Source organism: Elaeis guineensis, chromosome 10, assembly GCF_000442705.2.
Source record: "Elaeis guineensis isolate ETL-2024a chromosome 10, EG11, whole genome shotgun sequence".
NCBI classification, from domain to species: domain Eukaryota; kingdom Viridiplantae; phylum Streptophyta; class Magnoliopsida; order Arecales; family Arecaceae; genus Elaeis; species Elaeis guineensis.
In genome coordinates, this window is record NC_026002.2 from 16971872 (window position 1) to 17043960 (window position 72089).

At 36.4% G+C, this 72089-nt stretch overlaps 2 protein-coding genes, 1 long non-coding RNA gene, 1 other non-coding gene and 1 pseudogene across 10 annotated transcripts in view; 4 read left to right on the forward strand and 1 right to left on the reverse strand.

Annotated features, from left to right (window-relative positions):
- LOC105052947 (two-component response regulator ORR24) overlaps nucleotides 1-5105 on the reverse strand; it is a 7854-nt gene extending 2749 nt beyond the window's left edge. The window contains 9 exon segments of the mRNA XM_029267122.2: nucleotides 1455-1903; nucleotides 1906-2143; nucleotides 2145-2223; nucleotides 2225-2418; nucleotides 2421-2678; nucleotides 3468-3544; nucleotides 3746-4135; nucleotides 4397-4549; nucleotides 4803-5105. Of these exon segments, the coding sequence (XP_029122955.2) occupies nucleotides 1455-1903; nucleotides 1906-2143; nucleotides 2145-2223; nucleotides 2225-2418; nucleotides 2421-2678; nucleotides 3468-3544; nucleotides 3746-4135; nucleotides 4397-4549; nucleotides 4803-4950 (1986 nt within the window). The 5' untranslated portion in view covers nucleotides 4951-5105.
- A 9405-nt stretch (nucleotides 5106-14510) lies between these two features.
- Nucleotides 14511-60193, forward strand: LOC140852067 (callose synthase 5-like). Its single transcript, XM_073244800.1, has 40 exons — nucleotides 14511-15259; nucleotides 15363-15459; nucleotides 15674-15784; nucleotides 15940-16068; nucleotides 16219-16311; nucleotides 20396-20487; nucleotides 20579-20705; nucleotides 20813-20950; nucleotides 21033-21109; nucleotides 21198-21285; nucleotides 21372-21500; nucleotides 21580-21685; nucleotides 26898-27232; nucleotides 29992-30044; nucleotides 30133-30193; nucleotides 30302-30383; nucleotides 30469-30518; nucleotides 30647-30733; nucleotides 34397-34519; nucleotides 34615-34709; nucleotides 34803-34887; nucleotides 34967-35127; nucleotides 35499-35622; nucleotides 35764-35858; nucleotides 35954-36074; nucleotides 36148-36299; nucleotides 41171-41280; nucleotides 41402-41527; nucleotides 41628-41696; nucleotides 41780-41969; nucleotides 55563-55674; nucleotides 55802-55921; nucleotides 56017-56132; nucleotides 56231-56314; nucleotides 57127-57239; nucleotides 57356-57585; nucleotides 57859-58656; nucleotides 58883-58933; nucleotides 59004-59189; nucleotides 59434-60193. Exons 3-40 carry the CDS (start codon nucleotides 15719-15721, stop codon nucleotides 59662-59664), a joined length of 5205 nt encoding a protein of 1734 aa, XP_073100901.1. The 5' UTR covers nucleotides 14511-15259; nucleotides 15363-15459; nucleotides 15674-15718; the 3' UTR covers nucleotides 59665-60193.
- On the forward strand, nucleotides 41625-41702 carry LOC140852304 (small nucleolar RNA J33). Its single transcript, XR_012135206.1, has one exon. It is a non-coding gene; the product is annotated as a small nucleolar RNA J33 (small nucleolar RNA).
- Nucleotides 46983-51910, forward strand: LOC140851961 (uncharacterized; annotated as a pseudogene).
- A 5945-nt stretch (nucleotides 60194-66138) lies between the features above and the next one.
- LOC105052946 (uncharacterized) overlaps nucleotides 66139-72089 on the forward strand; it is a 7777-nt gene continuing 1826 nt past the window's right edge. For 3 of the 7 annotated variants that reach the window (XR_012134881.1, XR_003801978.2, XR_002165564.3), the window contains exons 1-3: nucleotides 66139-66298; nucleotides 66609-66705; nucleotides 71267-71619. This is a non-coding gene — a long non-coding RNA (uncharacterized lncRNA). The other 4 variants (XR_012134877.1, XR_012134879.1, XR_012134880.1 and 1 more) reach the window with 3 other exon arrangements.

Genomic DNA, 72089 nt, shown 5'->3' on the forward strand with positions numbered 1-72089 from the left:
CCAAGTTTCAACTTTTTCAGGACATTTTCGCATCACACACACACTCTCTCTCTCTTACAACAGATGCAGGCTGAAAAAATAAAATGCAAGACAAGGTAATGTAGCAGAATCGTTCTATAATATATATTCTGGTCCCATTATTGGCTATCTATCAACACAATTTTGATATTTCCGACCTTTTAGGAAGGAACAACAATTCTGCTTGTCTGATACCCCAACCACCAAATGCCCAAGAAAAACAACATGGAAACTGTATCCTTCAGCAAAATATAGTTTCTGATTTGTTTGGCTCACCAAAAAGTGTATCAATCTGGAAACCTTTTTTTCCGATACTTAAGAGAAAACTGAACTTTCATTCACTGCTGAGAACCTCCAGAAAATGAAATATAGGATCAAAGACCCTTTATGAGAAAGAAAATGAGCATCACTTCTCTATTTTTCATTTCTTTTCCCAATTATATATAAAAAAAAAATATCTTTTCTATAAAAAAAGATTTTTATTTCTTTCTTTTTTTTCCACAGGTTTCCTTGCAGCTAAAAATACCCTCACATTAGGTTCTCCAATAATCTACATATCATTTGCACAGCTGATCCTTAGACTACTAGAACGAAAAACACATAACAATAATTACAACATAGCGAGTGCAACCAACCAAAGGCATCCTGAATTCACCATCCCTAACATGGTTATCCACATGCACAACCATCAAAACTCATAACTACTAGCATGCATGCACTTGGAATAATGATTTGTTAACCAAAAAGTTGTTCAGGCTTGGACATGGATATGAGAACTGGATCCAGATAGATGACCAAAAATCTGACTCAACAAGAGGAAAAATAAAAGGAGATATTGGAATACTAAATGCACAGGAAAAAAAGTAATCTTAATTAATAAATAATTTATATTTAAAATAGTTTAAAAATAAATTAGTAAAAGATATTGGATCAAATGTATTATTTGTTAAGGTCTTCCAACATGCACATTCCTTATTCACATTTCCTAATTAGCTGAAGAATTTCGGGAAAATGATATTTTGCAAAGCTATTTTAAGATCTGCATTCTTGACCAATCTCTAAAGTGAATAAAACCTACTTTTAACATTACTCTACTGAATTTCAATACTAAAAAAAACATTATTACACTGAATTAAAGTGACTGTTGAAGTCCCACTCTGCACTGATTTTCAATGCTGCAATTAAACATTTACACGTAAGTATCCATATCTGATGCACACTCTATTTATATTACATATCCAATATGGGTTCTAGAAGCTAGACACACGTATCTAGTTAATAAAAAATAAAAGAACATCCATCAATCATTTAAGATAGCTCCGGTTATCTCCTCTTCCCATATGCAACCATATCCTAAAGTTTTAGTTAAGAAAAAGATATGGACTAATATGTATTTTTTCTATGTAAAGGGGAAAAAAATTGATCATAATTCATACCGGTTTAATCACGGCATTCACAAGTCCATCATAGCTGCAATCAGTAGAGTTAAAATCACAATGCGACTTTGTGCTTTCCAGTGCATCTTCATCCTTGCAAGTCAGCTGGCCATCAGCTCTTGACTTGTCAATACTGCAGTCTTGTGCAAGGCCTGGAGCATCAAGCACTGTTTGATCAATCACATCTGTGTCCATCTTTTTATTGCCAATGCCATTGCTCAATGTCCGATTAGGAATAGGATTAAAGCTACAGTTCTGTTTCCGATCCTCAAATTTCTGTTTAGATTTGTCTGAGCTTCCAAAGTCTGATAACTTTGTGTCTTCGTTAGCACCTATTGGAATGGGCATCATGCTCCTACCAACTGAGCTGACTTGGCCATGCACATCATTTCCTATCACCAAGTCATGCATATGTGCTACTGAAACATGGAGAGAGGTTGACAACAAATATCACCATCCATATTTGATATAATTTGAGAAATACTGGCTCCAATGTTGTTGGTAGAAGAACAGTTATTACTAAAAGGGACACTTATAGGCAAAGTGCTTGCACAATAATCAGTTGATGGAAGAGCATCTTGCCAAGTGTCATCCCATCTAACAAGATCAGGAAAGTGAGAAGAGTCCCCAAAACAATACTCAAAAGGATCTAAGCTAGAGGAAGGCATTCTAACAGAAGAATAACTGCCTGATTCCCCAGCTGCATCTGCCCTTATTTGCTTGTACTGACAAAGTATTGTTTGTCATATTAGCAAAAGAGTTGCTGAAAACCATTGGCCGGTCCACTGCCAGACAAACCAGAAGGCAATATGTTGTTTGCTTCCTGCACTACCCTGAGTTGTTGCAGCTGACCTAGTCCCATAGAAGTTGGCATCCCCTGAATTGAATTTCCTTGATGGTTTCCTGGTTGACTAATGCCCTGAAGCTTCCTGAGATCATAAAAAGATAGCTTCTGGTGTTCTGGGTGCAGCCAAGTTGAACAGTCTGAGAAGGTACCAAACCATGCATTCCAAATGCAGTTGAACTATTCATTGTACCAAGTAATCCATTTGGTTGAAAAGATGCAAGAGTTGGTAGCTGTCTAGATCCCCTCAGTGCATGAAAATTTCTAAAACCATCTAATGAACTCATATTAATATAGGAGTTTCTACCTCCTAAAATGGTGGCCATGTGAGTTTGCTGGTTTGCCACAGTACTGAGCCTTTTCAGGTAGAGCCTGTACTTCTGCAAGCACAAGATGGAAGATTCAGCTAATTAGCTTCAGAGCAAGAAAACAAGGATGTAACAAAGAACTGATGATAGGCAGGACACGGATGTATTTCCAAAGGACAGCCTGATTTGATTATCTTAAACATTAGCAGTTTACCCTTGCTTAAACTATGGCTTGCACATTCTCTAAGCTTTTAAAAGGAATTTATCAAATGGATAAGTAGATCCATTCACTAGAAGTAATTATCAAGAAATTACCAAGTAGGTCCTTACTGGCTTGTGTTAAAGTCTTAATCAGTTTTACCTGGACACTTGTATCTAGCTCAAAAAAACTATGTCGGATACGTATCCAAATCAGATATGTGTGAGACTCTGTTTACAGCTTTTAGAGATCTGTGGAGAGCTGGACTCATACCAACAATAAGTCAACCCTCCATTTTGATGTTAGACGTGAGAAAGATAACAGACATATATACTGAAAGACTTACAGACAATATCTTCTAATTTAAAAATATAATTATATATTATTTAAGTAAAACCATCTTCTATCCTAAACATCTTCATATCTTCATTTTTCCCTCTTGCTGAGTCAGACACTTGGATATGTGTCCAAACCTAGTTCCCATGACCATGCCTATGCAACACTGGTGTAAATGGCTTCCAATCAAAGTTGTTTTAGTGTTAAAATTGTGTCTGGCATATTGAAATTAAATATTCAAAATGACGTAATGCATCCTCAAATAATGTACCATATATTAGAGAAAGAATTGTATGCTAGCAGTTGAATGAAGATGAAAGCCTTGCCTGTAGATGGCTTGCAACATTTTCTCTTGTTAGCTTCTCCACATTCATGAGACTGAGTATCTTCTTGGGTACAGCCTCTGTTATCAGAAATAACAAAAGCAGCTTACTACTAAAGAGGCAATGGCATTTAGAAAAGCATGGCACTAATCCAAGCAAAAGGTTGATAAATGTATTATAATGGGAATAGAAGCATTATGACAAAGGCATGATAATGGAAATGCAACATTTATGCTTTCCCTTCTACCAAACGGACTGCATTATCAATTGAAAGCTCTTACTGTCAATGCCCAATTGATTAACTGCAGCAACAAATTTGCGATGCAGCTCAATGGACCAAACGACCCTTGGCTTCTTCTGGGTGGAGGAATCTTCATTCTCATGTGTGTTTTCTTCAGAATCTACTTCATCTTCTTCCATCTGACCCTTCCTCTTCCTGTTAAGCTCATCACTACGATCATGAGGCCCCTGCACACCTTCGGAATTAGGAAGTTGGGCCTTCAGACTACTCTCCCCTTTATTCTGATATCTTGAATATAACTTTTTCCTCCTAACCACATGCTGCCAAATGTTCTTAAGCTCCTCAATCCGGATGGGCTTCAACAGATAGTCACAAGCACCATGAGTTATCCCCTTCATCACAGCTTTGGTATCACCATTTGCAGACAGCACTGCATCGTAAATTAGCACAGTTCAGTGACTTTATCATCAGTTGCCTTTCAGAACACATGCAATCAGAAGAAAAAAAAAAAAAAAAAAGCAAATAGTGGGTAAATAAAGAATCTCTTTCAAAAGTTCCAACGTAACCATTCAGTGCTTTGTAATTTCATATATTCTCAGGAAAAATGGTGTCTTTTAATCACAAAAAGATAATAATCGAGGAATTCATTTTAATCAGGAAAACAGGAATCAGGATAGTATTTGGCACTTACTAATAACAGGGAGGTCCATTTCGAGGCCCACAAGCTCCAAAAGCTTGAAACCATCCATGTCTGGCATGTGGACATCACTGATAACCAGATCAAACTTGTCTTTATTCTCCCTCAACAGCTTCAAAGCAACGATTGCCTGACTGGTTGTTGTAACTGAAGGAAAACAATCCACGTCTCTTTAATAAGCCTCACTTCTTTTCTCAAAACAAAAACTTATCCTTCTTTCGACTCATAGGAATAGTCACATTAAAAATCCAAACTTTCAATGAGAACAGCCCAACAGTCTCAAATACCATCAAATATTACACTTTTTTCGCAGCAAAAAACTATAGTACGGAAACCAACCAACAGTTATACATAGAAACCCAAAAGGAAACAAAAGAAAACAGATTAAAAGAGAACAAACCATCATAATGGCAGCGCAGGAGAAGATTCTCCAACAACTTGAGGCAAGTGGAATCATCATCGACGGCGAGAACGCGCATGCCCGCAGGGAACTTGTCTATGGTTTCCGCTTCCTTCCCCTTGCTTCTCCCGCTCTCTTCTACTGTCATTCTTCCACTCCAAAGAGCAGTCGAGGACCAGCAACCAAAACCTTGGCAAGTACCTAACACCAATGGAAGAAATCCCGAGGATCTCAAAAGCACTATAGCCTTCTCAAATCCTACAACAGAAAACGGTCAAAGGAAAACACTGAGAAAGAAGTCAGAAGCTGCTAAGAAAAAGAGGAGGGAGAAAGGGAGCAGATATGAAGGATTCGTAGGAGTTGAGGTGGTTTGGCAAAGGAAAGGAAATATTTGAGGGCTAAGGGAGGAGGTCGAATGAGGAAAAGAGCAACAGAGCTTCCGATTGGGTGGAATGAATGGAGCGGACCGAATGCATGCACCCACAAAAATGGAAACTTTCCTTCCTTGTTTTATTTTAAGATTTATTTCTTAATTTTCTGTGTGATGTCAATTAACAAGAGAGGTAATTTCGAGGAAATCACGGAAAATTAGAGGAGATAAATGAGGAGGAAAAAACGTAGGAGGAGTAGGCTTTGCCTTCACTTAATAATTATTTGACTTTTTTTTAATATTATGATGCTGTTTTTTTATTTATTATTTTTATTGTAAAGTTATACGTATGTAGATACGATGGTATGCACCACCCAGTGAATGCCTCCATGGAAAGGATACCATGTTAACCCACTATCTACGTTCATAAGACAACCAACTAAGCTTAATGGGTAATTAAGCTTCTACTATCATCTTTTCTAATCATATGATTATTAGCAATAATGTGGTGCACGTGAACATACATAGTTATGAGAAAAAATACTATAAAAAACACCAAATACTATGATTTAGTTATTGTGGAGGGTTTGGATTTTGGTAGCAATTTGGTTATCATGTAAAACAGTTGAAAAAAAAAAAAAAGGGTGAGTTATGAAATAGGTTTGATCTTATTTGGAAAAGAGGAGAGCATGGATAGTAGTTAAGAAAGAGGGAGTAAGTAAATTATTTTCAACATAAATAGAAAAAATATTTTTGGTATAAAATTTGGCAGGGAAATGAAAAGATGATATTTTTTGATATCAAAACTGTTACTTTAATATATAATATGGATAATGGTATAGATACAAACACATATATATGTATTTATGTATGCATTCATGCAAACGAGCATGTATATGTGTGCACATTATGTTTCATAGGAGTGTCCTGACATCAGTGTTCTTTTTTACAATAAAGATAGGATGCTTGCGTTATTTGTAACGGTTTTGTCTCTTCTTCTTGTCCTATATTAACTCTCCCACATAAATATATGTACATGTGTCATAGGAGTCTCTTAAAATCTTTCTTTTTATTTTTAATGAAGACAATGTGTTGATTTTGTTTATCATCATTGGTAGAATGATATATAAGAAGATCATTAATAATAATTTTATCTCCTGCACTCGTCTACACTAGTTCATCCTCAATCTTTCTCCTCTCACTATTTCATCTAAACTAAGATAAAGCTCAAATTCATCTAACCAATATCCGATTATTCGTGCATTTATTATTGAGAATATAAGTGGAAGATTATAACATAGGTTTATTTATTATACTCGAGCCATTGGCATCCCCAAGGTGTTGGGAAACCTATCATCATTCCTGCAATTTGCTACATCTAGTGTGAGTAAGCTTATGTGTGAGGTGAAAAATTGATAGTAAGTTCTTTAAAAGGTGGTGGTCAAAATTGGTATGTGAGCGGTAAATTAAAATGGTTATTTTTATAGATTAAAAAATTATTAGTATTTGAGTAGATAAAAATAGAAAAGATTTTTTATTAAGTAATAAACGTAATATATATTTTTGACCGATTTCCTATTAGTTGAAGCTCTGGAGTTAATTGGATAAGTGATATTGATACCCGAGGTCATATTCGTTGGAGGTCATGTGTTTGAATTCCATTTGTTTAAATAATTGAATTCCAAGCTCAATTATCATTGTCATTTGAATGTCAAACTGCATACATTCGACTAGGTCATAATACTTCACCCCCAAAAAAAAAAGAGATTATAATATGTGCTATGTGCATGATCATAGATGGCTATAATCACCTAATCTAATTAAGCTTTTCTTTTCTTTTCTTTTCTTTTCTTGAATATGTGCACTCTTAGTTTGGGAGTTGTACTTCTTCTGTTCTCCCCATGAGTAAGAATCAAAAATTAGAGGTATTTATTTAACCTAATAGTAGATATTAAAGGCCAAAAGCGGGCATTGAAATTGTCATAACACATTGATTTGGATACAATAGAGCTTGCTATTAAGATTTAGCACGTCAAAAACATCCAAACTTCCGAAGAAAGTAATATTATCATTGTATATGGTGATCTAAGCAAGGGAAAAAGAATTGGAGGATAAGGATACCTAACTAGATTTTGCATTGCATAGAAGACATGAATATCTCATATGTGTCTTCTTAGCTAGCTCTTCAACAAAAACTAAAGTTTAGGGTGACACTGCAGCACAAACAAACTTCTTTTCTTCCTCATCCGTAAGCTTCTGATCACCATTAAGACATGCCAAGCTTAATATAAATATAAGCTATAAAATTCCATTGCCTGGATTAGGCCAACGAGTGATTAATCCGTATAGAAGTTGATAAAATATTATATGCAAAATGTCTTTATCACATTTTTTTCAAAATATCATTTTCATGCTGTAAAATGTCCAAGATGAACACGACATTGTGTGCAGGTTGTCAAGTATTGCACTTTAGTCAAATGACATCCATCACCTAATTTTGACAACAACATTAGCCTTCATTTCTTCCGAGACCCCTACCATCTAGACCATCTTTGGCATCTTTTAAGAATGCCCCTACATGTCACCGCCACCTAAGTGTCAGCAAGTCCAAGCCCTAACTAATGCTTCCTCTCAGCTAGGTTCATATCATGTCTGCTATCCATTGCCTTGGCTCTTTTTGGTTCCTTTCATAACCAGCCAATGAATTCTACAGCCATGTACCTCACTTATTAAAGTTTTTAAGGCCCATTAATTTGTTGTGGTGTAAAAGATGAAGGAATTTGTGACAATCAAGTATCAAATATCCAAATGCAAAAGACCTTTTGATGGTACAAAATGGAAACTTTGATATGATAAATAGGAAGAGAAAAGAAGTCAACAAAGTGTCACCCCATTCGAGGGTTCTTAAATAACCACCCGGTTCTTTGGATGAGAGAGAATGGACAGCGTCCACATCAATTCCGCCAAATCTAAGCAAATAATGACAGTTAAATTCTAATTATTCAAGATTTCCTTCCATAATTTCCCACTTTAATGCAGCATTAAAGTGCACACTCGCATGATGATTATTTTTATTTAGAGTGGTAATTATTTTTCCCTACATGACATTTTTTTTAATCCTTTCAATCCTTTTTATGTATTTATTAATTTATTTATGCAGCACTCTCACAAAGCTGTCCATGCAATATAATTCCATGAATATATTACTACAAAGTTTACCTCCTTTAAACTGCTTGCACGCCTTTGCATGATCCATTTTAAGCAGGGGTTGGGTCAGATACATGTAGATCACTTTGCACAATTGTTATCATTTGTGTCTCAAGGAAATCAGTGATTACTTTCTCAAAGTGCCCAACCTTTTTTTTTTCGTCATTTTTAAATGCTGAAACTTTGCATAAAGACTACGTACGGCAGTTATTATTCCCTTGTTTAAAATATTTACTTATATTTTAGATTCTTGTGTTTGGGCATGTCAGCATGAACATATTATTTAATTGCATGGATTAAGGTGAGCCACGAAAGGAAACAACCCAAAGGCTATAAAAGCAGCAAAAGATATTTAAAAAAAAAAAACCCCAAAAATCCTGCATGCTCACGAGGAGGACAACCAACAGCACCTACGGCTACACTCAAAATTTTTTTTTAGATAGATAAATATTATAAAAAAATTGATCAATTTATTTATTCAATCAATTTATTTATTTTTTATATTTTAATTATATTTATATCATATCATATTATTTTATATAATATATATAATTATATATAGTAATATTTATATGATAAAAGTGTTATAAAAATATAGATAAATCTTTAACTTACTCGATAAGATATTAATGGAAAAGAACAAAGATAATAAATTTCATAATTAAATGTAAAAAAATATAAATAAATTATTTTTTTATCTAAATATTATCTAAAAAAATTTATCTTGAAAAATATAAATTTTTTAATAAATTTTTTTTACCCTCCAAACACCAGCCCTAGTTTCTAATGTGATTGTTACAACAGCATTTCCCTGGGTGAAATATGATGATATATGGTGCATGATGTGTGTGAAGTGGGTGTTGGCACTAGTGGGTCTAATTAGGAATTCTCCATCTGATTGATAAAATCTTGTATGTTTCAATATAAAATCAAGCATTTTGGGTGAATAATTATAAGCCACTGTATTCATATTCACTGGAAGCACTAATCTCGACATATGTGCAATGGATACTGGTTACAGAGTCGAGAATAGTAATTATACAATGATTAATTTCTTGAAATAAATCATTAACACTTGGAGTTACTTTTAACCAAATCTTATGTATGTACAATGCATGTATTTTATTTAAGGAATAATTGAATGATTTTTGAGACCGCATCAATTAAAATTGTTGAATCGTTATCCTCCTTGCTTTAGAAATTGTGTGAGGCAGCCGGAGAGGCCAATCCATTTGGAAAAAATAAATGAATAAATAAAGCAGCAAATTAGAGAGAGAAACAAAGAAATGCTATCTCTCAACTATAGTATCAATCATGCATGGCTCAGAGAGGTAGGCTGGGATATCCTGACTTCACCAGCATACCAATATAAGACTCATTCAAGGAGCTGGCATTATACTAGTAAATATATAAAGCTAATTATTTGGCACGTAACGCACATGCAAAAGTTATTTAAAAAATATTAATTTAGTCAATGTTATAAAGTTACACGTATGCATTTGGATTTGCAAGTGTCATTAATCCAAAATTTGTAAGCAGCTCTAGTATATTCGGCTGTTATAGAATATTAAGTGGAGGGTTATAAAATACTACTATTAAGTGTCATTAACTTTTTCTCTCTCTTTTTTTTTTTTTGTTAAAAAACTCTCTCTTTGGATGATGGGTGGACTCCAAAGGGTCTCCTTTTGTAACGAAAGTTGATCTTGCCAGGATGTCCTGAACCCTGATTGTCAGATAGCGTGCAAGCCCCTCACTCTAGTCTTCGTCAGGCATTACTGTTGTTTGACCATCGCCAATCTCTATCGAGCTATTTGTACTCTAGCTTAAGTCTGTATTTCATGATTTGATTAGTGGAGTCCCATACTGTTTTATTGTGGAACTAAGTTGATCTATGTAGAGGATCTTAGATTGACAAGTTGTAACCACCCCACCATCGAGCTCCGCCTAGTCTTTATCGGATATCTTTGAAATCCATCATTGATGATCTTTATTGTACAATCTTTGCACTAATTAAGTTCTTACTTTGTGATCTGTTGATTGAGCCATTCATTTTTGACTAACTCGGACCACCAAGCATCGCCATTCGAATGGTTTTACCTTTCTTTTTATACAAATCTTTTTTTATTATCAATCTTGATTTTGTATGGAGATTAAAACATTTGGACATGAAGAAACTAGCAACAGGTTTCATGCTCTAGTTTCAAAATCAAGATAAAATCCAAACTCTTTAGTTATTCTAATTTTGAATCAAGGAATAATAGAAAAATTATGGATAATTCGAATATTGGAACTCTAAAATTAGAAAATCAACAAAAAATTATTTATTTATTATGTTGATGGTTAATGTAGATGAGTTGGATCTATGCTGATTTTAGATTAACCAAACATGTTAGGTATGGACTAGTAACTATTGTATGCGAGTTTGTCCTCCATAGAGGTGGGGTAACCTTCACACTCCTATTTCCTTTATTTTTCTGGTCGAAATAGGATAACAAGTTAAAGGCTGATTGGGGAATTATGTGGCGGACCATTGGCTGTTGCTGGAATTTAGAAGGATTGATGTTGGGTCCCAGCACCTTCAAACTTCAGGGGCATTCGGGAACAGGGGTGGTTGATAATTTACAACTTTGAAATTATAGGATCTGAACATTTCCAGTTTTAGGATTTAGAAACTCTATGCAAGAATTTTGTTTCTTTATTTAATTATTTGAAAATTTTGGACCTTTATATATTTTATTTGAGTTGGATTTCTTTTTTTATAATATTTTTTTAGCATTCACAGCATCATTATCTAAAAATATAATGAGCAAAAATCCTAGTGCAAGTAGAGCCGTAGGTTTGGATTCAAGAAGTGGTGATTAATTCAATACATTATAGTGCTCTCACTTATTTAGGGCATGTTTGGATGTCTGTATCCAAAATTTTATGAAATTTGTAGGTTGGATCAAGACAACTAAGTCGGATTGGGTTAGGCTTATATTTATAAGAATCCAAAGAATTATTGTAGTGGGCCAAATCTCGTAGGGAGAAAAAAAGACCTCAGAAGGTTTTTTTTTTTTTTGTGTGTCTCCCTATAGGATTCAAATTGGCACTGTAATGATTCTTTGGGTATTTATAAAACTAGATTTAGTTCAGTTTGATTTAGTTAGTTGTCTTGATCTAAATCATGAATTTCATAAAATTATAGATCCAGATATTCAAATAAATTGTTAGGCTGTATTAGGCTTATATTTATAAGAACCATAAAACTTTTGGAGTAGATCAATCCAAAACCTATAGGGAGAAAAACAGGCCTCAGTAGGTTTTTTATCTTTCCATGAGATTTGGGTCAATATACTCTAATCCTTTATTTAGTACAAAGGATAGATTGAAAGAAGGATAGATGGAGAAATCATATATTTGGCGAAATATAGAAGGATGAGTGGAAACGATTCTCCCTTCTATTTGGTATAGAAAGAATGAAAGGGTAGATGGATGATATTTGTATAAAATTTTTACGAAACTACTCTTTGATAAAAATATTATTATTATCAATTTATAATGCTTATTCATACTAAAGAAATAAATAATGTATGAATTTATAATATTTATAATCTATAATTATATAAAAAAAATTATATAAATATTTAATTTAATATATTTTTTAAATTAATTATTAATAAATTAATTATATAAATAACTAATTAATTTATAATTTATTTTAAATAATTAATTAATATTGTATAAATAGTTAATTAAAAATCATAAATATAAATGAAAAAATAAAAAATAATATATTTATTTAATCATAATTATGAAAATTATATACTAAAATTAAAATAATAGCTAATAAAATTTAATAATATATGATTAATAATATATATAAAAATATCTATAAATAATATGAATGAAAAAAAGAAAAAAAATTATAGTTTCATCAAATAAAATTAATAAAAATAATTTTTTCAATACGAAAGTTCATCTTTCAATGCTTCATCCATCTTTTTTTTCATCCTCTCAATTTGGGTAGATGCAAATTGATGGGTCAGGATAGATGGACAGTCTCTTTTTTTCATCCATCATCTCTGTAATTTTTTGAACCAAACGATAGATGGAGATCATCTATTTTTTTAATTCTATTCATCTATCCTCTCATGACCATAACCAAATACAAAATAATGGTTCTTTGGATATTTATAAAGATAAACTTAGTCTAACCTAATTTAGTTGATTGTCTTGCTTCAACTTATGAATTTCATGAGATTTTATGCTTAGACATATAAAAAAGATTTTAATATTTTATACCAAAATTTTTTTTTAATTAATATTTTTTTTGGATACATAATTAATATCCTTCAATAGTAAATCACTTAGGTGTATCAACATTCAACGGTTGCGATTCACTTCATCAGATGGACCTCTTTATTAGTTGCGCTAAAATAAGGGCGGAAATATCATCAACGGATGCCCTGGCGCACTACAAACGGCCAGCTGGTGCCGTTCGGACTCGTGTCCTTCGGACCTGGACGCGCCATTTTTGACCGGCCACGAATTTAGTTATACCTCTCCACTCGATGCGAGCCACGTGTCGCAATCGTGAGACGGGGACCACTTACTCACCCTTCACTTTTTTAACCCAGGTGCCCCTCGTCTCCTCCCCCAATATTTTTCCCCTCTCTTGTCCTTTTCCTCCCCCAGCCTCCGCCTCTCTCAGTCTCTCTTAGTCCCAGCTCCCGCTCAAGAATCGTCTTCAAGGTGGAGCTCATCGATTTCTTCTTCTTTGTTTGATATTAAAAGTAAGAATTAGATCCTTTTTCTCTCAAATGATTCATCCTAGTTTTCTAGGATCTCTCGATGAAATCTCTAGGCGAGCAGGGCGGTCATAAGTGAGGCCTCCAAGAATTCAAGAGTCCGGAGAGCTAGGGCTTCCGGAGCTGTTCTTGGATCGATCGTTCTTCATTTATATGGTTTCACTTTTGATCTTTTGACATCGTGTCGATCCATGCATTAGATTTCGAGAACTAAAAAGGCGGCGGCGGCGGAGAGCATGGAGGCGTCGTCGTCGGCGGCGGCGGACAGCATGGAGTCGTCGTTGGCCACGAGAGGTGTAGGGATGGGACCGCAGGGGCTGACGAGGCGGCCGTCGCGGAACGCAGTGACGACGACGGTCCCGACGGAGGTGTTCTACGACGAGGTGGTGCCGCCGTCGCTCGCTGGGATCGCCACCATTCTCCGCGTCGCTAGCGAGATCGAGCAAGAACGCCCTCGTGTCGCCTATCTCTGTGGGTACCCTGTCCGAGGGCTAGCGTTCTTACTGGATTTTTGGCTTCATAATTTCCGAAATCTGGCTCATTACATTCTTTTTTTTGGGTTTGTCTTCGTCGTCTTCTTACGTGAAGGTCGTTACTATGCGTTTGAGAAGGCCCACAGGCTCGATCCGAACTCGAGCGGACGTGGAGTTCGGCAGTTCAAAACCAATCTCCTCACAAGATTAGAGCGGGTGAGAACATCTTCTCCTCTTTCTCCCTCTCAGAAAATTTATTTTCTCAAATTGTATAATTGGAAAAGTCTGATTCAGCAGGTCGCCGTTTTTTTTTTTTTTTTAGTTTTGCAAATATTCGTTTAATTACGTATTACTTTTATTGCATCTTGTAATTTATGTGATGATATTCGCACTCCTCTGTATCCCTATCTCTCCCTTCCTTGTCCAAATACATTCTGGTCCGCGGACGGATTGCATGCATGCATGATGGAGCTATTTTTCCAGTTGGGGGGGCATTTTCTGAGTGTCTGCATGGAAATTTTTGTGCGGATATGAAATCTGCCGTCCACTGGCCTCTTGATCGTATCTTCTGCCCATAAATATCGATCATCGCCGGAGACCACTTTATTTGGTAGGGTTACTGTGACTTGACGGACGAGATGGTCTACTAGGGTGGAGTGGATGGTGGATCCACCTTCCGCATAGAAATTTCTATCCACGCCTTTGGATTGATTTCTTTGTAGTTTTAAACGTCGGGGCCGAAGTGGGGTCGCGGTCGAACATGTGGGCGTTTTGGTCATTTTGCAAAACGAAGGTTCTATTCTCATCATCCCATGCTCTGTTTCTTGGGGTGGGATCTGATCACCACCTCGGTGAGATGAGGCTCAAGAGTTCGACTGAGGAACGCCGAGCGCCAGGCACTCGACGCTCGTTCTGTTATCTGAAGGCTGGTGGCGTCGGCGGGGCGAGAAGCTTTAGATATCCTTCGTCGTTTTCTATTCTTCTTCTCATATAAATTTTTTTTTCTGTAACTCTTCTTTTTCGGGATCACTAAGTGAACTTGTTTTAATAAATTAAGATTTGATTTTTTTTTTTCCTAACGGTTCTGTTATTTAAGAGAACCTCGTTTGTGTAAGGATTTTTCCGGTTAATAGGGGTTGCTAGAACTTGTTTTATCGCAATCTTGAAAATTTTGGTGCCTGATGTGCGTTGATTCTAGAGTACATAACGTTGAAGTCTGCAAATTCGCATAAGCATCTTGAGGTGATTTTGTTCATGTATTTGGAGGGTATTTTTTTGACATCATTCTAATGGTTGTAAACATTTTATTTTTGTTACAAACGAGGTATCTTTACCATAAGAATTTGCGTTATATAGACTCGGCAAACATGAAAAGTAAGGACTACGGCATGCAACGTGAACTTTCTACGGCCTGTATTTGCGGCAATCACGTAATAATCATGAACAATTTCCTTGAATTGGGGCTGCATTAACCTAATCTGAATCCGTGTTATAGGAAAATACGCAAAGTCTTGCTAAAAGGGTAAAAAGAACAGATGCCAGAGAGATTGAGAGCTTTTATCAGCAATACTATGAAAATTATGTCAGAGCTCTGGATAGAGGCGAACAAGGAGATAGGTAACTGTGGCTTACTGGCTTACAATGCTAACACTCTTAATGATGCTTGGGGTTTCTTTATTTTGATTAGATGTTTTATTTTGTGATCATTTCTTCTTTATAGAGCTCAGCTTGGGAAAGCTTACCAGACCGCTGGGGTGCTCTTTGAAGTGCTCTGTGCAGTCAATAAGAATGAAAAAGTTGAAGAAGTGGCACCTGAGGTTAGAACTCTGACTGTCAGTTTTGCTCGGCAAGAGTGCTAGTCAGTAGTATCTTTTGAATGCATGAACTTGTCTTCATATTACTTTGCCATGTATCAGGAATAATAAGTAATGATGGAAAAATTTAAGCCTTACATGATTGTGTGCTTTGGTTTTAGTTATTTCTGGTGATTTCTGGAAGTTTTGCGAAATATACTTCTTTGTGGTTGAGCAGATTATTGCTTCTGCTAAAGAAGTTGAAGAAAAGAAGGAGATCTATATGCCATATAACATTCTTCCCCTTGATGCTGCTGGTGCTTCACAGCCCATCATGCAATTTGAGGAGGTATTACATGTTAGAAATAATCTGCCTCTTGCAGACTCCCTTGCTTGGCACGCTACCCTTGGTTTTTTATATCCTTCAGCCATCTTTGTGATAGCTTCTTCTTTTTCCCAGCAATAAACAAGTTTATTTTATTTTTATGATATTGACTTTAACAGATCAAAGCAGCTGTGTCTGCTCTCAGGAGTACAAGAGGTTTGAGCTGGCCTGCTTCATTTGAGCAGCAAGGGCAGAAACCGGGGGACTTAGATCTTCTTGATTGGTTGAGGGCGATGTTTGGGTTTCAGGTATCCTGTCTAACGAAAAAGAGGCATTCCTAGAATACTTGTTTCTTGAAGAAGTTTTACTTTGTTCTTATTTTCTCTAAAACTCTCTCTCTCTCTCTCTCTCTCTCTCTCTCTCTCTCTCTATCTATCTATCTATCTTGTTTTCACCAGAGAGATAACGTCAGGAACCAAAGGGAGAACTTAATTTTATTGCTTGCTAATGTTCATATGAGACTGACGTCCAAGCCTGAACTTCTTAACAAAGTAGGTGATTTTTTTTTCCCTCTTAAAATTGTTGCATTCATTTGAGCCCTATATCTTCTTAGACATATGTGAGTTGTGATGATTCTAGAATCTGAAAAAAAAAAAAAGGAGAAAATCCTCCTCTTTCATATAAAGTAATCTTCTGATGGCTCCTTTCAATACCAATATCTATGGCTGCTTTATTGTTAACTGATCTCAATGCTGTCATGTTTCATTAGATGTCCTCAATACCAACTATCCTCATTATGAATTGGATACTTATCTCTTTATTTTTTGTAGTTCAAGATTATTTAATTTATCTTGTAGATAATTTTTAGGCATAGCTGGATTAGTTAATTAAAAAATTTGCATTGTCATGTCACAACGAGTAAGCTGTGGCTGACCTTACCTCATGCTTGAGAGCAACATTTGGACTGAGATATGGGCCAACCCTATATGAGTAGCTACCAGTGAAATCTTATAACATAACCTCATAATTTGTTGATTTCTTTTGGCCTAAAGTTCTTTAATAGGAAACTCCATAGTTTGTTCCAGAATATGAATATGTGAAGTTGAATTGGCAGCTATGTGATGCACTAAGTGGCTTCAAGGCTTCTTCTGCATCAGCCAATTTTTGTATCTTGCTAATTCTTGCTAGGTATGTTTCAAATCATGAGAAATCCAACAAAAATGATTAATATTATCACAAAAGCTGGAAAACCTGATCTTGACTCACATTAACTTTATTTCTGTACAAGTTTCACTTTCAAAGACCCAACCAACATTTTGTTTCACAATGGAACTTCCCAGATTCTTGCTTGCAGCAGAAATTTCATCTGGAATGAGGAGTTTGATGAGCGAATCAATGACAAAAATGCCATGTGTCGAAAAAAGTTGTCCAAAATACCTAAGCAGCAACTATGTTTATTGCATCAAATGCCTGGTGACTAGGGCATAGTCTGCAGATTAGTAACTCGAAAGCTGTTGGATGACCATAGTACTATATAATCATCCATGTGACCAGTATATAGTTATTAGGAGTTATTTATTGGCTCATGCTAAACTTATGTGGTAACTTCATAAGTTTGTGTTGGTGGACAACTACATAAAGGTGATACCTAGATGACATGCAACCACCATCAATCTGGGTGAGCATGTCAAGCAGTTTTGTCTAGATGGTCACTTGTTCTGATAATACTGGCTTCATAAAGCAACTGAAGACTAGAAGAATAGCACAAGGAAAAGCAAGCTAATAATAAAAGAAGTGCTTGCCATGTTTTGGTCTTCCAGTATCACTTTATTGTGTGCTTTATGTAATCTGGCAACATTAACATGGAAAAAATAAGTAAAAAAAATGGATCAGATTGTTCCCTAAAGGATATGGACAAAAGCATGAGAATGATGGATTCATGTAAAGTTGATGTATTTAGAGCTTTTGAGGAGTTTTCTAGGATTTGTTTAATAAGATCAATATCAAAGCAGTAGATTTTCTGATTGTTAGGTTAGAACGAGTACTGGATTCATTCAGACATTTGTCATTTGCATTCTATAAGTGAAACCTTGCTCGAAAGCAAGAAATAGGGCTTTCTGTACTTTCTGAAACAATATTACATGCATCCATAATTATGACAAAAATAACCATAGTTCTTAGGTGTTGGTGATCCTCTCTCTTACCTTACCTTGGGCAACATACTGCCAATTGCGCAACTGCTGACAGAAGAAATGCATGTGTTTTTTTTCACTGAGAAAGGGAGGGAAAATCATCTGCATTATGATTACCTAAGCTCATATTTTTGGAGATGCACCATCCAAGAATCAAACTGAGAATCTCTGGTTACTAAGTATAGGAGTATGATTCCCAATTCAAAACAATGAAAATTTCATTGAGAGAAATATTGGATTCACTTTCTTTCCACTTGATTTTAATGGGTTCACCATGAACTAATGGTCTGACTTTTGTATCCTGAGAGAAATCTAAGCAGGGGCAATTTTGTCATGAAATTTAGCTAGAGAAAAACTTTATGATGATTTTAAGGAATTCTCTTGGTTATTGTTGTTAGACAATATAATTAATTAATCTACTAAGCTGGCAAAATAACCTAAAACTTATTAATTAGTTGATACTCAGGCAATTTTATGGAGTGGCACTTTTCTTTGGCCAAGTGGTAGGCTAGGCAATTTGTAATCTTTGTCAGTGGAGCTATATCTTGTCTTTATTCTCATTCTCATCTGGGCATTTAATAATGGGAGTTTTTAGCTCATGTTGATTGATTTGCAAAATTGGTTTGTGCAAATTTAGGCCTTCACTATGCTAAATAATTTTGAAAGTTTGCATTGCAGAAGGGTTTAAATCCGGCACCAAACCGTGTCTAGGTTTGCTCTTGGGATTGTATGGCATCAGTATGAGACAGTATGGTTAGGACAGTCCATAAACAGTCATTAACAACATAAATAAAAGGAAAAAAACAAAACAGAAATTTGTGCATGGACTGTGCCAACCAACCGGGTGTGTCCGAAGAGTTGGGATGCAACCAAGATGGTCGAAATGGTTAGGACATCCTGGTTCAAGATAGAATTGGTGTCTTGCAGATGCTTGGGTACCATTTTCTTCTTGGAATGGTACAGGTACTGGTAGAAGATGTCAGCACTGTTAGGAAATGAATTATTGGTGATGTCATTGTTGTTCTCAATTTACAAGCAGTAAAAATGATGTTTCATCAGTCATCTTTTAGACTTAGAACTAAAACCTGTCTTCGTCGTGTCAACTGGCAACTTTGTTCACATAGGGAGCACACTAAACTACATGATAAAATTATGTTGTTTGCTTGAAAGTTCTCCTATTCTTAGAACCATACTTCTAATATTATTCATTTGTTGTTGTTTGCAGTATCATTAGGGACAAGCAAGCAATGATGAGTCAATATTTTCTAAGTTTTAATTGAAGGATCTTGAATTGTACATCATCAAGCAATTTTGATCTAGTGACAAGTATGATAAACTATAAGTCCTGGTCTCAGAAACCACATCAGAATAGGATGGTATGAGGTCAGATTTGTGTTGGGTTGGGCAGTTCTACCTCCGCAATTAAAAATCCCATATCCATATCTACTCTATACCCACCTCAAGTCGGATCGGATAAGAAATTCATCATCCAAAGATTCCAAACATGATAACATAATTATAACTTTGAAATGGGGGATTTAGATTAAGGTTATATCAGGTCAGGGCATGCCATTACTTGTACTCAACCCGAACACGCTTTGGGTTTAAATAAGGTTGGATAAAATCTATCCCATTTAGCTCGGGTTGGTCTGGTATCTAGTGGTTTGGCTAGAATTGCCATCTCTAGTGCTAGGATCCCAAAATCCTCTGTTCCAGTATATATTGACCATACTAATTTGTACAAAGATTTACTGTGCCGTCTAAGGCATACCATACTGTACCTGTGTCCTATTGGTATGGTGTGCCCTACCATACCGATATTACCATATTGTACTGGACTATGTATTGATATTGTAATAGGATTTTACCAGCATGGGATCTAGTATCGAGACGGTGAATCTTGGTTTGTACAGTGTTTGCCGTACCATCCCGTACCGGATGGTATGGGGCATACCATATCGACACTGTCATATCCCACCATACCACATATCGATATTTTAATAGGATGGTACTGGTATAGGATCCGGTACCAAGACAGCAAATCTTGGTTTATATTGATGCTTGCCAATGTATATTGATAGTAATTTATCAGTGTGTGTGAGTTTTCTTTTTTTTTTTTTGGTTCAATTTGTTTTGAATCTATCAGTTTTGGTATGTCTCCTTTATACTTGTACCATGCCAGTACTTTATCATTCCAATAGAAAAATGATAGGGGGCTTTGTAGCACTATTTATAACCTTGCTATAAGCTAAACATAATATGATTTCGGATCTTATGTTCACAAACATGAAGCCATTATGGTGAGTGGTTACACATCCTTGTAATATTTAAGTTAACAACTTAATTATAAATTTTATCTTCCTCTTCAATCACAACTCTGATGGATACCACGCTTCATCTTCTTAACACTTTGATATCTGCCAAAATGTTTCTTCTGATGCAGCTGGATGATAGAGCTGTTGATGCGGTCATGAATAAACTGTTTAAAAACTACAAAACATGGTGCAGATTTTTGGGGCACAAGCACACTTTAAGGTAAGATCTGATGGACCAACGGTTGGACTATTGTCAGTCCTCCTTCAGTCCTTTGGTTGATTTTTATATTATGAATGAATTATTGCTTCAGGCTCTGTCAAGGTCAACAAGAAGCACAACAGAGAAAGATCCTATACATGGGTCTATATCTTCTTATCTGGGGTGAAGCTGCTAATGTTCGCTTTATGCCAGAATGTCTGTGTTATATTTTCCATAATGTAAGATCTTATGATTCTTTTACTTTTCTCTAATATCCACACATACTTTTGTTCCACATAAGGATTTATCTGTTTAGCCCTTATTGGAAGCTTCAAAATTCTTTCAGATGGCATTTGAACTTCATGGTCTCTTGGCTGGAAATGTCAGCATTGTCACAGGCGAAAACATCAGACCTTCATATGGTGGGGATGATGAGGCATTCTTGAAAAAGATTATCACCCCATTGTACCATGTGATTGATAAGGTACTTATTTAAAGAAAGCTTGCAATTACAATGGGACACTGTCAAAGGTTTAATTGAAATAATGGCTACATTGAACTCCTAGGAAGCCAAGAAAAGCAGAAATGGAAAAGCCACTCATTCGGTTTGGTGCAACTATGATGATCTAAATGAATACTTCTGGTCTGTGAAGAGTTTGACTTATCACCAAGTAAACTTCCAAAAAGAATAACTTGAGGCTTGTATTGATTTCTTTCTGTATATTGTTCAGGTCAGATGATTGCTTTTCGTTGGGTTGGCCCATGCAATTTGACAGTGAGTTTTTTGAACAAAGATATGACTCAAGGTCCATAATGCAGGTATCATATGAAATGTTCTTGCTAGTAGTCACTGTCTCCACATATGTCTACATATATACACTTATCCTGATATAAATGACATGCAGAGAGGACAACAATTTCGGAAAAAATCTGATAAAAGAACTGGTAAAATAAATTTTGTTGAGACTAGAACATTTTGGCACATCTTTCGAAGTTTTGATCGTTTATGGACCTTCCATATATTAGCACTTCAGGTACAATTTCGTTTGCCTAAGAATATTTTTTGACCATTTTTGGATTTAACAAATAGTTTAACATTTGAACTGTTTTCAGGCGATGGTTACTATTGCTTGGAGTGATTCTTCACCTTTACAAAAGAATACCCTACATGCTATATGTAGCGTGTTTATCACAGCAGCCTTTTTACAGCTTCTCCAGCGTATGAGCACTTTGCTTAACTTCTAGTTGTATCTGATGCATATACCTTTTTCTGTGCTTTACATTGCTAACAATTTTGTAACGATCAACAACACTGTGTTATTAACTATAATTACCTGATGGCTTCCTATGTTTACTTTGGATCGTTGCACCTGTCCTGGTTGTGCTTTTGTCTGCACTTAGTTTGACACCTAATTGTGGATATGTGCTTGGTTTTGCACCATGATGCCTGGGCAATCTAAATAATTGAGTGGTCAAATTACTATTGAACTATCATAGAAGAACGAACTTGTATAGATATTTTCTTTTTCTAGACACTGTATAAGGTTAATCACCTGGATACTTTTCAAGAGATAGCATAAGGCATAGACAGAAGGAAACCTTATGTTAAACCACTGGCTGCAATTATATGCATGGTTCTAAGTCCCCATGGGACTGGTGGTGTCCTTACCATCATGCTTGATGTCCCATCACATTCTTGTGAGAAAACTGGAATTGGGATGGGGATGCGACTCTGAAACCCATCCATGCATGGAAAGAAGATGAAAGAGGAAAGGAAAAAAGGGAGAAAAGAAAAGAGAAAGGAAAAATAGGAAGAAAAGAAAGATGAAGAACAAGAAAAGGGAAGATGAAGAAAGGGAAAACGAAGGAAAACAAAAGAAAGGAAAAACAAGAAACAAAGAAAGAAAGAAAGAATTGAAAGAACGGAGAGAGATGGATGCTCGACTAAGATGGATGTTAAACTTCATCAATCTAATCACTTTTTCTGCTGCATCAACATTCAGGGAAATAAATCCCCAACAATACAAAATCTTTTAGTGTTTCATGCCTTAGAAACATATTTAATACAATCGATTAACTTCTTCATTTTTTGCCTACAGTCTTGTCAAATCTAGATATTTTTTGAAAGTTGCTCCTCAAATCTCAATAGCATAAACCTAATTATGTAACTAACAAAATTGGTCTCCCTACCCACATAATGGTCATCATGGCAAGTCCTCTCTTCTCCAAGAATTCCTTGACCAGAAATTGAGCACTAATTCAAAGGGTTGACATCATATCACAACAAATTGTTCAAATTTTCAAATTCTATGGAAAATTTCTTCAATTTTGAGGCTGACCAGATATAGATGGGCAAGGCTTGGAACTTACAATAAGCTAAGGTTATTATCATCTCTATATTGAGTATGTGGAGATTTGGTTAGTACCTGAAATGTAAATTAACAAATTGTGAGGTTGTTTGAACCTGAAACATAATAACTTATTCGCTGCTCTAGAGATGACTAGTAGTTATTGAACAAGCTTGCGAATTAATAGAAACAAATTATTTAATCGACAAACTCTTACCATACTATAGTTGATTTATTATCATTGGTCGCATCTGTTGATGTCTTCTTGATCATATTAGTACCTGATCGAGACATGTGTACATGAACCTGCCTTTAGTTATGTGGAAATTAGTTTCACTATGAAACTTTTGATTTGTCCATTTGAACAATGAGGAAACAAAGATTTGATTCTCTACCAAGATTTTACTAGGCGAATCACTTTCTTGTATTGAAAACAAGCTGCAAAGCTTCAACTTCTCCGGTGACAATCAAATACTACCTCAGAGCCCCCTCAAGATTCCATAGCCCCTCTTTTCTTCCATCTTCCTATATCCTTATCTCCTTCTTCTTCTCCTCCTCCTCCAATAACATAGGACCAATAGGAGGGTACATATGTATGATCATCCTGACACTATGGGTTACGATACCCTTGATTTCAAATCAAAGTAACTACTTATTGCCCAGTGTCAGAAAATGGGACAGAAGTGAGCTAGTTTTGTAAGGTATGGAGAACGGGAATGGGTATTAGGAAATTAAAGATGGATTGATGATAAATCAGAATGGAACTTCAGGTAACAGTGAGGTGTTGTGCTGCAGAAACTAAAGTAGATTTCATGTTTCTGATCGGTAACGAGATTAAAATAAGATGAATCTTGTGATAGAGCTTCCATAGTTTGTCACAGACTCTACTATTTTTTTCTGAATTTGTTAATCTATAAGTGGCAGGTTTTAGGGACGACAAATTAAAGAAAAATAGAAATGAAAAAGGAGGGAGAAGAAAAGAAGATGAAGAAAAAGAGATGGATTCAAAAAGAAGAACCAATCCAAGCTTTTTTTTTTTGGGATTACTCTGCAGTTAAACAAAGCAATCTTCAAAGTAATCAAACTAATCACCTTTTACTTATTATAGTCCAACTAGAATTCTACAAAAGATCTAAGACCAATCAATTATTGATGACCAAAAGTAATTCTATTTAACAATCTAAAAATCTTATGCTTCCAATATATATATAAACGGACTCTATATCGAGGTTTTAAATCCTGTGAAATGAAGGTGTCTCGGTATCTCCATGGAACAGGACGTCTAGCCGTCCCATCCCGTCCCGTTCCCGTCCGGGCAGCTATCCCCATCATGCATTTCGATAGATATCCTCCTTTTCTCTCCCTTTCTTCTTTCATTTTATTTTTTTTCTTTTCTTCCATTCTTTCTTTCTTTCTTTTTTTTTATCTTCCTTTCTTTCCTTTTCTTTTTGTTTCACTTTCTCATCCCTTCCTTTCCTTTTTTTCTTTTTCTTATTTTTTCTCTTTCTTTCTTCCTTCTTTCCTTTCTTTTTCTTCTCCTTCTTTCCTTTCACTTTTTTTCTTTCTTTCTTCTCTCTTTCTTCTTCTCTTCCTGTATGGATGGGTTTCAGAGTCCCAACCCAGTCCCAGTCCCGTTTTCTTATAGAAATGGGACGAGATAGCCAGGATGCCCCCTATCCTGTCGGGACATAAAATCTTGCTCTATATATTGGAAGCATGAGAATTTTACCAAAATAATTGATCAGTTTTAGATCTTTCGTTGAATTCCAGTTGGACTAGAATAAGTAAAAGGTGATTATTTTGATTACTTTGAAGATTGTCTTGTTTGACTGAAGAGTAATCCTTGGATTGGTTCTCCTTTTCTAATCTATTTGTGTTTTTCTTCATCTTTATTTTTCATCTCTTTCCTTTTTCTCTCTCCTTTTCCATTTCTATTTTCCTTTAGTTTGTAGGTGTTAAAACTCTGCTGCATACAGTTTAACATGTTCAGAGAAATAGATATAGATTCGAAAAGAAGAACCAATCCAAGCTATTTTTTGGGATTAATTTGTGGTCAAACAGAGCAATATTCAAAATAATCGAATTAGTCACCTTTTATTTACTCTAGTCCAACTAGAATTCTACAAAAACTCTAAGACTGATCAATTATTGATGACCAAAAGTATTTCTATTTAACAATCTCAAAATCTCATGCTTACAATATATATAAACAGAGTCTATATATTGGAAGTGTGAGAATTTTATCAAAATAATTGATCGATCTTAGATTTTTTGTTGAATTCTAGTTGGACTAGAATAAGTAAAAGATGACTATTTTGATTACTTTGAAGATTGTCTTGTTTGATTGAACAGTAATCCCTAGAAAAGCTTTGGATTGGTTGTTCTTTTCTAACCTATATGTCTTTTTCTTCATCTTTATTTTTGCTTCTCTTTGTTGTTTCTCTCTCGTTTTCTGTTTCTATGTTCCTTTAGTTTGTAGGCCTTTAAACTTTGCTGCATATAGTTTAACAAGTTCACAAAAAGAGATATAGATTCCAAAAGAAGAACCAATCCAAGATTTTTTTTTGGGATTACTCTGCAGTCAAACAAAACAATCTTCAAAGTAATCAAATTAGTAACCTTTTACTTATTCTAGTCCCACTAGAAATCTATAAAAGATCTAAGACCGATCAATTATTGACAAGCAAAAGTATTTCTATTTAACAATCTCAAAATCTTATGCTTCCAATATATATCATCGGAGTGTATATATTGGAAGAGTTGAATTTTATCAAAATAATTGATCGGTCTTAGATTTTTTGTTCAATTCTGGTGGGACTAGAATAAGTAAAAGGTGACTATTTTGATTACTTTGAAGATTGTCTTGTTTGACTGAAGAGTAATCTCTAGAAATGCTTTGGATTGGTTCTTCTTTTCTAATCTATATGTCTTTTTCTTCATCTTTATTTTTTCTTCTCTCTCTTGTTTGTCTCTCTTTTTCAGTTTCTATTTTCCTTTAGTTTGTAGGGCTTAAAACTCTGCTCGGTCTGCTGCATATAGTTTAACAAGTTCGAAAAAATGTAAGTCGAGTTTGTGACAGACTTTGGAGGCTCTATCACCGGATTCATGCTTATTTTAATCTTCTTATCAATCAGAAACATGAAATCAATTTTAGTTTCTGCACCACATCACATCACTATTATCTAAAGTTTCATTGTTATTTATCACCAATCCATCTTTAAATTCCTAATACCCAGTCGTATTCTTTAAACCTCATGGTAAACCTAGAAAATTATGCTATTTCTTTGAATCCCCGAAATTGGTTCACTTCTATTCCATTTCTGACACTGTGCAATAAATAGTTAATTTGATTTGAAATTGAGGATATCTTAACCCATAATGCCATGATGATCATACATGACATTATGTATGATCATGAATTTGATGCAATGGGAAAAGGAAAAAGGAGTGATTTGATTGATGAGGTTGCACTTTGAAGATTAACATGCAAATGGAAGTAAGTTGGATTGAAGAACCCTTTGCTCGGCATGGTCTAGCTGATCACAGTACATGCTGGCTGCACCCTGCTGCATCAAATGTATCATCCAAACATAGCATAACTAGATTATCAAGACAGTTCATGCAACTTATCTAGTCATCAAACACCATGTAGGCATGTAGTGAAAAAATTCATCAAACACTATGTAGTTAGATAAATTCATTCAATCTTTCTTTTCATCGAGCACCGCATAACTTAAGTAGTAACTTGAAATCAGATTTAATTCAGCTATTATTAAGTTAGTCTCCATTTGGTTCTCTGTATATTATTTTTCTCATAAACAATGTAGGAGATTCCTCTTCTAGAAACAAAAGTGAGCCTCTTTTTTTGTTGCATGATTGACATAATCTCATGTAAAATTCTATGTTTCTAATGCTTGACATAAGGTTAATGTGCCGATGCAGAATGCTCTGGTAGGTAGACTTCAGAACTTTATATATGAATTGCTTTACTCTTTAAATTAGTAATCCTCACTTTCCAGCATTGAAATATCTTACTACTTGGAAGTCTTGGATTAAATTTTTCTTGTCCTATGTTGTTGGTAGGTGTTTTGGACCTTGTTTTGAACTTTCCAGGCTATTGTAGATGGAAATTTTCTGATGCACTGAGAAATGTTCTCAAGATACTACTTAGTCTTGCATGGACCATAGCCCTTCCTCTTTTATATATTCAGTCCTGGCCAGAAATCAGTATTCCAGTGAAATATCTGGATTGGTGGCTTCCTGAAGTGAAAGGCATACAACCTTTATATGTCATGGCTGTCATGCTGTACATGCTTCCAAATATGCTAGGAGGGATTTTGTTTATATTTCCAATGATTCGAAGATGGATAGAAAATTCAGATTGGCATATCATCAGGTTACTTCTATGGTGGTCTCAGGTTCCATCTCTTGTCATCTCAAAGCTTGTTTTTATTAAATTTTTTATTATAGTTAAAAAAAAAATCTTTGTAGTGACTAATCAGTGAAAGATGTTCAGCTTGGTTCTTACAGAATAGGAAATTAAAAGACTATTCAGAAACAACATGCATTGAGTTTAGGATTGAGAATTGCTTGATGACTATGTCAGGAGTCTGTACATTAATGTTTCCTATCAATGTTATGTTGGTGTCATTTTCCACCTCACCAATAAAGAGTTGATTTCTTTCTTGAATGAATTAATTTTAAAAATGAGTATCATAATCCACATAAATATGATGTCAATATACAAAAATGGTCTAAATACGTTAAACTCCTAATTATAGCCAACAATTTTTTTTTGTTTGGGTCAAGATTCATTATCTTTTTTTTTTAAATTTTTAAAATGCTGTAGTTTTTATCTTTCTTGTCTCTAATATTTCTTTTTTTTATCATTCTGATACTCTCCTGATCAAACATGCTCTTTATACCAAATCCTAGCATTCCTGCTAATAGCATCACTTTGTTACATATGAACAGATAATCTTGAGTTTGTTCCTTGTATGCCCTACAAGGCGCAAGCAAAAAAACGTGTTTGATTGCAACCTTGGTCTTTCTTGGTTTAGCATCTATCTTGGGCTTGCTCTGTATTGTTTCCACCTCCTATAGACTCGTTTTATATATGTTTACCCATCTATTTGACAATGATTAGTGGTCTCCCTAAGGACTAAAGTAATTCATCTTGTGTTCTTGCATATTAGTTGTTGCCACAATATGCATATCATGTTGTATGTGCTTAAATTTGGCATACATTAGCGTTGAAAGATATGAAAGTTTGTCAAAAGATTTGCAATTAGCACACTAAATAGATTTTTTTTTCCAGATTTTTTGCACATAACCACTTTCTATGTAGCAAGGTTCGAATTATCGAGATATAAGGATGTACCAACCAGGGTTGGATGTGGTATGTCATAAGTCGAGGATTATACTGAGTACTGACATACAATCAGTGGGGTGCATGAATGTGGTTGCTAAGCCCTTGGTATAGCCTTCTTCATGTCTTTTGGATGGACAATTTTTAGGTGTAAGGTTGGGTTCCAATACAAAACCTGAAAAACATTGATTTTGATCCTAGATTCATGCTCTAACACATAAATCGATGATCAATCAACATGTAATTTTTATTTGACAAAATTTTCTGTTGGTTATCTTTTCAATTAATCATAAATTTCCACTCAGGCTATTGAAGAAATAAGGTAAAAAGGGAAAAAGTGAGACTATTTAACTAGATACAATGACCAAAAATTGAAAACTAAGCTTTGATTCTGCAAGCTGATCTCTGTAGGCAGTCATCCCTTCTCCCTTACTTCATTGCCATTTTCAATGGTAGAGAACCATTGTAAAAGGGTTGTTTTAGACTTTTAGTCATCTCAAGGTACCACTTGGTTCAAAACTAATTTGGTCTTGGTTTGGTGCAAAGGCACTTCAATTTGCTCCAACCGCTCAATCTTTGGTTGGTTCGAGTGGTTCGGGTCATCTGTTGTGGTCTGGATGGTACTTTCCTGAATTCATTCCTTCTCATATTGCCAAGGGATCATTACAGTACTTATCAATGTGTACATATTGTAAGGACTGATATTTGAAACCTTGCTTTGCTGTTAGATATCATATTATATATTTGTAGATCAAGACCTCCATCTCTGAAATTTCATTATATGACCCCAAGTAAGAGCTTTCTATTAGCTATATTATACTGCATTATTTCCATTCCTTCCCTTAGACAGCCCTTTGGATCATCTGACAAGAGAGCTACACTGCTCCTCAACACTGCGGTCTCAGAATTTGATATAGAGTCAAGATTGCAATTCTAACAATGGCAATGATGAGGAGCTTGAATATGATGATGAAAAAAGGCAAAATTGCTTTCATGCTAGAAGATCTCGATAGATGAGCAAAAAGAAGCATAGAATGAAAGGAAGAAACCCAATAAGTTTTCTATTGCAGCTGACATAAAGTTAACTTGCAGTCCTATCAGGGAATTTCCAAGAAAAGGAAGGTTTTGATCAGCAAATATGTAAAAAAGAGATCTTTATATGCCATTTATCTATGGAGGCAGAGGTCATTCTTCTATGCAGTTTGTCTATACAGGAAGGGTCATATGCCAAAAACCTGGTTTTCATGTATAACTATACCCATCTACATGTATGAAAATGCACAACGATAGTATAAATCACCTTTGAATCTCTCAGATGCCTCCTACTAGCTTCCCTTGGACTATTATTAGAAAGGGCAGAGAACGTTTTTTTGTCCTTTGAATAGATGAAAAATTATTAAAAATTCTGGGAAAAATGTGAAGGATAAGTTATTGCGTTTACGATGATGCATATGATCTGATAGTTGCAATCTTTGTCAGAGCTTGTTTTGTTTGATCACTAATAGCCTATTCCTCCTTAGGTGCTTGAAAAAATATTTCATGGTTTCGTTTGTAAAAAACCAAGAGATGAAGGAGAACTAGAAAAGCCTAAGGGTGATCATGGGCCACACTAAGCTTAATTCCCCATTCACAACAATTAAGATGAACTTAAATTCTGCCTTTTGTTGCATCATATGCTGTTGATGTCATGATTTCTTTTCTTCTGCGTTCTCGAAATTCTTTTCTTCTGTAAATTCTGCCTTTTTCCTCTAAATATTTAGAGGTCTCAGTATCATTTGCCAAATGCATTGATGCATTATCAATTTGCAGCGACGAATTTATATTGGGCGGGGCATGCATGAAAGTCAATTTGCCCTTTTCAAGTGAGTTTCTGTGGGAAATTAAATTCTTAATGTCATTATGAGTTTTTAATTTCTTTTCTGTACTGCTATGGGTGTCTTTTCTTTGTAGATATACTTTGTTCTGGATGTTGCTTTTGGGTTCCAAATTTGCATTCAGTTATTATGTTCAGGTGGTTTTTCTTCCTTTTGGGCATATACTCCATTACAGATCATTATGAGCAGTTCTAAATTCACTGTTCATATGTTTTTGTCTTATTAAATGTCTTGTTTTCTTACAGATAAAACCTCTTGTCAAGCCAACAAAAGATATACTTAATGTTCATAATGTTCAGTATGCATGGCATGAATTTTTTCCTAATGGTATCTATATCTTCTTTGGCTAAAGTTGATTCAACTTCTCTCAGATTAGGAATTATTAATGGTACTAATTTTCTTATCCATGCAGCTCAGAAGAACATTGGAGCTGTCATCTCACTTTGGGCCCCTGTGATCTTGGTGAATTTCATGACTACATCTACTTAATGAATTTTTATAGTATATCATCCTTGTCTTAGTTTTGATAGGAAAAAAATATTGCGACCCTCAATGTAGAAATGTATATGAGCTGTTCAAGATTTATGCAGGTTTATTTTCTGGACACTCAAATATGGTATGCAATATTCTCTACTTTGTATGGTGGTGTTTCTGGAGCACTCGGGCGACTGGGTGAGGTAAAGAGAAAATGGAAAATAATTATATTACCATAACTAGAGTATCTGCACACGTTTTAATTTTCACAAAATAGGTTAGCTAGATGCTTTTAGTTTTCCATGTGTGAAGCATAATGGCCATTAAATCTGTAATCGGATTCTAGAAACATTCTTCATATAACTGAAAATTATTCTTCATGTAAGAGAAAATTGTCATGTGGTTCCTAACCTAAACACTTTCTTCATGCATGAGTCATCTGGCAAATCTGAAAGAGGGGAAAGGATGTGCCATATTATTGTTTTATGACTTTGTAAAATACGTGAGGCAAGAAGCAATGAGCTGTGCATCTGAGCAGTAAACCAAGTGATGTGATCCTTCATGCCCTAGTCTTAGTTTCTCCCTCACGCATGATGTATTACCCATTATTCTATAACTTGGATCTTCTTAAGGCCCATGCATTGTTTGTACATAGCAGTAAATGCACTCTAGAAGTTTTTTATTTTACCAGTGTTTCACAAACTCCTGCCCAAAAGCCACGTAACTGGATGGAACTAGTATGGGGATATAGTTAGGTCCAAGGTTCAGTATATGCCCTGTACCGAGTATATCATACCATATCGGTCCCAAACTAGGGGCGTATTGAGTCTTGGTACAGGGTCTGGTACTGAGATTGTGAATCTTGGTTAGATCACTCTTCATCCAAGGATGATTAGTAATAGTTTCTTTTTAAAAGGTATAGGTTGGAAATTGGATCAATTGATCAAGTATGGAAAATGTTCACTCAGACTTGACATACCGACTCCAAAAAGTTCCTCTAGCCAACTTGATGGCTCATGTGAATCATGTCTTCCAAGATAAGTGATACAAACTAAATATAGATAAGTGATACAAATTAAATATACAAATCACATTAGAGTAGCAAATAAAGACCATCATTCAAAATCAACCATGTAAAAAATCAGCATGCTTAAGAAAGAAATTTAAATGGTTTTTCAATTAACATGTGATGTTATTTTTTGGTTGCAATATGATTCAATCATTCACATCCCTCAAGCCGTTGTTGGGTGTAACCTATCATGTGACCACCACGTGATGGCTGATAGGCACCCTTGTCCCCAAAACTACCCTAGTCCCTAATTAGACTGAGGGCCATGTTGGTGCATGAAGGAAAGTGAATCACGTGCCCCTCATGTGATCCTCTTCTCCAATTATGTCTAATGTTCAACCTGAAGTGAGTAACCCATCCCAAAGCAAGGAAAGAAGTCCAGAACCAGATTGAGGAAGATATTAGGGGATAGAGAGTCAACCCAAAGTAGGGAGATCATGCCATCATATCAAAGCTCTGGCAAAGCCGCAAAAGTACCAGCCAAGGCTCCAACCTTTCTCTGCCCTACCCCATCCTATACTATATCTTTGGAAAGAGAGTTCCATTGAGGACCTCTTGGACTATTGCTAACCTTGGACGAAACTTGTATGAGTACTTGATCTATGATGTAAGGTGCTTGCTTGAACCCATCAACAAGCTAATCTCGAAGAACAGAAAGATAGAAAATGAGATTGGGTCTGCAATGCCAACAATAGGTGTTTGACATGGTTCTTTTTTCCTTCCTGGGTGATTGCAGGGGCCTCTTCGCAATGGAGTGTGATAAGGGGAATTGGGATGCTAGGGTGACTATCAAAGGTTTGTTTTAAGTAGCTGCATATGAGGCAGTGGGAAATGCATCTCTTTAGTTCTTTGCAAAGTTTGTGATCTTGGATTGTAGTATTTGGTATGGAGCCTACCGTATACCGTGCTAATAGGTTGAGACTTGGTACACCCTCTGTTTCGAGTGTCAATACTGAGGGGTCTGTACCATATTGATAGTCAGTATAGAGCGTACCTACCAGTTGGGTGCCTTTGCAGGATCTGGTACTGAGTCTGTAAGCCCTTGTTTCTTTGACATGTCAGGTTATTCAAAATGTTAGGTTAGCATAAGCATTAGGCTGTTTGAAATGTTGAATTGGCAAAAGGAACTGTCTGGCTTGTTTTGGGGTTAAGTCGCTGGACATTGCATCAGTGAAATGAATTGAAATGGCATCATTTCGGTGATAGTTTTGCCATAGTTCTGTTTACCATTTGATCTATGCTCTTTGTAAATCAGAGTTAGACAATGTCATAGCATAGTTGTATTGTAATGAATCCATGTTTATACATACAACGTTATGCATCAACACTTGTAAGCACACGTGTTGTCCTACAATGACATTTAGAGATTGCTCCTGTTCAAACAAGGATAAACACTGTGAGCTAAATTACAATCAAATGATAACCCCTGGTGTAAATAAAGTAAACTAAGTATTCCCTGTTATAAATGTAACTGACCTGAACTGAATTACAATGCAAGTAATTCAAACCGTTGCAAGTAATTCAGTGCAAGTATTTCAAACCTGATACTGGATTGAGATATGAATGGCCTGATCTGAATTACGTTGCAAATAATTACAATGCAAGTGATTCAGATCCAAAGTCTGTCGAGCAGGATACTATAATACACAATTAGAAACAAAAGGAAGGCTCTTTCCAGCATCCAGCAATCCTGGGATGACATGGTAGATGTGAAATTACTCCTTGACAGAGCTTGACATGAAATAGGATGACATTAGCTCCTCAAGAAACTTCTTTCCACATCATCACGTGCTTTGTTTGAGGGTACTGCTACCAACAAAAAGATAGTGGTATTGACACACATCCCAAAAACTTGAAGAAACACTCCTACAGACAGAGTACTTCGTCTGCAGCTAGGTTGCCTCACTTATTTTTTCAGTCAGCAAAACACAAAACATGTCCTAACCTGGTTCTCATACCATTATAACGGAGTTCAGGTTAAGGGAACATCAGAAAAGAATGGAAGATAGAATCTTAGAAGAAGAGGGGAGAACAGGAAGAGAAGGGGAGGAGAGAGATCACATGAGAAAGAAGGAAGAAGGATGCTACCCACTTCTACGTCGTGGGGCATCAAATTTTACTAAAACAAGGGGAGCTGGCCACTAGCTTGGGCCTTAATGAAGGCCCAGTAAGTCAAAGTATAGCAGCCCAACAGCATAAAGAACAGCAGCAGGTTATAACAAAGAAAAACCTGATAAATATGTCCTAGAACTTCTTTAGTATTGTGTAATAATGCACCTATACAGAAGACTTTATCACTCTCTCTTGTGTTTGCGAATATTCTAATATTCTCTTTTTTGTCATTTTCTCTTCTTTCATATTTTACACATTCGAGTTTGGTCTTTTTAAGTCATAAGCCACTTGGGTAGTGTAAAGCCTAAGTAGGATTATCATTTTGGCATCATATCCTAGGGACAGGCTTTCTAAAGTTCTCAACAGTATTAGTTACCTTATAATGGATTGTGCTACTGCATGTCTTCTTTCTTTACTTAAACAGTGAGGTTGCGGTATAATTTCATCATGCAGAGAAACTTGATGTAGAGTAACAGAGATACATGTATATTAAGTAACAAAAGCAAGGATCAGATCTAGGCTTATTATTGTAGTTAGATCTATAATGCGCAAGGACCTTATCTTACTCATGTACCATATTATAGCTAGCACTGATGATCAGCAAAAGCTATACTTTAGAACTGTGATTTTGATTGGCTATCTTGGCAGATTGTTAAGTGTTTGCGTCATTTCCTGTTTTCCATAGATACGGACAGTTGGCATGCTAAGATCACGATTCCACTCTTTACCTGGTGCCTTCAATGCATATTTGGTACCTTCCCAAAAGATGCGAGACAAGAGATTTTCATTTTCGAAACGCTTTGCAGAGGTTGGGTTTTATCACCATAAGATATTAATATGCTTTTTACAGTGTTGTTGTGTGCCCTTTTGTGTTATGCTGTTGCATGACTCCAATTATTTCAGGTTTCACCAAGCAAGAGAACCGAGGCTGCAAAGTTTGCTCAGTTATGGAATGAAGTGATATGTAGTTTCCGCGAAGAAGACCTTATTAGTGATAGGTAGGACATTCAACTGATTTTGCTAGTGTTTTCTGTCCTGCCTTTCACGACATTGTTCTGCAAAGGCTGAAATGGTGTTTGTTGGTAACTTAGGGAACTGGATCTGTTGCTGGTTCCTTATATGTCAGATCCTAGCCTAGACATAATGCAGTGGCCACCTTTTTTGCTTGCTGGAAAGGTCCAAATCAACGTTTGTCTATGTTCCCTTCCTTTTCTTTCTAAATCCTTCCAACCATTAATTTCTGATGTCTGTATAGATTTCAATCGCATTGGATATGGCAGACGAATTTCGATCAAGGGATTCGGACCTCTGGAGACGTATCTGTGCTGATGAGTATATGAAATGTGCTGTGCTTGAGTGTTATGAGTCTCTGAAACTTGTCCTCGACCTTCTAATAGTTGGTGAAAATGAAAAAAGGTTTGTTGCATTTCTTTTTGTATCAATGCATAGTTTATATGATATTTTCTGTTGTTGGATGTCAAGAATATTATTCTGATGTCTGTTTTGTTTTCTCTATCCGATCAAAATATATTCCAGAATCTAAGTTCTGACAGAGTTGATAATTATCATCCCAATTTGCTCTAAGCTTATTCCTTTTACTTTGGCTTGTATTCTCATTACTTGAGTAAAGTACGCCTTTTTTTATCTTCCTATATATACACCATGTTTTGGATAAAATAAGTCTGGTATATGAAATTAGTTACATAAATGTTGACAAAAGAATTTCCCTTATTCTCTGTCTTTTACTTGATGTACTTGTATTTCTAAGAGAATATCTGATGTAACAGGATCATTGGTGTTATTCTTAAGGAAATTGAAGCTGACATTTCAAGAAACACATTTCTTACCAATTTTAGGATGGGCCCTTTACCGACACTATGTAAAAAGTTTGTCAAGCTTGTAGAGGTCTTGGTGAGTCTCTTTATATGTTAATCCTCTACAGCTTCCTTTTCTTTTCCTGATCAATTGGGTTTCATAATCTTCTATTATTCAAGGAACTGCTAATTGTTCTGTACTGTTGGTTTTATTAATAGCTTTAGTTTGATGCTGCAGAAAGAAGGTGATGCATCAAAGCATGATATTGTGGTAATATTGCTCCAAGACATGTTAGAAGTTGTTACGCGTGATATGATGGTGAATGAGATTCGGTATGTGAACATGATATTTGCATCCCTGAATGGATTGAAATATGAGATCATCTATGCTTAGGATTTATTTTGGTGTCTTGCAACATTCATTCTAGTGAGTTGGTTGACCTGGGCCATGGTAATAAAGATACATTCCCTCGAAGACAACTTTTTGCTGGCACGGGCTCAACACCTGCTGTACTTTTTCCACCAGCAACACCACAATGGGAAGAACAGGTGCTTATTGTTGGAAACATTTTCAATCATGTAGTGTTAGTAAAACAAATAATTCACATGCAACTTGTGGCAGATAAAACGCCTGTACCTTCTATTGACAGTAAAAGAGTCTGCTGTTGATGTGCCTACAAACCTTGAGGCTCGCAGAAGAATCACATTCTTCACAAATTCTTTGTTTATGGACATGCCACATGCACCTTGGGTCCGCAAAATGCTATCATTCAGGTTTGATAATCTATATTATCTCAATCGTTGTGGAAGTCTGAGAGCATGTCGATACTAAGCTGTAGAACTTAACAGAATATATATAAGCCCCCTATAACCTAAAAATGGTGATTGATGGTAATTGCATTACTCAATCATACATAAAGGTGGCCTAGTTAAACTCTCTGGAGTTGATATTTCTATAACTTTTAGAGAAATTTAAATTTACATAAAAAGCAAAAGTTCATTCCAAGACATTGGAACTACAAGTTCCATATTGGTTTTAATAGCTCAATTGGATCCTATTCAAAGGGTGAGTCAAGATTTGCCATCTTGGTATCGGACCCCATACTAGTAAAATCCCACTATAGTGTCGGTACATGGTATTATATAGTATGGTTGTGTCGGTATGGGATGGTATGACATATCGGTATGGTATGGTGAATGCTGGGCGAGCCGTCGCATGATGGTAAGGGTCACCAGTCAGCAGTCACGGGTTCATAACATGGAAGTAGCCTTTCTAAACATGGAGGTAAGGGGATGTATCTATTGATGGCATGAGAGAATGTAGGAAAAGCTAAAATAACAACAAAAGGCATGAGGATGGAAAATTTCTTTAGTATAATTTAGTACAAGAACGAAATGGATGAAGTTGGACAAATCAAAAACCATCAATATTTGGAATGGGCAAAGTTGATGGGTGATAATGCTCAACCAGTGAGGATTGGTCATAAGCTCAAGAAGAACTTTTGGAGACAAAATGTTTGTTGACAAGGTAGATTTTAGTTATATTGAGATAGTATGGGTGCAGCACAATTACGAACCTTAAAGCAAACAAGTAATTAGGGAAACTATTTGAAATTGCAGACAATGAACTTAGCTGGAGGAGCCCTTATGATACTTCAAGTAATTAGGTGAACTTCAATATTGGTTAACTGTTTTTGGTAGTGAGTCGATGGTCATATAGTAAGTTTTATAAAATGAAATAAGTACTCAAACTTTTGCGTATGTGACCTAGACCTACAAAATATTGATGCAACAATCTAAAAGCATGAGGATATTGTAGCATGTACGCTTAGGATTTGGGAATATTCCTACTTATATTTCACAATTGATGGTCAATAGGATGATGGTTTTATGAAATTGAACCTAAAGCTTTCATATGATTAATTATATGGTATATTTAATTGGTAAACTTGGTGTTTTTTACACACGTTACATGTTGGAGTCAATTTTCTCGGACAAAATGCTAAACACAATAGTATTTTTTTTTTTTTCAATATGCCATCACTTTATTATACTTAATAGCAACTAGCAAGTTTTGAAAAGCGAAGCACACCAGACTTATCAATGTGGTGCCAGCATGGAAATTGGAAGGGGCTGATACACATTGGGGTATGCCAAAATTGGGCCTATACAACCTATTTCTAGGCGAATCCATGCATATCAAATTTTCATTGGCCCCAAACCATACTAAACTGAACATTACTGCTCAATGTCTGTTGGCATGGACTTTTAAGGGTTTTCACTTGAAAATATACCAATTTTTGTCTAAACTATTATAATGATTATATAGGCTTGTCAAATTTGAAGAAAATGCTCAATTACTTTAAAACTAGTTTTCCATTAATTGTGCAAATAATAGTAGATTAATTGTCAAAGTTAACATGAAAATAATTTCTGAACTAAGCATATATGATCATTTGAAAAGGAGCTAAGATTAGAAAATAGGAATCCACTTAAAAGAAAATATTATATCATCGACAATATAATGTAGCAAAACTTATTTGATGATAATTATAAGAAACTATATGCGATAGAAAAACTAAACGATATTTCCTTATGATTAACATGTAAAACTAATGAACTATTTGATATAGACGAACATCGTTTTGCTTAATATATGGACTCTTGCAATTTGCTATTGTTAAGTAGTTTATATAAATAAATGATGATATGAAAATGAAGATATAATGCTTATTTGTAATATTATCCTTTGTCGTACAATTTACTTTTTCTGCAATGCATGCTATAAATTAGAAATTTTATTGTATTAGTTTTTAGTTGGTACAAAAATGAACAAGTGATTTATAATAACTATAATTTATTTCTTGTTATCAAAATTCATGACAAAACATGATTATTATCAATTTCTTGTACCATTTTAAAAACTATATCACATATGGAATAGGATGACTAGGTGCACGATTTGTTGTACTATCCGACATGGGGCGTATCGTATTGTACCATACTATAATGGTATGTCATACTACCCCATATCGATACTACCATATCGTATTAAACCGCGTATTGATATTCTAATAGGATTTTATGGGTACGGGGTCCGGTACTGAGATGGCGAACCTTAACTAGGTGACTCGAACTCATACATTTACCATGCTTCTTGCAAAACTGTAGGACTATGACCAAGGCTTTTAAACTTACTTTCAGGTTTGGTTCCTTTGTGGAATTTCCAGGACAATTTTAAGTTTCAACCAAACCCAATTTATTTTAGCCAAAATGGACAAGCTTGGACTAAGACTGGAAGTCCAAAATTAACCCCTAATTTGGATTTTGATTAGTTTGGTCAAATTTAGTTAGTTTTTGCTAAACCTTACCAGTATCTTTTTAGTTTCAATGCTTTAGGCTAGTTTCATTTGAAACCAATTGAATCCACACATTGATGTTTATTTCGAATTTTTGTTTTGGTGTTTATATCATATTACGATTATTTCTTTACTTACAAAAGCACATACCTATGCAATATCAATTTTACATTATTTTTCTCTTATTCTTTCGAATTGGAAAAGTGTATATGTAATAAACGAAACCTTGACGAGCTGAATCTCCAAAGGAACCCTTATTGCAGTACTCCACATCAAGGTTTGCCAAACCAATATCTTAGAGGATTCTAGCTGATGACTGTTTAGTATAGTATAGGTCCATACCATGCCATTTTGGGGCATACCGACATAGAGAGATCCAGAGAGGGAGGGAAGGAGTGAGGGAGGAGAAGGGAAGAGAGAGAGGGGGGGTGGGGAGGGCAATGGGAAACCCTAACCCAATGCAAAGAGAGAGGGAGAGGAGGAGAGAGAAGGGGGGACCGTTACCTTAACCCAACCTCGAGAGAGAGGGGTGGGAGAGAAAGGGAGGAAGAGGGAGGGGGTGGGAGGGACTTGAACGTCGGTGGCGTTCAGGGGGGGGGAGGGGGTTGGTGGAAGGGGGTGTTGTGGCGGTGTTTGTGGGCATAGTGAGGGGGGCACCTCTCGAGCCCCCAAGAGGGGGGGAATCAAGTCATGAGGAAAGGGGGCATGGAATCGAGTCACGAGTAAGGCCTGTGGATGTTTAATAGCATGGGGGGTTATTTAACCAAACCAAGTAATAGCCAGGTCCATGTCGGTTTTTAACTCATTCGGTTCGGTACACCCCAAAGTCCCAAACTATCCTGTTCGGCATGGTTTGTAAAACCTTGCTCCACATAATTGATAGTATTAGCTGAACACAATTCATTCATAGAGAATGTAATCCTTTTCTATACAAAATACAACAAATTTATAACTACATCCATTTGATTACAAGTCCTTGACTTTATAAAAATGAATAAGAAGTGTATTAGTTCAATATTTTTGGGAACTTTACTAAATTCATTGAAGAAGAGTTGTTGGATTAGGCACTAAACTAAAAGCTTCATAATTGCAAGGATAATGAATTTTTGATCAACTGAAGTTCAAGAAGTAAATATATGTATCTACATTACATTTATGTTAGTCTGTTTGATGAATTTCACTTATGTGCGATGTTAGCTTCACCCTTAAATTGTCAAAGTTGGACATATAAAGAATCAATAGAAATAAGGTGTAAAAACTTTCTGAGATTTTTCATTTTTTTCATTTTCTTTTTTGAGAGTTTTCTTTTTTGACTGAAATTCCAATACTTGGAGTGAAACTACCAAAGCTGAAGAGACCGACCGAAATAAAAACCAAAACAAAGTTTTGAAACCTTGATTTCAGGTTTTAACAGTTTTGATAATTTCAGCATTGTGCTTTGAGTTTCAGAGTTTTGGTAAAAAATAGAAAATCTTTTTAAAATAAAAAATAAATAAATGAAAGCAAGTCATTGCCTATAATTTTATTTGGTTTTCAGTTATTTAGGATCTCAATGCTTTCGGACTGAAACTGAGCCATATTTACGCTTATGTATTAAGTGTGTCACATGAATGTGCTAATATACTGTATAAAATACCAAATATTACTCATTCACATGTAAATTAATAAGAGGAGTGTACCAAATATAGGATTAATTCCATAAATTACTTTCCAAAATAATAAAAGCTCCTAGACATGCACATGCATTTTTAATTCTACATATGACTATGTAATTTATAACTTAAAGACACATCAAGGTTGCATTTACCTGTCATAGTAACAAAGCTTATATAATATTAATATAGATTTGTTTATTGGCGTTGGATAAATGCATGATTACATTGATGAGTTTAAGAAAATATTAAACATACTTGTTAAAGAAAGATTAGGTGATAGTTTTACCTAAACTAACAGAAAGCAAAAAATTCAAGCAGTTTGTGATTGTTCTTGCTGAAACTGATCTATTTTGGCTGGCACTGTAAAACTTAATTAAGACAAAACATTAGAGAAAAAGGCAATAAAAATAATTTGAGATGCCAAAATAGGCCATCAGGATCATATTAGTCATGTCAAGGAGTATCGGCTGATATTCTATATAGATTTAGTGTGTGATACAATGACCATATTAACCACTGGTCAATACAGGTTCTGTGCTCAATATTTCAAACTTCATTTTGCAGTAAGAGCAAGACAATTTTTGTTTTTTTATTTCAGTCATCATCTAATAAGTTAATATGACATTTGCAGTGTTATGACTCCGTACTATAGTGAGGAGACTGTATATTCTAAAAGTGATCTTGAACTGGAGAACGAGGATGGTGTATCAATCATATTCTACCTGCAGAAAATCTTTCCAGGTTTTGTAATTTTCTTTTCCTTGGATATGTTAGATCATTACTGATGTCACTACATTAAATTTTCAATTCATTTGTTATTCTGATTGATTTTGTTGTTGGGATACTTTGATTACTATATTAGATGAATGGAACAATTTCATGGAGAGAATCGGTTGTAAAAGAGAGAGCGAAGTTTGGGGAAACGAGGAAAATGTCTTGCAGCTTCGCCATTGGGCCTCCTTAAGAGGGCAAACACTCTGCAGAACTGGTATAAATAATCTTAATTCTAAAATATTTTTTAACAATTTTTTTTTTTTTTTTTTTTTTTTTTTTTGTGGCTACTTAACACTGTGCCTTCATTGCTGCAGTTAGGGGAATGATGTACTACCGAAGAGCTTTGAAGCTACAGGCTTTTCTTGATATGGCTTCTGAAAGAGGTAATGATTTCTAATTAAATTGTTTATGATGAAGTAGACATACATCTCTTGAGATTTAATCTTACCATCTTCGATACTTGTAGTCATTTTAGAGGGATATAAAGCGGTTGCTGATCCAGCAGTGGAAGAAATGAAGAGTCAGAGGTCTTTATCTGCTCAGCTTGAAGCTGTTGCAGACATGAAATTTACGTATGTTGCCACCTGCCAAAATTATGGCAATCAAAAACAGTCTGGGGATCGCCGCGCAACAGACATTCTAAACTTGATGGTTAAGTATGTCTTTTTTTCTCCTAATATCATCTAGACTATGAATTTCTCCTGTGTGATTACAGTCTTACCATTTGATGTCCTTTTTTCTTTATCATTTCTTTTCCTGTTTGTTGAGATATCTACAGGATTTTCTCCTTTTTTTTTAATATTTATTCAGCAAAAATCTACAGTCACACTATTCGGTATCATGTTGTCTATGTTTAGATCATCTACTGCAGTATGACACCCTAGGAATATTTTCTTCATTAGCACAGACATTGATTATTTTAGTTGTCATGTAAATAGTTAACTAATATAGCCGTACTCTTTAGTTGAAAGCTTTGTGCTGTATGTGACATTCTATGATTATTAAGGCTAGCTTTGACATAATTTACAGGACTTTTCCCAAGTATTTAATGATTAAACAAATCTAACTCCCACTTGTGCTTGTATTCCTATTTCATGGATCTTTTTTCTGTTTTTTAACCTTTTCCAAATTCTCTTTTCTTCATTATTTTGTGTCAAGGAAGGTGGAACCATCTCGAAACGCCTGGTTTGGAGCATACTAAGCCATATCGGTGGTAGACTAGGATGGTTCTAGCAATAAAATCATGAAATCGGCGAGAGATGAGAGAATGAGGAGAAAGAGGGAGGGAGAGAGAGGGAGAGGGTGGCGGTAAGCAATGGCTCCAGGAACAAGGTTGAGGGAGGGAGAGAGAGTTTTCAAAGCCCTCTCACCTTTGTGCATTGAAACGGGGGTGAGGCCTCTGCTTTAAAAGAAAAAGGGGCTTTGGTCCTTTTTTTTGTTCTCTTCTTTTTTTGAAAGCACGCTGCCAACTTTACTTGAATAATTCAAAAAAAAGAAAATAATAAGTTGGCAATGGTTGCTGGCTTCACTTAAAAATAATAAAAACATAGAAAAAGGGGTTGAAGCCCCTATTTTGACTCACAGAGGAGAGAGGATTTTTGTCATGCCCCAAACCTCACACTTGGATTGGCCATGTGACATGACTGCATATTCCTCTAGAATGTAATACTAGAGTATATGCAAGGCAAGCAGAACATTTAATATTAAGAGATAAACAATTAGTGCAAACAACACAGTTTTCTTTATTGAAAATTAAAGTTATCCAAAATATATGGTTCCGATACATCCGGTATCAGATACAAAAACTTAACTATTACTACTTACAAAAAGTTCCAACTCAGCCTCATTTAGCTAGGTGTTTTGCAGCTTTGAAAAAAAAAATAAAATTGATAATATGAGCTAACAGCTCGGTAAGGATTTTCTAAGCACCAAATACTAGCATATAAATCATATCAATTCTTTAATGAATATATCTATTAAGAAAATAATGGTTCAAATCTTAACAATCAATAATCGAGCATCTATATGCCCATCTCAATAATGATACCAATATGTTCATCAGATTTCAAAATATGATTATTCAAATATATATAATATTCCATCAAAAACTGCTCTGATGTGCATTGGATATAATCAGATCAGCAATTCAGTTCCACCAGAATTTTATTTTTAACTGCTATTGTTGCTGTTAACACCAGTATAAGCCATTATTATCATTCATTATTTTTTTATAATATACTTAATATGGATCGGATTTGATATTTCGGCATTTGGACTGTTCACCATCGCGCTCTTGCTTGTGACTTGCTATACTCAAGTACCACGTTTTTGCTCGTTGTGAGGCCATATTAATAAGTGTACCGCATTCTGGTCAATGGTGAGGCTATATTGATAAAGGTACCATATTCCTGCCCATGGTAAGGCCATACTAATATTGTGACTAGTCCAGATACCCTAATTTTAAATCATTACAAATTATTCCCCTTTTATTTCATTATTATTATTATTATTTTATAAATTATTTATTTGTGCTATATTTATGTAATTAAGCATAAGGGTTATAGAAAATCAAAGCTTGTAATACATGCAAGTATGCAATGTCCACAATTTCCAGCATATAACACCAATCATTCATAATTATGTAAGTGATTGTGACTAAAGATCCTTATCTTTTTCAGTGACAGAATCCACCCAACATGCCAATTTGATTCGTCAAAAACCTAGAACATCCGATTAACCCAAAATCAATATTTCATACCATAAAAACTAAAAATCATCCTCTTTTCTAATTTACATAATTATGACCTAATTTCCTAGATTTCTAAGTTCTAACTTATCAACTCTATCCTTATTATAATAATCAACAATTAACTTAAGAAACTAATGGACTGAATTTACCTCAATTAGTATGCCGGGATAGAGATCCTGCACTAGTCCCTCCAAACTTGAGTTGCTACCTATGTAAATGAGATCAATCCCAAATTAGAAAAGTAAAGAAGTAATTTAAAGTGAAGATTAATCTTCGATTAAGATTAATCATTGGTGTAAGATACACTGTGGTTCAATCCAAGTGACAAATAGAGAAAGAGAGCATGGGAGATGGTGGAGGGCTTTGGTCCATTTGTGAGGAAAAGGAGAGTAAACAGAAAAGTTCCAATCTGCTGCCAAGGGAGAAAAGGAGGGGGAAGAGGGACATTCCTTTTCTAGTGAAGCAACGGATGTGTATGCTATCCCCTATTTGGTAGCACAACAACAAGGAGGGTTTTGTTCCTCTTCAAACAAAATCATAACAAGAAAAGAAAATAGAAACTTAGATTTCCATTTACCTGAGTTGAGGTGGAAGAGGAGATGGTGATGATGAGCACAGAAAGGAAGGGAGACGAAAAATAAGAAGAAAGGGAAGAAGAAGAGAGGAAGAGAGAGAACTTGGGCCAAGAGGGAGTGTGGGGAAGAGAGAGAGTGTACATATGTGGGAGAGAGAACGATGGAAGGAGGGAGACCGATGGAAGGAGAGGAAGGGAGAGCGACAGGGGCTAGGGGGGTTTCTATCGCATGAAATAGGGGATTTATTTTCCTTTTTTGTTCTTATCCAATGATGGGCACCATCTCAATAGGCGGACCCTGCTAGTTGGATTGACTAGATTGGATCTCACATCTTTCCCTGCATAAATAAATGTTGTCTTTGAAATTTACATACCTAGATTGTGAAAAGCTGAGGATGTCTCTTCTTCGTCTCGTCCTTGAGCTCCCAAGTCGCTTCTATTTCTATATGATTACTCCATTGAATCTTGATGTAAGGAATAGTACAACATCTCAGAACTTATTCTTTTCTATCTATAATTTGAATTGGATACTCTTCATATGTCAAGTCCTCATGTAGCTATAATGGTTTGAACTCCATCATATGGCTAGGATCTGACACATACTTCCTTAACATTGAGGCATGAAATACATTATGTCCACTAGAAAGGATAGGTGGTAATGCTAATCTGTATGCTACTTTTCTGACTCTATTCAAAATTTTGAAAGGGCCCATATATCTTGGATAAAGTTTGCCGTTGATATCAAACTGCATCAGGCCTTTGATAGGAGATACTTTTAAGAAGACATAATCTCTTGAAATTCTAACTCTTGTCTTCTGTTGTCTGCATAACTATTTAGTCTATCTTGAGCTATTCTAGTTGTTCCCTTATTAGTTGAACTTTTTTTGTAGTTTGCTATGCTAGTTCAAGGCCTGATAGTCATTTTTCACCAAATTCATTCCAATAAATAGGGGTTGTACACCTCCTACCATACAATGCCTCGAAGGGAGCCATCTGAATACTAGTGTGGTAGCTGTTATCATATGCAAATTCTATCAGAGGCAGGGTTCGCCATACCGAGCCGAACTGCCCGGTATGGGGCGTATCGAGCCGGACCGGTGCTCAAACGGTCCGGTTCGGACCTTTTTTTCGAGAAACATCCCGAACCGGTACCGAACCGAGCGGCTCGGTCCGGTTCGCTTCCATATCGTCCAAAACCGGACGGTATGGTCCGGTTCGGTCCGGTTCGATGTGAACCGAACCGTACCGACACCCCATGTGCTTAAAGTGACGAGGGGGGAGGGGGGGTGGGGTCGGAGATCACATGCATAAAAGAACCCTGTTACCCTGCTTTGGAGTTCTTTGAGATGTCTCAGAGAACTCCCGAGGGTCCGAAGGTCTCAACAAAACCGTTGAGACCTCCGAAAAATTAGAAAAAAAAAAAAAAACTCTGTCAAATTGCAGGAGTGGTTCGAGGAGAGGCTGATCTTTGGTCGGAGGTAAGATAATGTGTTATTTTCTTAGTAAATATTTTTTTTTTAATTTTTGTTGTTAAAAATAGGATAAGAATGAGAAAGAATGAAAATAAGAGAAAATCATACCAAAATCTTGTGATTTTGGGATGATTTAATTATATGTAATAGATCTTTGAAAGATCTACATGATGACATCAAAATTATTAATTTTTGTTAATTATATATTTTTTAAATATTTTTAAATATTTATTTATTTAAAAATTAAAAAAATTTAAATTTTAAGAAAAAATCAGAGTTTGAGAATCATGTTTGGAATGATTCAAACTACTTAAATCTAATTTCTAATTTTTTTTCAAATATTTGAAATTAAAAAATTATTTTTTTAATTATTTAATTTTAAAAATTTAATTATAAAATAAAAAATATATAAAAATAGTGTTATATTTTAGTTAATTTAAAAATATTATTTGAAGCATATAACATATTTATTTTGAATTTATAAGTTTTAAAATAATTATTAAAATTATTTTAAAATTATATATAATTATTTTAATTATCGTTAAACTATCGTGTTTTGTTATACTTGCATATATTTATAAGAAAAAAATTCAGAGCATAACGTTCTTTCACTTTAATTAATCAGCTATTTTATAGTATATATTTATTTATATAAAAATTATTAAAAAAATAAAAAAATAAAAAATCAGTGTTAGTTTTGAAATTGAGAATAATATTTAGAATGATTCAAAATAATTGAAATATTTGAATCTAACTTGAGATTTTTTTGAAATTTTTTATAAATATTTAAATAGTAAAAAATATTATCAAATAAAAAATATATGTAATTAGTGTTATATTATAGGTAATTCGAAATAATTAGTATTTTGTTATATCTGCAGAAATGAGTAAGAAGAAAGATCAAGAGCGTGACATCGGTTGGGATCATGGCAAGATGCTCTCGGCTCGGCATCATTGGAGATGCAAATGATGCAACACAGAGTTCAAAGGAGGAGGAGTGACTAGGTTGAAGCAGCATCTAGCTGGTGGTTATCCTGATGTGTCGATGTGTCGGAAATATCCGCAAGAGGTCCGACAATTGATGAAAAAGCACTTTGCTGATTCGAAAGCAGCGAAGGAAAGGGCAAAGCAGAAAAAGACTGAAGTAGACCGTCGAGCTGCAGAGCCACCTTCTTATCACTCTAGAGAGTCAGAAGAGGTTTCTGCTCCAGATGATGAGGAGGCACAGATTGAGGCTGCCATTCATGCGAGCTTGACGGATCAGTACCAGCAGGAGGAGATGGTCCGGTACAGAGACCGATTCGGACCATCATGCTATGAATCAGGATCTGAATCAGCGACTGATAGGGGAGAATTCGAGTTCAGGAGGACTACCTCAGTCAGAGAGCCTGGTGGTAGAGGGAGCAGATGCAGCATGTCTTCTCTATTGGAAGCTTTTGGCAGTAGGAGGAGGTCCTCCAGAGATATTCCAGCAGGAGCCAGCATTCAGGATTTGGATCCACATGCTTTGCCCAGCAAGGATTCAAAGCAGCAGAGAATTGACAGTATGCTAAAAAAAGATAAGAAGAAGGATATGTGGCGAGCTATTGGATCATGGTTTCATTTCAGCCATATTCCAGCAAATGCAGCAGCCAATCCTTACTACCGATCTGCTATTTCAGCCATAGAGACTGCCGGCCAGGGTGTAGATCCTCTAGGATCTAAGGATATTTATGGTCAGCTTCTTGACAGCAATAAGGAGGATCTGCAGAGATGGATTGCTTCTTACAAAAATAAATGGCCTACATACGGTCTGACAGTGATGTGTGATGGTTGGACAGGTCCTACTAGGTGGAGCATCATTAATTTTTTGACATACTGTGATGGAAGAATATTTTTTTACAAATCAATCGATGCTTCAGATAAGGTGCACGATGCCACATATATCCTTGGTCTGATGGAGGAGGTGATTGATTCAGTGGGTGAGCAGCATGTCGTGCAGGTCATCACAGATAACGGACCACAATATAAGGCTGCCGGAGAGTTGCTGATGGAGCAGCGACTGCAGATATACTGGACCCCATGTGCTGCACATTGCATTGATCTTATATTGATGGATATCGGAAAGATTCGCAGGGTGCAGCAGGTAGTGGAGATTGTCCAGACCATTACTAGATTCATCTACAATCACACATGGGTTCTTTCATTGATGCGGACGTATACTGGGGGGGAGATCTTACGACCGGATATCACACGGTTTGCTATCAACTACATAGTACTTGATAGTCTTCTTCAGAAAAAAATAGCCCTATGTCAGATGTTTGTCAGTGCCGAGTGGCAGGAGAGCAGATATACGAGGGCCGGTACTGATGGAAGTCATATGGAGAACTTGATGACGAGTCAGTCATTTTGGCAGCGAGCTGAGAAGATAGTGAAGGCTATCAAGCCTTTATATGAGGTGCTTCGCACCGTGGACAGCGAGAGATACCCCCAGATGGGCTTCCTATATTACATGATGGAGAGAGCAAAGAAACAGATCAGTGAGAATAATCCCAAGCATGCTCAAGAATTCATTAACATTATTGAGCGCCGTTGGGACTATTAGATGGGCAGAGATTTGCATCTAGCTGGTAAGTTTGGATTCAAGAATATTTTAAAATATTTTTTCGAAGTATGAAAATAAAATTGTGCTTAATCAGTCTTGAAATTTATCTGCAGCTTATTACTTGAATCCGAGATTTCAGTATACTATTCCGGGGATAGATATGGATAGCGAGCTTCTTGCTGCTCTTCGCAATGTCATATATAAGATGGTGTCCGATCCAGAAATTGCATCGTTGTGTCTGCAAGAGGTATGCTAGTTTAAAACAGATGTAATTATTCAACTAAATTTGATCTGATATATTTATAAATAATAAATATATTTTATTTCAGATGAAACAGTTTAGAGAGGGATCATACAGTTTTGGAGTCCCATCAGCTGTCGTAAGCAAAAAGCAGATAAATCTAGGTAAATTACATATCAATAATGAGCAATGTAGATTGATATGTAATTTTGTTTAATAATATCATCAAATTTGATATATAATTTTGCTTTTGTAGCTGAATGGTAGATTCATTTTGGAACGTCAGCAGAAAATTTGAGACATATGGCTGTCCGTATTCTTTCTCAGATGGTCTCTGCTAGTGGTTGTGAGCGTAATTGGTCCACTTTCGTCCTTATCCACAGTAAACAGAGAAATCGTCTGACACAAAAATACCTCGACGATCTTGTATATGTTCACTACAATCTGAGGTTGAGGCTAAAATGTATTCAGGAGAAAGTTCAGTTGAAGTATACTGATCCGACGCTGGATGATTATGCCGACGAGGATGACGATCCGATCATCGGATGGCTTGCAGGTCAGCAGCAGGAGCCAGAGCTTGATGAGCCAAGATACCCTCCACGACCAGCGAGTGTGATGGCAAGAGAGATCAGGGTGGATCCAAGGCAATGGACAGAAAAAAATATTCCACATAAGGTTCCAGCTGATCAGCCACAGTCTGATGGGACACAAGGGACTCATTCATCACATGACTCGCTATCTGATACATCTTCCCAGAGATTCGAGCGAGAGATGTATAGACGTTCCTCCCGACAGCCAGCAAGAAGGCATCCATCCTTCCAATCACAGGAAATTCAGTCACAGAGGGGCACAAGGAGGGAAGAAAAAGACAGTTGTACGTGCACCACTCTCGAGAGTACAGGAGCGATCTGGTTCAGATACGGACACCAGGGAGAGTGATGATGATACTGGTAGTAGTAGCCATGGATCTGATGATCAGAGAGGAACTGGAGGACAGGAGACCATCGTTTATGAGACACAGCCACAGGGTGATATTCGATTCACCGGTGAGTCTCAGTTTACGTATGTCACACAGGATAGGGATCATGGTGGACGAGTCGGTAGAGATCGTGGGGAGCCGATTTCATATAGACGATGGGCTCCTAGAGGTCGTCCAGCACATGATGCAGCTGCGGATGATCTTGCATGTGGAGTAGGATCCATGAATGTATCTGGATCATCCTCGCATTATGGATCCTATTATCCACAGCCACCTTATGATCCATATGCATATGGTGCATCCGAGGCATCATCTTCTAGTGGTTACTACCCTATGCAGCTTGGAGCAGCTCCAGGATCAGATTTTGCTACTGGCATATTTGGATGGGCTCCTCCACAACCGTACCATCATCTTGAGGATACTTCTCAGAGTCAGAATTTTAGCGAGAGGTCTGAGATGTCTTACAATCCAGAGAGGATGCCTTATGGGATGATGAATATTCGAGAGTACGGTGCAGCTTGGCTAGAGGGTTGGATGGATGTCCCTTCAGACTATGTTGATGATCCAGATATCTACGAGCGTCACAGACACTCGACAAGAAATTAAATACAGAGTACATCTTAAGGTTCGTATATCAGTTATTGTGCTTTGTACTTAAATATTTAGATACATTTTAATGCGTATTTTATATATTTTTTCTTTAATTTTAAGATGACATAGTTGAAATATAATGTAAATAAATATATATTTAAAATTTTGGATCAAGAGTCTTTGTACCGCAACCAACTCCAAATTGAATCCAAATATGTCAATAATATGCAATATAATGCCATATCGAGGTTGTATTTATCAATTATTAACTTTAAAAATAAAAAAAAATTGAAAATAAAAAAAAATTATGTATCGGTACCGGATCGGTACGCCCGGGCATATCGTGTGTCGGTACGGTACGATACCGGTACCGTATCATACCGATCAGGTACCGGCACGTCGTCCGATACCGGTACAGCAAACTTTGATCAGAGGCAAGTGACTACCCCAAGGACCTCCTAGATTCAAGACACAAGCTCTCAATATATTCTCAAGAATTTGGATGGTCTTTTTAGATTGTCCATCAGTTTGCGGATGAAAGGTTATACTAATGTTCAATTTGGTGTCCATGGCTTTATGTAGGCTTCTCCAAAATTGAGACACAAATCTAGTATCTATATCTGACACAATAGTGATTGGAACTCCATGCATCCTCACAATCTATGCAACATACAAATTGCTAACTTCTCCAATGAGATTCCAACTGACTTCATTCATCGATCAATAATCACCCATATAGCATTGTTACCTTTAGAGGTTCTGGGTAGACCCATCACAAAGTCCATGGTTATATGTTCCCATTTTCATTGAGGGACATAAATAGATTGCAAAGGTCTGATAGGTCTCCAATGTTTAGCCTTTACTTGCGGACATATTAAACATTGAGCGACATGCTCAGCAATGTCCTTCATGCCAACTAGTCTCTAATATTAATGGACTGCATCTTTCTTGGCTAAAGTTATCTTGTTTAGGAAATTGGTACCAAGGACTATTAAAAAATTGACCATCAATCATAAAAATGCGCATGGTCCACAATCTTGGTATCGAGTACTACACTAGTGTGTTATTGGTTCGGTATGGTACGAGCTGGTATAGAACATTATTCATCCCTATATTGAGATAGCTCTTGTGCCATTTTTCTCACTTTTTATCTCGGTACATCTTGACATAAGGTGGTGCATCTCAATACAAGTCAATATGCATCCTACTATGTCTCAGTACACGTTGATACGCCTCAGCATTGATCCGTATGGGCTGATATAGGGCTTGTACTAATTTGAATATGATTTTTATACCAATTTCAGATTGGACGCCTTGAACCGGGCAATTCATGGCAGTATTGCAGCCCATGATATGCACAATCCTTGTGTGCAGCCTTGTTATCTCGAATTTGTACTACATAGTTGACCTTGTTTTGATTTGATAAGATTTTAGTGAGATAATGATATCGAGTTTATAGCATAAATAGGTGCATTAGGTGACTGTTTAGCATAGTTTGTTCATAACTTTTCTTTTCAAAACCATTCAAGAGATTCTTATGTCCTACATCTCTCTAAATTTATATTGATAGTTTAAAGTAATATCACTTGTGTAATGATGGCAAGGTTATCCATCTTGATATTGGACCCTATACCAGTATTGTCCTATTATAATTTCAATACACTATGATATGAGATGGTGAGGTGTTCCAAGTGTCGGTGTGGTACGAGACTGTACCGGTATCGTACAATATGGTATGCTCAGTATGGTATAGTATCGACCAGTACGGCAAACCTTAAATAATGGTCTTGACTTTATGACAATTTTTTTGGTTTGCTGTTGGTTACTTTTTTGTTGATATTCTTGGAAAACATAATAAGTGGCATATTTTGTTCATGAGCTCATGTATTAGCTGGGCTCAAATATTGTTATGTGTTGTCCTTTTACTTCCTAACTTACTAGCTGCTAGCACTGCTTGGTCACTAAATCTATGCATCCTCATTTGCTGCTAAGTGGTGAGTTGTGGTTTGGATCCCCTTGTGTACAACATACTTCAGTGTCTTTTCAACCAAGCTAGTTGTGTTGTTTCCTAGAACCTCTCATGTGAGGACCCATGTAGGCAAGTATTTAGTCCCATATTAGCTATGCACTAGGTAGAGCTTGGGTGGTTATATAGATTAAGGAACCCAAATAGTACCTTTTAGGTAGTCATTTTGGATGAGATCTTAGGTTGTCACAAATAGTATTAGAGCAAGTCTAATCCATAGCCCATGTGGGCTAGGGGACACTGTTACATGAGCCCATTAGGATTGACCGTGGGCTAATCGTGGTGTTTATGATGGGATTTATGGTACTTATGATTAAATTTGAATGGATGTGGACTCTTAGCATGGTGAGAATGTCGAGGCTTATATAGGAGAAGAATATGAGGATCCATGTGGGCATGTGTCTAGTCTCATGTTTAGATTTGAATGGATGTGGACTCTTAACATGGTGAGAATGTCAAGGCTTACATAGGAGAAGAATATGAGGATCCATGTGGGCATGTGTCTAGTCCCATAGTAGCTATGCATTGAGTAGATCTTGGATACATATACAGAATTAAAGAATCCAAATAATACCTTTCAACCAAAGTTTGCCATACCGTACTGAACCGGTCGGTACACTATCTCATACCGGACCGATGGGGAACCGGCACGATTCGGCCGGTAAAATCGATACACCGGCGGTACCGAAGAAAAAAGAACGAAAAGTGAGAAAGAGAGAGAGAGGGGAGGGGAGGGAGGGAGGTGGGAGCCGTCGGAGGCTGGCGGTGGCCGGCTGCAGCCATCGGAGGGCTTCCAAGCCCCGTATCGCCCGATAGGGCTTTCAAGAGAGCAAAAAAGAGAGAGAGAGCGCTCGAAGGGGGACGGAGAACCTACCGAACGGACGGTGCCTCCGTTGCGAGGCTCCCAGTGGCCGGCGTGCCGACGCCGACGACCTGAGGGCAGTCAAGCGGGTGGAGCCCCTCCACGGCTCCACCCCCTTCTTCTTTTTCGAAACAGACGTCGTCTGTTTCGATTTTTTTTTTTTTTGTTTTAAACTTATGAAGTCAGCAACTGGGTTGCCGACTTAAGAATTTAAAAAAAAAATAAAAATAAAAATCGTGAAGTCAGTAAATTGTTTGCCGACTTCACTTAAAACCATGTTTTTAAAAAAATTTGCGAAACAGGGGCGATGCTCCTGTTTCACGCCTGCGGCACCGCGCATGGACTGCGCCCTCCGACGGCCACGGCAGCCAGTCGGAGGCCATCCGGTGGCCCCGCCGGCTCCTTCCCCTCCCTCTTTTTTTTCATCCTCTTTTTCTCTCTATTTCTCTCTTTTTTTCTTTCAGTTCGGATCGTCAGTTCGGTACGGTATGAAACCATACCGAACCGTATTGCCGGCCGACCGAAATTGTTGGCGGTACCGGTTCAGCATACCTTGCTTTCAACTAGCCTTTTTGTGTGAGGTCTTGATTATTACATCCCAAGTGTTAGTTATTATCACAATGTATCTGAAAAAAATCATGCATCTTTGAGATTAGGGGTGCTATGCCCAAGGTTTATCATATCATATCGAATCAGGCGGTATAGGATATTGTACCATATTAGTCTGGTACGGATACGTGGTACAAGATATCGACATTGGATATATCGAGCTGGCCTCATACTGATACAATAATAAGTTGGCATTGGTACATGGCCTAGTATTGTGATGGCAAATCTTCGCTAGATCAGTATTAAGGCTCGGACCAGTCAGCGGCAGCATGATTTGGCACATCCCCATGCTATTTTGTGCTGGACTCGAACCAATAGCAGAGAAGGTGGGGAAGAAGGAGAATAGGAGAGAGAAAAAGAGAGAGAGAGGGAGAGAGAGTGGGGAGGAAGGGAGAGGGAGGGAAGGAGTGGGGAGGCTGACGAGGCCATCTCGAAGGACAGAGGAGTTGCTCCGCCCTCCTTCGAATCAAAACAAGTTTGACTCACCCTCGTTTCTTGTTTATTTTTGCCGACTTATAGTAAAGTCAAAGGCAGTCTTTCCAGCCTCTCCCTCTCCTTCACCAACCCCCCTCTCTTTTCCTCTCTTTCCTTCTTCTCCCCTTATTGGTTTCTCATTTCAAACATCGAAACCATCCTGGTCCACCACCAGTATGGTTTGGCACACTCCGAATTGGGCAGTTTGATACAGTTCTGCAATGCTTGTTTAAGATCATGTTAGACTATGGACCTGGGCATCCAACAATGCCATAGCTCTTGTTTGTGGACCAATTAATGGGTCCACTTGTTAGTGGACTCGCTAAAGAAGCATCTCTTGCAACCCTTTTGGTCACCATAGTTGCCAATTAATGGGTCCACTTGTTAATGGACTCGCTAAAGAAGCATCTCTTGCAACCCTTTTGGTCACCATAGTTGCCAATCCTTCCTTTTCCAGTTTAACCCTGTTGGTTGTTCGGTTGAGAACTTGAGATTCAGCTTTTCTATATTAATCCTTTGTAAACTACAAATGTTACTTGTCTTTCTCCTGAATCACATGACTGGTGCTTACTGACTTGTAAGGTCAAATTTCACACTTTGAGACAAATCATGCGAATTTGTACAATGGCATATTGAATTTTGTTATGGTCGATGTGTTTTTTGAATCTGGACACCATTTGACAGGCAACCCGTGACATGCTAAATGGTATGACTGACTCCATGTCATGTTTAATTTATCTGTGTTTTTTTATGTATGTAAAGAAAGAATACCGAACAGAGAAAATCATAATTTATTAGTTCATTTGTTTTCATATCATATTTTTCTAGTAAGATCTTAAAGTGTATGATTTGGTCAATGAATGAAAAATAATTCACATTTAGAGAAAACTAGAGTATAAATCTGGTTAATTTGAACCAAAATCATGGGTTTTAGGTACTTTTATAACAGTTAACCTATAATAAAATGAAATTAAAGGGGATGGAAGCACAAAAACAAAAGAAATGTACAACAATAAGCTGCAGCAAATTTACAATTTCAGATGAGTTTTCTTTTCCATAGAAACTAAAATGCTTGTCTTCTACTACAGTTATCCTTCTTTACGTGTTGCATATATTGATGAGGTTGAAGAAAGAGAAGGTGGAATGGTACAGAAAGCCTATTATTCAGTACTAGTAAAAGCTGTTGATAATCTTGACCAGGTGATTATCCTTTTGATTTTTTCCCCTCCTTTCTTGTGGGTAAAACTGTTATTTGAAGTTTAAACTATGGTGTCCCAATAATTAGGTATAGCTATACTAAATGTGCTCTGTCTTTTCCTTTTAAAAGGAAATCTATCGTATTAAGTTGCCAGGATCTGCAAAGATTGGTGAAGGAAAGCCAGAAAATCAGAACCATGCTATTATCTTCACTCGAGGAGAGGCTCTTCAGACCATTGATATGAACCAGGTAATGAAGATATGTCTGAATTTTCTAGAAACAGATTTCGAGCCACTAAGAGTAATGATTCTTATACTTTTTGCTTAATAAAAAAAAATGTGTAGGACAATTACTTAGAAGAGGCTCTTAAAATGCGTAACCTTTTGGAAGAATTCAATGAAGATCATGGAGTGCGTCAACCAACCATTCTGGGTGTACGGGAGCATATTTTTACAGGAAGGTAAGAATGGTTTTCGGGAGCCATAAATCAATTTCACACATGTGGGACAATAAGACTGGTTTATGCTCTCTAATATGTCAAATATATCTGTTTTGCAGTGTGTCATCCTTGGCATGGTTTATGTCAAATCAAGAAACAACTTTCGTGACGATTGGCCAAAGAGTCCTTGCAAACCCATTGAAGTGAGTTCCATTATATTCATACTCACAGTACATTACCTCATTAGGTTTAATGATATTCATGTCCTGTCAGATGATATATCTGTTCTACAAAATTCTATGCAAATCTCAATCATGTATTTTAGATAATTCTAGGATAAACTTAGTATGAGGCACTTAGAATGATGGATTTAACCTTCTAACAAAACAAGTAATTCCACGTAAGCGTCACTTTTGCAACCAAGGGCTAGTGCATACTTTCTAATTGGTTTATCTCGTACATGTATCTGTCATTCTTTGGAGGTGCTACATCAACAGTGCCATGAGTGTACTTCAAAATCAGACCTTTTGGTACTGTAGCTAATTGTTGTTGTAGCCTTGCCTTAATTTGGTATGTTCATGTTCAATGTTATTTAGCATACAGGGTGGGCTAGTCAGGAGGCTGCAACTGCTTATTCTTCTAACATCTAATTTCTGTTTACTTTATTCACAAACAAGTTTAAATCTCTTCTATACACATGTCATATTAATTCCATGTCAAGTTTTTTTTATCACAAATGTATCCTGAGGATGTAGCCAAGCTATCCATATTCATTGCTATAATGCCTGCTCTTCAAAATAACTTTGGTATATTGTAGTTTCTGATTTATATCTGGCATATTAATATTACTAGCTTTTGCTGGATGCTGTATGGTCTTACATGGTTCGCAAGTTGCACTGCTGACTGACCATATGAGGATTTTACTTGTGGAGAATATAGAACCTTCAAAGGTTTTTCTCCTTCAAAATTTATCAGAACTTGTCCTGATAGTTTTAGTTTTCTTTGGTATGGACAGGGTTCGTTTTCATTATGGTCATCCAGATGTGTTTGATAGGATCTTCCACATTACCAGGGGTGGCATTAGCAAGGCATCTCAAGGAATAAACCTGAGTGAGGACATTTTTGCTGGTAATTTCATGTAATCCTGAACTTCGGCGATGATTTCCCTTTTGTGTAAAATCTTTCATTTTGTTTGTTCTTCCAGGTTTTAACACCTTTTGTTTTTTTGGATAAAACTCTTCCAGGTTTCAACTCAATGCTAAGGCGTGGTAATGTCACCCACCACGAGTACATTCAAGTTGGGAAAGGCCGCGATGTAGGGCTTAATCAAATCTCACTATTTGAAGCTAAAGTTGCCTGTGGTAACGGCGAGCAAGTACTTAGCAGAGATATCTATCGTCTAGGCCATCGTTTTGACTTTTTTCGTATGCTGTCTTGTTACTTCACAACTGTGGGATTTTACTTCAGCTCACTGGTAACCTAATTCTATTTCATTACCTGTCAAACTAGAATAATCTCTGGAGCAAATTTAACAATAGGGCTTACTGAAAGATGAGATCATAGTGACCAAAAATATAACATCTATTATTTAACTAGTAAAAAAAATATGAGCAGAATAAAACTGGCAAAAGTAGGATGGATTAGCCAAAAGAGGTTCCATTTTATAGTTGTAGGTAGCTTTTCTTCTTTTTTAATGCCCATGATATTTTTTAATATTCAACAACTTTCTTACCTTAAATACATGCAGATGGTTGTCATTATATTATATGTCTACTTGTATGGAAAACTTTACCTATCATTGAGCGGATTAGAAGAGGCAATTCTGAAGCAAGCAAGGATGAGAGGCAACAAATCCCTTGAGGCAGCCATGGCATCTCAATCCATAGTTCAGTTAGGCTTATTAATGGCTTTACCAATGGTAATGGAGATTGGACTAGAAAGAGGATTCAGAACTGCCCTCGTTGACTTCATTGTCATGCAGCTTCAGCTTTGTGCAGTTTTCTTCACATTCTCTCTTGGAACAAGGGCTCATTATTTTGGGAGAACAGTCTTGCATGGCGGGGCAAAATATAGAGCAACTGGGCGAGGATTTGTAGTCCGGCATGAAAAGTTTGCAGAGAATTACAGGATGTATTCGAGAAGTCACTTTGTGAAAGGGCTGGAGCTGATGATACTGCTGATAGTTTACAAGTTGTATGGGAAAGTGGCAAATGGCACAATTACCTATATGCTAATCACGTCATCAATGTGGTTCCTTGTGGTAAGTTGGTTGTTTGCACCATTCATTTTCAACCCATCTGGTTTTGAGTGGCAGAAGATAGTGGAAGACTGGGATGATTGGACCAAGTGGATAGGGAGCAGGGGTGGCGTTGGTGTACCAGCAAATAAAAGCTGGGAGTCCTGGTGGGTTGAAGAACAAGAGCACTTGCAATACACAGGATTCTTGGGACGATTTTGGGAGATTATTCTTTCTATGCGCTTCTTCCTTTTCCAGTATGGGATTGTCTATCACCTGAACGTGACCAATGGCAACAAAAGCATTCTAGTGAGCTTCATGCCTTTTAGCTTAGTGTTTGCGATAATTCAACCAAAACATGAAGTAGGCCCTTCTTTTTCCTGGTATTCTGCTCAAACAGCAGCTGTAACCAAAACTACATAAATAAATAAATAATGCTGCTGTTTTCTAATAATTTTAGGCTTCTATCCATGTCAAAGTGGCAAAGTTGGTTGCATTGCTCATTTGTCATTCGACTAATTACTTTTACGAACAGGTGTATGCCCTGTCCTGGTCGGTGATAGGTGCAGTGATGATTATACTCAAGGTCAGTTCTTTTCTGCATTGTGTTTCATTCATAAATTTGGTATTGCTTTTAAATGAGTCTCTTTCTGCAGATGGAGTCCGTGGGCAGGAAGAAGTTCAGTGCAGACTTCCAACTTCTGTTCCGGTTGCTCAAGCTATTCCTGTTTGCTGGGTTTACTGGCGCAGTATTCATCCTCTTTGCTGTTCTTAATCTGACGGTGGGTGACATTTCCACCAGCGTCCTTGCCTTCATGCCAACGGGATGGGCCGTGCTTCAGGTACCGTTTTCCTTTTGAAAAAGGTTAATTCATTTCATGCATTTACAAGCGGAAAGTTCGGTTGTTCTTCTCTCTCTCTCTCTCTCGTTATATATTTTTCAGTTCTTGCTAGTACCATGAGCCCCCAAATAGAAGCCTTCATATAGTATAATCGGACTAATTATTACGATGTGTTTGGAGAATTTTTTTTACCAAGGAGCCTTGCAACAAATTTCACAATTTCATGCTAGAATATCCGATGCAGATATCACAAGCATGCAAGCCGATTATAAAGACACTTGGGCTATGGGGCTCAGTCAAACCATTTGCTAGGGCATACGATTACGTGATGGGTCTTATGATCTTTGCACCAGTGGCTGTGTTGGCATGGTTCCCATTTGTTTCGGAGTTCCAAACAAGGCTGCTATTCAATCAAGCATTCAGCCGAGGCTTGCAGATTTCACGCATTTTGTCTGGTGGGAAGAAACATAACTAACCAGAAAGAAGCCTGAGAGGAAAGATGAACAAGGCCGAGAGGAACTTGGCGGCTTAAAGAGGAAAGACGGAGGTGGGGCGACACAAGTTTATATTGAGAGATTTCTCTGCTGCGCACTGTGCTTTGTGGTTTGCCTTTGTGCTTGCCCTACTAATATGAGTCGTAGGTGTAAACCGTGCATGTTACCGCTGGCATCTCGATTCATCAATGCTCGAGCTTATCTGCGAGTAAACCTGCTGATCTGTTTGCCTTTACTCATCTGTTTAGAATTTGGGCCACTGCAACTGACTCCGATCGATATGCTGCCATTACTTCCTTTATACTCCGGTTTCTTTGCCCAATAAGGCCTATATGGATGGTTGGGCTCAAAAACCTATGGTGTTCGTGAGTTGCATCAGTACAACCGCGAAACATATTGAATTGTGGGCTGGATTTACAGCACATGATGTACATTGCGTAATTTCTCCTGTACTCTATAATACGATGCATCAGCTGAAAATTTTTTATGATATTTTTTGATATTCTCTAATATGGTACATTGATGGAAAATCTCTTCGGTATTCTCGGATATTTTATAATATTTTTTAATATCAGCTATTTTTTTTATATTTTCTGATATTCTCTAATAAAATTCAATCATCAGCTCCAAGAGGTAATATTCCTCGGTCATAGAAAATGCCTCTAACTTGTTGGAAATCTTTCCTTTGTCCTTAAATTCTTTAACAATAAGATCAAGAAGAAGGCGGCATCCCAAATTCTTTGCAACCACCCATGTTGTCTCCCATTGGCTCTAGGCCACCTCCATCTCATCCTCTGGTTAGAGCAATACCTGAGAGGGAGTTTTTAAGGGCTGAAATCTCATCATCTGAAACTCTCATGGTGGTTACACAACCCCTTTCCATAATGTTCTCCACCTCCGCTAGGCGCAGAGTAGTCACCAGCTTATTTCGGGTTGTTCGCCATGAGCGGAAGAAGAACTCTAACGGCTACCATCAACTACCGACAAGGTATTTGAAAGTTGCCTCCACAAACTGCGCAAAAACTAAAGCACCAAAGCACAAGGCGGTCACGCAGGCATTATTTTCATGAGATATCTTTGTAAGATGAGCCAAACTCATTATTTTGGTATTTATTTCCTTTTAAATAAACTTATTTTTCTCTTTCAAATCTTCTTCTTCTATTATAGTTGTTGGATGTAATTTGTATTTGTACTGGATCCTGGGCTAGTGTGTTTAATGTACACCAAGTAGCGTGCCATTTTATATATATTTAGAGGCAACACCAAGCATCAGGGTGAAGAGCATGTATCCGGCACCAAACCTTAGGCAAGGGACAAGGCAGGGCCGCCTGCTTGCGGGCACCCTTCCCAGCATGCCATGCGCATTTCAACGATTATTATATGAGCACCAACAGTTGGTAACTCAGCTAGAGAGTCTCGCGTTCAAATCTATATGTTATTTACAATCTCCTTCCTTGCACTAGCCTATTAGTTTTTCAACCTTGTGCACGCTGCTCCCAGTTTTTTATTTTTTTCATTTCGCTTGTTATTTTCCCTGGTTTCATTTGCTAATAAGGAAATGTGCTTCTAATCATGAGTCAGTTACATAGAAATCGAAAAAGGTTCACAGGATTATGGACCAAAATGGAGCCAAGTTCCTCTCAAGATGTCTTCAATTTCTAATCATCTGGCGTGACTCAGATTCCATTCTGTAATCCGTTTTTGACTGCATGGACCTCATCTTCAGTAGTAGAATTATATCTAGGGTATGGAATCATGTGATGATGATCATCATGAATCACAAGAAAAACCTACATAAAACCTTCTACTCTAATGATTAAAATTAGCATTGAGATTACATCTGAAGCAGTCTCTTTCCTGGGGATACAACATTCGACTTATATGATGCAATTGAAATCCCTTGGTTGTAATGGTGCTAACATTTTGGCAGATCAATTTCATACCTACTGCCAGTTTTTTTTTTTTTGGGTAAGACCTACTAACCAAACCAATTTATCTGACCTGTTTTAATCCCTGTACCATTTGGTGTTGGATTAAGACCAGAGCTGCGCCAAACAATGAAAGATCCAAGTCTGATTCCAGTTTGCATTTGGGACCAAATTTAAGACCTGATTCAACCCATGGCTTCATTCAAAGTTGGGTTATCCCTATTTAATTTTAGGAGATTAGGCTCACTCTGAAGATCGGTGTTGCTCAATCAACACGATGCAACCTACAGCTCGGTCTCACCGAATTTCAGTATGATGCACGAATACTTGACCAAACCCAGTCCATTTGTTGTCTCTACTACTTTTTCTTCCTCCCGAATGAAAAAAATTACGTTATGTTGGATTTCAATTGGGGATGACCGCGCTTAACGGTTTAACTTGATTCAATTTGTTCGGATTAGGTTTTTTTTGAGGAAAAAAAAAGAAAAAAAAAAAAAAGAAGGAAAGGGATATTCTCCTAAGGCTATATATTATAATTTAATATTAATATTTACATAATTATCTGAGGCAGTAATTTAGAGTGCTCTCATAATCAAGTGCATGAGAGAATGGAGGAGTACAAAAGGAAGGTAGAATAGGCCAGCAAATCAACAAATTCAGCAAATTGTCTTATCGGTATTTTTTCGATCAAGGCTCTTGGTGGTTAACAGGTTCATTCTCCTATGTAGAGGATCTAGCTGCCCATCAGTTTCTAAAATTTGAGGTGTGCGCCTGTATTCATTTTAGTTCTTCAAATAGCTTTGAGTTTTTCGACTCTCTTAGGTCCTTGATTCTCGTTGTCCATGCTTCAAGGATCTGAATAGATTTCTTTGCTGTTTCCAAAACAAAGTATGTTTCGAATCGGAAGATCCGGTTATTTCATTCTTTCAAAATCAACCAGTGTGATGTAAGGAGAAGAGAAACGGAGGCTCCACCTCGTTCTTTATCAAGAAATAATTTATTCCAATCCTTTCAAACTTGAGAGATACTGTTTGGGAGTTGTGGATAGCACAAACCTTGGGTTACCAATGTCCATAAAGTTGTAAAATAAGGACAAGACAGAAGAAGATGGTCAGTGGTTTCATTGCTCCTATAACAAAGGTGACACAGCTGCACGACCTGTACTCTCTTTTTCTTCAGATTTTTAGCTATCAAAATTTTATCGTAAAAAGTCAGCTAGCCAAAGACCTTAACCTTTTCAGGAAGTGGCAATGACCAGTCCATCCAATTGCTAGGTGAACTCCTCCATCAATCAAGAATAAGTAACAATTTTTGACCGAGTACTTTGCTGTTTTACTCCATTTCCACAATCTTTTATCCTCTTCCTTTGATAGAATTACGTATGTAAATATTCGATAAGTTTGATGCATTCTTCAGTGGCAGCAAAGCTGAGTGGTCGGCTAAAGTTTGAGAGCCAGTGCTCATTAGAGAGGAAGCCATTAATACTGGTTCGAGGGTTGATTGAAAGAGCATGAAGGTTCGATAGGAGAGAGTTTAATGGCCTGGCTTTTAACTAGGTATCATGCAAGAAGGATGTGTTCTTACCATTACCTATCATTGAAGTGGTAAAATTTTAGAAGATGCCACTAAGTTTGATGACACCCCTTAAAAATGGTGAAGCACCTTTGCAAGATATGCTGAGAGGCGATAACTGTAACCTAGATTTGTAGTAAATGCTTTGTATTAGATTCTTCCAAGGTCTTCCGTGCTGAGAGAAGAAGTTCCACCACCATTTCATAACCAGAGATTTAGGATTTTGAGGCTTCTAATCCCTAACCCTCCCATGCATTTTGGACGACAAACCATTAACCAATTTGCAAGGAATTTGGTTTTTCCATAGTGTTCACCTCCTCCCCACAAGAAGTTCTTGTAGGCAGTGTTGATTTTCTGTAACACTGATTGTGGGAGAAAGAAGACCAACATCCAATAGACTAGTATAGCATTGAGCACTGAACTTATAAGTGCTCTTCGATCAGCTATAGATAGGACCTTTGACTTTCATTCAGCTTCTTATCCAATTTTTTCAGTATGAAGCTCCTCCATCTTGGACCAAAACCTCTTTTTTTTAGAAGAGTGTTGAGAAATCACCAAGAGACACTGTCGAAGGCTTTCTCGAAATCAACCTTGTAGAGTAATCCTTTCTGTTTAGATTTCTTGCAGTATGAGATAATTTCAGCTGCTGTTATGTAGCTTTCGAATATCGATCTGTGCCTAATGAAAGCCGATTGATTTTCTAAGATGAGCAAGTCAATGATGTGATCCAGTCTTGTGGAGAGCACTTTCGATAGAATTTTAACAATACTGCCTTCCAGACTGATAGGTCAAAAGTTACAAACATCGGGATTTTCTATTTTCTTAGAGATAAGGATAATATTGGTATAGTTAATGCAAGATGGGTCTAAAGGCGATCTGTGGATTTTTCAAAGAAGGCTAATATATCCGGTTTAACTGTCAGCCAATGTTTCTTGAAGAAGGAGATTGAAAATCCATCAAGTTCAGGTGCTTTGTCACTTGAAAGATTGAAGATGGCTGCTTTGATTTCAGCCTCAAAGAAAGGCCTATCTAATGGATTGAGATCAATCGGATTTTCAGGGTATAGCGCCTCCCATTCAGCTTCCACCATTAGAGTTTCAGCCGAACCTAATAACTCTATATAGTATTGAAGAAGAGCTGAGTGGATGCCTGCTTGATTTTGAAAAATTTATTCGGATTAGGTTTACTATTTAATAAAAAGGTGAGGATATAAATTTTTGACCAGCTTGATGAAGGCCTATTTGGATGGTGCTTAGTTTGCGACTAGAATCAGAATTGGAATGAGAATCAGAATGGATTGAAATAGAAATCGGAATGGCCAAATCCTCTAAAATATTTGGTTCGTGATCGGAATCAAAATCGAAATCAGAATAAAAATTTGAATCCATAAGGAAGAGTGAGGATTGAGTTTTCGATTAATTGGGCCATTTCCATTCCATCCCAAAATTGAAATTGGAATGGAACTCCTTCTAACCAAATAGTTAAAATGGGAGTCATCCATTTTCATTCTGATTTTGGACCCCCACTCTTCCAAACCAAGCGCCTATGTCTAGGAATAATAAACTTAAGATAATATTCATAATAGAATATAGGATTTGATTCCTATAGGATTATACATAAAATCCTATTGAAAAATAAATCTTATAAACTAATCCTATCCTATGTTTGGATGGTAAATTAGAATTTTCTTCCCCTCCCTTCTTTCTCTTCCCCTTATCTCTTTACCCTTTCTTTTACTAGAATAATAAATTTATCATTATCAAAATATCATATTAATAATTATAATTATAAAATAATTTATATCAAGAAAAAGCCAACATATCTTTGAAATTTAAAATTAAAACATGTTCAAATTTAGGATAGATTTGAAATTTGCCCCACAGGTATCTGCTATTGGAATCTGATTATACATAAATTTTATAATTTTTTATCAAAATTTTGACCATAGACCTAATTTGATATGACTTGATCCGATTCTTTATTAGGTTGGATCTAGGTTTAACATTAGATTCATTTTAGGGATGGTGATTGTAGCCGATTCATCGGGTACCTGATCTAACTCTAAGGAGGTGGATTTTACTTGATCCAATTAAAATCCGAGACGGGTATGAGTTCTAGATAAAATCTTGAAACAAGCTCAAGTCAGGTACAGATAATAGTATGCCCTGTCTCAAATCTAACATTATATAATATTAATCCAAATATTTTCTTTTATAATTATAATTATTTTCTAATATTAGTTTGATGAGTTTTTTACTTGATCCAACCCAATCAGAATCAACCCCTCTTATCTAGCCGATTCGACCTGATCCGAATAAAGATACGAGGATTTGAATCCCAATTTTTTTTAAATGATCTAACCACCACCTCGACCAATAAATCATGATTGTCTATTTTTAAAATTGATTGATAATATATTTATATTATTTAAACTCTTATATATAAACATAGCCATCGTCTAAACTTCCCTATTCGACCGGCTTAAGCTGCCCACCCAGTCGAGACTTTGAGGGCATAAAAAATTGAGAAAAAAATAAAAAAATCATAAAAAAAATCAACAAAAAAAAAAAAATGGTTATTAATTTATCTTATAATTTAATCCTCAAACAAGTGGTTAGGAAGGAAAATAAAATTTTAATCTATAGAATTTTTAACTCTATAAATTTGGATCAATTTTATCCTTCCTAAATAAGCTCTAAATAAATTAGATTTGGATTTGATAGATTTTAGATATAATCGGAACGGTATCTGATTCGATCTAACTCAATTGTCACAAAACTTTCGCTCAATGTGTTCCATGCATCAGAGATTCTTAATCTGACGTGGCGCCTTACGTACGTTTCCGGAACAGGTGACGTGGCGCCTTACGTGCCTTGCAAAACACTCACGGCATAGGATCCAAACCTGTATGAAGTCGGGATCCGAACCCGTATTAAAGGACCTGTCTTTCGGCCTTCGACAGGGTTCTCTCCGTCTCTCTCTTCCTATGTACCAGTGCGGGACCTTCTAATATTTTCTCTACTAACAATAGATCTTGATTTTTTTTTTTTTGGTTGATACCTTTATCCTTTTTCCATTTTGGTGATCTCCGGTTTTGTATGGCGGATCTGTCAAGGTATTCTTTTTTATTTTCTCAGTGTTATTGATTTGATTTAGTTTAGAATTTTTCTTTGTTTATGTTGCAATTGCTGATATGGATTCAACAAAGATTCCATGAATGGTTTCGGCTTTTGGGATTTAATCTTGGCAAGCATTACTTTGTCCGGAGTCTATGTCCTGGATTAGTTTGGTTTTAGGTTTTCGTGAGTGATTTCGTGATTAATGTTATGATTTTCTTTATAATTTAATTCCTGTGGCTTTGTGCTTAGTTTCTAAATTTTCCCTTCATTCTATTCTTTTTCTTGATATTGTGAAAATTCTCGAAGACTTACAAAATGGCTCGGATGCCTTTTGATCATACCGTGGGCTGAACGTTGGAGGCTACAGCGTTCCACTATTATCCCTTGATCGCGAATACTGAAGGTATTGTTGATCTAAATATTTATCGGCATTGGATATGTTAATATGTTATGTTGTCATTTTGTGTTCCCCCCTATGGGTGAACCCTGACCACATAGAAAAGTAATTTGATATATTAAATGTGTGTGATGCTGGTGTATGGATTTATCTACGTTTCCTATTTCTGAGTTAATTATTTTCAATGTGAATGCCAATATATAGGTTTGGACATTGTTTGTTTTTAATTTTATTTTGCTTTCATTTTGTCAAATATAATTTAGTTGCTATTATGCTCTTGCAAACTAGTCCATGAGGAATCCTTCATCATAATTCCTAATTATCTTTGCAAACCCTTCACTGGAATTTGATATTAAATATCTGTTCTTGTTGTCACTTGGATGATCTTCATTTCTCTTAAACTCTTTGTGATGCCTATTATTTCACTTATCATGTGATCTGTCATCCATTTTGGATTAAGGTTTATGTGGTCTCACGCTCTCACCTAACCAAATGCCTCACCACAAGTTATATAAGAAAAGCCTTGAGTTCATCAATAAGGCTCTATGATGTAAGGTCTTAATAGGGAGCCTTATACTTAAGGTGTGGTGCCCATTTGGGACTTTTGCAACTATGCCTATGTAGTAGAAACTTTTTTTGAATATTTTTTGCAGCTCCTATGTTTCCACTGCATCACCTAAGTCCTCTCCTGCTTCAAATAACTAAGAGAGAGACTTGTGTGCGGCATTTAGAGGTGCAACTGAGGTGTTAGTCTTACACCTTATTTACTATTTTTGGCCATTTGGCCTTTTCAAATTTCAATGAGTGCATCAAGAATTAAACTTCTTAGTTTAACATGCCAATTTTATTTCTTTGTGCAGAGAGATCCATTTTTTGATGTCTGCATAAAGCCCTTGTTTAAATTAAATTTCAAAGAATTTATTCTAAGAAAATGAATTCTTGTAACCTACTTGCTGAAAATCAATATAAGGATGCATTTTTTTCCATGTCCTAGATTAAAGATAATTCAACCAAAAGTCAATGAAGAAATGTGGTAGAAAAGGAAGCAGAAGGTCAGGTACATTATTATTAACTTTTATTATAAACCTATTATGCAGCATTATCCCTTTGAATTCGAAACCTTGTAAGTCCAAAAGCTAGATTTTACAGAGATGAAGTTGCCAATTTTCATCCAAAAACGAAATTGGAACAAGGGAATCAGCCTTTGGTCTGTCTATGACCCTTGAGGAAAAGGTTTTGAGGCAATAAGGCAAATGGTTCTCGCATACTTTCAGTTTGATGGATTGGTCTGGCCACCTGATTGGGTTCCATTTACTTCATTTTTTAGCTTAGGTAGATCAATTTATTCAAGCAGGTGTTCCCATCTCATGATGCCCTCCTCTCCTTATTTTCATCTTCTTCTCCTCAACCGGTAGAAGGCCTTACAATTCAAGCACTCAAACATCTCTGTGCTACACTATTGAAACAATTTGTTTGGGACATGCATTCCTACACATTTCCTCTTCTCTTTCTATTTTGCCTCTTGACAGCCGCCGCAACGAGTAGCCATTTAAGCACTCAAACATCTCCCATGCTGAACTGTTTCTTTTACCTTGTTTGTTCTCAGCACTTTTCTGTCCAACTACTTTCCCATGTTAAAGAAGTTGAATTGGATTTAATTTGGGTATTTTTCTTTCTTTGTGCACATTTTTACAAAGAGATTGGTTGATTCCAAAGCAATGGCAAATGTAGCATCTCCATCTTTGCTCAGGGATGCAATTATTCTCTTGTCTGAGACTATAAGTTCTATACTGCTATGGGTATACTTCCTGCAGATCTAATAGCTGCTTGGTTTTTAGAAATTATGTTGATTATGCCTGTCATCCATATCGTTTAAGAAAGACAGGATTGTGCTCCATGATATAAATGATTCTCAATAAAGTAAATATTTACTTGTCTGATCTTGTTGAGGAAGGAGTGATCTCATAACACACTGAAATGCTTGGTGTTGGGGCATTTTGGTCATCACCATTTTAAATTGAGGAAATAAATCAACATCCAATAGGCAAACGTGTGATTCCAAAGTGTGAATTTCATAAATAGCTGTGTGTTCCTTTGCCAAGCATCTTTATTAACTACTGCATTTAGTGTTATTTGAAGCATATGTCATGCTTCATCTTGGAGACTTTTCACCCAACTTTCTCAAAGCTTGCTAGTTTTGGATAATTCTACCTTCAATTGCATATGAATGCATATTTGGCATCTTGTAATTAAGTGCCTTAGATGTACTTCGAATATGTAACCAACTCCACATGCAACACGTGCTTACAAACTAGTTTATATAACAAAAGAAGGCAAATGTCTATTGGATGCCCCTCCCTTTTGTCATTTTTTTCTTTCATTCTCAGCATAAATTGGACTCTTCAATTCTTATATCAATCTTCTTCTACTCTAGACATGCACCTTGACTTGTACTATATTGGATCTCATACTACTCTATATTCCTTCATTAGTATCAGTAGTCATACCAGTATGTTACCAGTTTGCCACAATAGGGTCGGTACAAGACGAGACGCATCCTATATCGAGATATGATTCGGAAACCTTTTTCTCACTCCTAGCTATAATACCATTACCACCCAAAATTGGGTGATACAAGGTGGTTTCGCATGGTTTGGTCCAGTATGGACTGGTTTGGACTAGTTCAGATCATATACTGACCAAACCCGAGTATTTGATCGGTACCTTATTGGTTTAGTATGGTATGATCAGTATTGGGTGGTAGGTTCTAGTTTTGTGACCAGACCTTAAGCAGCATATTACCAGGAATTCTAATTCTTTATTGTTAAATTTATAATTTTGTCCATGGTTCCTATTACATGTGACTTATATTATGTCCATGTTCTCTGACACGTCAACATAATTCTTAATTACACTAGTCGTATCATGGCAATTAATCGGCCCATTTAATTTTTTTATTAACCATGCTTTTACCAGATAAATTTGACTCTGTGGAGCAAATTCATGTTGATCCCTCTTATCTTTCCATGTACTTAGGATTTATGTCATGAGACTAGATCAAGGGACCTGTCCTTTTAACTCTAAGGAAGCACCACAATAGGCAAAGGAGGTAAGATGCATGGAAATAAAAAAGATTAAAGACATGAATGTCTTTCCGCTGGATGTAATCCGCTTAGCTAACTTGGTATAAACGAGGGCAAAAGCCATAAGCTAAACTGACTCCTGAGGCAAGGTGTAAGACTTGAATCATATGGCATAAATTTCATGGATATTTCCTTTTATAGGTAACCAATTATAAATTTAAAAAAAGAAAATGTATTGAAGAAAATGAAGGCAAAGAATGAGCTTTGCATTTTACTTTCATGACTCAATTAAACTTTTGAAAGGTTCTAACATTACTTGCTCCAAATGATGCATAAATCTTCAAGCAAATATGAAAAATAACTCCGTGGTTCGATATCAACATGTCTATGTAGAGTTTAGCATCTGAACTCACATACATAAAATCAAATGGAAAAAAAATAAAAAGATCAATTTCTTTCCTTTCATTTCACATTTATGGAATTAATTAAAGCCTGATGTGTCTTACTCCTCTAGATGGCATAAAAATAGGTGCAAAGCAAATGCCCTATGTAGAGGGCTGCAAACGAACTGAGATGCTTATGAGCAGATCGTGATTGGCTGGATCTAGGTTTGGCTTAGTTAGAAAATGAGCTGAGTGTAAACAGTTTTTTAGAACATGAGCTGGTTGCTGAAACAATAGGGAAGCTCGGCTCAGCTCAATAAAAGCTCGGCTCAAAGCTTATACTAGCCAAGCTTAGAACAGCTAAAGTCAAACTCAGCTCGAGCTCAAGCAGCCTGCTAGTCTGCTCGTCTTGGATCATTTCTGCCCCTACCAATATATCAGCTTCTTTATTTATGTAGCATCATTCACAAGCCTCAAGGCTTTTTATCCAACGGCCTGCCTTCAGATGCTAGGTAATCTGAGCCTTAAGCTTTGTTTTTAGGAAATCTTAGGCATGAAGTTTGTCTTCAGAAAAAACCTAGTGAAAACTGGCAGATAATAGCTTTGTGTTGTAGTATCTTGCAAATGTCCCTTCTCGCATGATTGCTATCATGTAGTATACATGGATGATTGTATAGTACAAAATGGAGCATTCTGGAGAGAATAACCATGGGGAAGAGAAACAATTTTTTCATCCTAGTGTTCACTTTGAAGTAGCTCTGTCTCATTGTAACCTTAAACTTGATTTGTGCAAGCCTGAAGCTGCTTGTGGCGCATATTAACACTACAACATGTAGCATAAAATGCTTCAGTTGGCTATAGATTGATAGACATAAAGGGGCCTGTGGGCTGCCTTAGCTGCTTAGTTGATTGTCTTCATAAAACGCTTGTTGCCTTCAAATCTATTTGACATCCATGAAGAAGTTGCAAACTGTATTTGTTTGCGGTCCATCATATTAACCTTCTTATCCTATGAAGAATAGCTTACAACATAATACAGTACAAATATTTTTGTGACTGTTGTTTGTAAAAATAGTTTTTCTTCTTCTGCTATTTATAAAGAGTTCGAAAGAAACAAGCTGGGGAGTATACAACGAAGTATATTCAGTTCTTCACTAACAACAGAGAGAGAAAGAGAGAGAGACAGTTAAAGAGATGCAATGTCTTCCCATTCAAAGTTGTCTGGCATGCAAAAGCAGGTCTTGGGGCTATACAGAAGCTTTCTTCGAGTGGCACGTTTGAAGACCCCAGAAGAGCGTTGCAGAATCGAGTCAAAAATCTCAGCTGAGTTCCGCCAGAATGCAAAGGATGTTGATCGCAAGAATTTCCTTTACATTGAGTATTTGCTGCGACGGGGAAAGAAGCAGCTCGAACAACTTAAGAGTCCTGATACTGTTGGACTATATACCTTCAAAGTCAGTGATGAAGAAACACCAATATCTCCCTTCTTTAATTTTCTGTACCATTTAGCATACATTCGGTATGTTTGGTTGCAAGAAAAATTATACGAATTGTTTTTGGAAAAAAATAGTTTTTCATTTTATTTGTTGAGATAAAAAATTGACAAAATGCTGCATTTGCTTTGGGCATAAAGCAGGCATAATGCTTGGAATAAGCCTTATGCCTGCCAAGCAATTTCTGAAAACAGGCATAAGCAAGGAATATTTGTACCTGTTAAACTTGCTTATGCCAAGAATATCTATTCCAAGTGGAAGCTGCCATAAGCTATTTCTTTGCAGAAAGGAAATTTTTATGCCTTCTTTTCCTTTTTTATGCACAGAAAAGTCCTCATCCAAAAGTTGTTTCAAAAATTGTGGCCAAACTGAAAATTAGAATAACTCATGGCATGGCAGAAACTTTTGCTATGTCCAATTCCTGAACCAAA

What these genes read in the sequence shown, in the direction of transcription:
- LOC140852067 (XM_073244800.1), top strand. Translation starts at nt 15,719, where the DNA reads ATGCCATATAACATTCTTCCCCTTGATGCTGCTGGTGCTTCACAGCCC. An exon ending in AGCCTGAACTTCTTAACAAA is followed by an intron (nt 16,312 to 20,395) that starts GTAGGTGATTTT and finishes CTTCTGATGCAG; the next exon opens with CTGGATGATAGAGCTGTTGA. An exon ending in GCATGAATTTTTTCCTAATG is followed by an intron (nt 30,384 to 30,468) that starts GTATCTATATCT and finishes TTATCCATGCAG; the next exon opens with CTCAGAAGAACATTGGAGCT.